The sequence below is a fragment of the Lactuca serriola genome, chromosome 9, assembly GCF_051521515.1.
Source record: "Lactuca serriola cultivar US96UC23 chromosome 9, Lser_US96UC23_V15, whole genome shotgun sequence".
In the NCBI taxonomy this organism is placed as follows: domain Eukaryota; kingdom Viridiplantae; phylum Streptophyta; class Magnoliopsida; order Asterales; family Asteraceae; genus Lactuca; species Lactuca serriola.
The window spans coordinates 133,841,646-133,913,734 of record NC_136416.1 but is presented as its reverse complement, the minus strand read 5'-3'; positions in this window follow the sequence as shown (position 1 = coordinate 133,913,734).

Here is a 72,089-nt window from a genome sequence, read left to right as displayed (position 1 = left end):
TGTTTGATTCATATTTATATACATCAAAAGCAACAAAAATAAAGACGTGACTCTATATGCTACATCTTCTCAAAAGTTTGTTGAGGTACATGTCTACTGATTTCCTAAGAATACAAGCGGTTTTGATAAGAGTATCAACATTAATATGGTGAGTTCATAAGCATGTTTTTTTAATGAAATCCTGTTGCTGAATCAGTGAAAAAGTTTGTATGTTTTCCAAGAAAATGCAATATTTTCTAACATATGTGTTTGTTACAATGTTCCATGAAGTATTAGTTTGAATGCCTGATTACCACTAGATGAATTGTATATTATGGTTTTGAATGACAAATCCCTTTTTGTATGAACACCCTAGATAACACCAATATGTATATTAGTCTTATTAATTAAAATAAAACCGTGAGTTAAAAATCCCTAGAATCCTCCAGTTGCATTATGAAATAGTTCTATTAATGAAAATAAAACTAAAGAGGAATGAAAGAAGAATGAAATCCCGTAAACAAAAAACAAGTTATTTTATACTATTGTGAGTCATATAACCATGCTTGATGTGACAGAGAGAACTTTACGACGTTCTTCAAGTGTCGGTTATATAACATTTGTCACCCCAGGCATTCCTGCCTAACTGTAGCTAACAGCTCAGGTGTGGGATTGTCAGTCCTGAATAGATCTATTCACAAATCTCATGCTCTCCATCCAGGAGACTCTAGTAATACTATGATAGGATTTAGTTCAGTACACCAAAGGGTACAATTTTGAAGTAGAGTCTCACAATTCTGTATAATCTAGTTTATGTGAAGTTCTATATTGATCTAGTGTATTTAAACCCGTGTGTATACTTTATAGAGTAATAATTATCCTTAAATAATTATGTAATAAAGTATCCTTGTTACCCGAGAATATCATAAACTAAGTCTATCATAGTTTATATGTTTAACAATGTATAAACTCTGAATTTGTGATGTTGTATTCTGAAACCCCAAACTATACCTATTATAGTTTGCATGAATATTATGTATTTGGTTCATGAATTAATCTGAAAACTATGCAATTTGGCAGTAAGTTAAAAACGTCCCGTATGCTCCGCATAATACAAAAGGGATAAGGTATCTAAGTATTTTATGAAATGTGGAAACTGAATGACTATATCCATTGCATCAGTTTTAAGTGTTTTGAAATCCTTTCATATAAATTCACAAAATCATTTGTGTTTGGATTGTACTGCCCCCCTGAAAACATTAAAACCATAAAACTATAGGGGTATGAACTCACTGTTGGTTGCGTGAAATGTCGAACAATGAAAATGGAAATGAAGACCCTCGGGTTGATGTACGCGACACTTAACGGGGTCCTCATATTAATTAAATACATATATGTATTTTTATTAGTGAAACCATTATTTATAGTGTTGGAAAAACACTTTCTTTTGGTTTAGGATTGTTACCGAGACTCGATTGAATCGGAGAGAGCTGGTTTTCAGCCAAGTTCACCAATTAAGAGGGTTTGCGGCCGTGAAAGGGATTACAGCCGTGAACTGTTCTCGGCCGTGAACAGCCCCTTGAAGGGTTTACGGCCGTGAATGATGTTCTTGATGGAATTATGAATTTTTGAAGGGTTCACGGTCGTGAACGATTTGCGGCCCTTGAAGGTTTAAAGATTTGAAGGGTGTACGGTCGTGAATTCAAGAACAACTATGTTTGAATGGACGAAAAGGTTGGTGTTAGATTCTCCAAAATGTTTTTTTAAGGCGAATGGAGTGTTAGATGAGGAGAAAACTTGAGAAATCTCGGGTTTTCGGGTAGGGGTTTTTAGGGAGAGGAAGTGTGTTCGCAGTCAGAAAAGTGTAAATGAGGGTAGGGGTCACGTATATATAGCATAGGAGTATGGTCGGTCGTAGGGTCCAGCCGTGAATGGTTCACCAACTGTGAACGAGTTTACGGTCGTGATCGGGTTCACGGCCGTGAACACCAGTGAGGCTAAAAACCGTTGATTTTTCGAAGGAAACTGGGGTTTTTCACGCGATTTTTGGTTCCGACTGATATATATATATATATATATATATATATATATATATATATAACTAAAAATGATTTTTCCAAACCAAAGGAAATTGACGGAACTCAATAAAATTCAAATTTTATTAACGGAATCGGGATAACATTAACGGAAAACAGGTTCGGGTTGCCACATGCTGTGGTGTGGATGGAGATGAAAATTATGTGAAATCCCTAGGGAAGTTACAAATGAATCTAGAACTTTATTATTGAATTTGAATCCATTATCACTTTTGGTCTTTCTGTCTTTCTTCCCCAAACTAAGTTTAATATGTTTTATGAAGCCGGTCATTACTTGTGTTGTTTCAGACTTCTGTCGAAGAAAAAAAACCCAAGTGAACCTTGAAAGGTCATATACAATGACCAATATGTACCTTTTCTTGTTGAGAGTTTCAACATTTGAAAGTCCACAAAGTTCAATGTGAAGTAGTTACAATGGTTCGATGATCTTCGAATCGATAGTAATTGGATGAGCTTGTCGATGTGGCTTGCCCTGTTCACATGGTGCACATAACGAATCATTATCAAATTTTAAAACAAGTAAGCCTCGAACAAGATCATTTACCACCAATTTCTTCAACTTTTTGAAATTCAGATGAGGCAGTCTTCGATGCCACAACCAGCTTAGATCAGAAGATGCCTTTGAAAGTAGACATATAGTAGGAACACCAACAATCGGCTAGATATCGAGAGTGACCATATGACCTTTCCTTTTTTACTTAAGCAAAACCACTTTGGATTCTTCATTTGAAATAACACTTCCTTTATCATCGAAGACAACTTGATCCCATAACAAGATGCGAAACACTTTTCAAGTTGTGTTGAAGTCCTTCGACATAAGCCACTCTATTGATTGTAAACTTGCCATTGGTGACTTTCCCATTGCCTTTACTTTGCATTTATTGTTATTCCCAAATTTCACAACACCAACATTGTCTAAACTTCGATAATCTCGCAAATTTTCCTTTCGACCTGTCATGTGACGAGAGCAACCACTATCGATGTACGAGTGTTCATCGTATTGCTCGTCACTTAACATTAGCGATCAATTAAAGAATTTAGGTCCTCAAGGCTTTTTGTGTCTTTGGTTATTAGAGTTGAATGCATTATGAAATGATGATCCTAAAAGCCAATTTCGAACTTTAGACTTCAAACTATCAATTAAGTTAACTTCTACTAACTTAGGTATTGAAATGAAATCATTCATTGGTTTAAGTTCAACACTAACTTTCCTTTTTTCCATCAACAGTTTGTTGTGACTCAATTTTCGCTTTTGGAACAACTTTCCACTTTCAGACTAAAGGATTCGATTCCATTGACGAAGAACTACCAATTTGAGATTCATTTAAGTAGCTTTTGTAAGCATACCTAATCTCCTCTTGTGAAAATTTCCCCAATTGATATGATTTTCCTTTTTCCTTTGACAAATGAAGCTTTGACTTCCAACTTTAAATTCGGATTGGGAAAGTGAGGTGGTTTTGTTTAAATGTTTCACTCGTTCTTCCTTTAACTTCCAATTTGTCGAATTCTCTTTTTGAACATGTTGGTGTAGCACGATTGTAAAAACGGTTTTGAAAATGTTTGTTATAACCAACAGATATTCGATTATAAACTTGTTGTCCATTGGAAAATCTTCTTAGATTTTGAACATGATGAGTAGATCTTTGTTCATTGTTTTGAAAACCACTTCTATGAAAATTATTTTGTAAAAACCTTTCATTTTGTTTTTTAGGAACAAAAGTCCTTTGTTGTTGGTTTTTAACAAAATTCCCATTTCTTGATTTTTGAACAACCGGTTTTTGACTTGGCTTTTGAACTTTGGAATGAATTTTTGATAAATCACTTTGTTTTAGAGCGGGTTTGTTCTAAACAAAAGACTTATTTTGAGAAGAAGTCTTAACTTGTTTAGCCTTTTTCTGTTCAGATGCTTTTGATAACAAAACTTTTTGTTTCTTATAAGACTCGACATTTTTCCAGTAAACCTTTTTCCTTGCTTTAAACATCGAAATTCCTTCATATTTTGAAATCATTTGAATTTTTTCATAAAATATTTGAGCCTCTGTGTTTTAAGAAACTGGTTTATTTGAAGGTTTGTCATCATTTACTTTTTATTTCTTAACTTCCCAAATTCTTTGTGGTTTTTACCTTTGAAAAGTGGTTGAGTTTTTGTTAAGTGTGTTTTCAACCGTGCTTTGGTTTGAGAAAAACCCTTCTTTTGAAATTGCTTCATTATCTTCAACAATGATTTTATGAATTTCATGTTTCACTTTATCTCCATTTCCTGATGTGACAAGTACTTGATTTGGAAACACCACATCATTAGTGCACTTGAAATTTGGATAAATAACAGAGTTCGATTCGAGATAATGAGAACCTTTTTCCTTCATCACTTTGTCGAACTGCTCTGTTTCCTCATACACCTAATCGAAAACCACTCTGGGAATTGTTTCTGTTGGGCTGAAGATTATTTTGATGTTGCGTCTTTTGGGCTCGATAGTTTAGCCATGTACACTCCGGTTTGGGCCTGTCCAACCGAGAGCCTCTTATGTATTGTATATAAGTTAATGCTTGCATGCATATTAGGGTAACGAGATAGAGGTTAACGATTTAGAGATTTACGATATAGCGATTCATGTAGAGCAAAGCAGGTTTCTTTAATCGTTCTTGTAACCTATCAATCCTCTACAGTTGATGTTCTTAATCGAGCTCTTCTGAGGATTCTGTTTAAATCCTTCAACACGTTTGATTCCATCTTGTCTTGTTCTTTTTATTGCGTTCATACAGTTTTATATTTACATACTTGTTCAAGATCTAATCGATCTTCATAGATTAAAGGTCGTTTTAATCCCATCAATTGGCATCAGAGCAGGAGGCTGTGTAATCGATACACATCTTTTCTGTGAAAAAGATTTCCATTAGGGTTTTTCCGCAATCATCGATATTTATTGAGCCGTCATCTTAATTGACGTATCTTGATATTTATTGTTTTGCCCTAATCTGCTTTATTACAAGTTTGATCTTTGAACAGGTTTTTACGATCATAATGGACGCGACGCAATCAAACCCTATTAATATTTCCAACAGCATCGGTTCGACGACAAAGATTTCAATCTTATACACCCATGACTATGAAGTATGGGCGCATCATTTTGAAGACTACGTGATTGGATCGGAGGACAATGGTAACCTCATATGGGAAGCCATCAACAATGGACCGTTTTCTCATTCTGCAACATCTAGAATCATTAAGACACAAAAAGAGTACAACGATCTGCTTAAGGACGTGAAGGATATTACACAAGATGAAAAGGACAAATTCCAGTGCAATATTAAGGCGTTAAGGTTGATCAGATTCGCCCTTCAGTCCGACACATTCAGACTGGTCAGCTCATGCACAACGGCGAAGGAAGTATGGGATAGACTTCGCGAACTGTATTCCACAGACGAAGATCTTGAACATTCTATCCAAACCTTGCTTCTATCTGAGTTTGGAGAATTCAGGCAAAGGGCCGAAGAAACGGTGACCCAGACGTTTGATCGCTTCAATCATCTTCTCAGCAAGATGATCAAACACGACATTGAAAGGAAGCTTATCGAACAGAAGGTTACTTTCTTGAACGGACTGAGGTCTGAATGGAGAGTAGTGGTTTCCACAGTCAAAGCCCATGAGCAGTTTAAATCATATTCATTGGCGAAACTGGTGGGTATTCTAAAGTCCCAAGAGAAGATTGTGGTGCAAGAGAAGAGCGTCGTTTCTAGTCTTGGTTCGTTGGCCCTCCTATCTAAAAGTAAAGCTGTAATGGAGGATGAAGAGCTCAATTTGGAAGAATATGACCTCACGTCTGAGGATTATGCCATGATGGTGTCCAATCCCAAGAGGTTCATAAAGAAGAGATTCCCTAGCAACAAAAACTGAAACTGGCAGGGGAGTTACAGCTCTGAAAAGGTGAACAATGAACTGAAGGCTGAGGAGCCCAAGAAGGAACCGAAGGCGGATGGCGATTCCTGAGTAAGCTGTTTCTACTGTGGTGGGAAAAACCATTATGCTAAGGACTGTGTCCTTAAGAAGATGGCTGAAAAGGATGATGGAAATGATGAGGAAGCCGTGCTGCAGAAGAGACTGGATGAGTTGAGAAAAAAGAAGTCTACCGTGAACCCTTCTATTAATGCTCTTATTGTGCAGGGTTCGGTTAATGATGATGAGTTCGGTAGCACAGAAGTTTGGTCTACCGACTCAGAAGACGAAGAAGTGAGGAAGCCTACCCATGGAAAGGCTTATGTGGCTAAGGAGGAAAGCAGTGGAGGAAGATGCTTCATGGTGTCTGACGTATCTCAAATGAGGGGATACAACACCGATGGAGGAAGCGATGGACCGAAGGTACAAGAGGATATGTGCTTTACGGCCAAACCACTCAGCCAGCAGTTCCATGAGCTCGATGAACTGATAAAGAAGGTACAATTTGTTTTTGTTTCATCTAAAGTACCACCATCCTCATATGAGAAAGAACTAAAAAACATTAATACAAGAATTTCTCATCTTGATAGTAGCTTAACTCAAACTCGAGTCACCAATTCTAACCTGACTGATCAATTAAGCAGGGTGGCGTCGAAGAGTGAGGAACGGCGAATGTGGATTGAGTTAAAAGTGTCGGAATTAGTTAAAGTTAAAGACGAAAACATTTATTTGCAGAGAGACAATTTAAAATTGTTAAAACAGCGGAATGTTTTTTGTTTAATTGCTAAACGTTTATATTCTAATATTACTCAGCTTCACTTAGATTGTGAGATAGGCCAAAAGATCCATCGCATGATTTTGCCCTTCCTAGAGTTTAAGGAGGATGAAATCGATGCCGAAGCCTACAATTGTGAGAGTGTGATATCGTCTGATGATGTCAATCCGACCTACATGTATGGACTGGACAAAATTGAGTCCTTCATTAAATCCAAAGACCACAAGGACATGCTCAAAAATCTTTTGGATGAAAATGACAGACTTAAACTGAGAACCGAAACCATGCAAAAATTTGACTCTTTAAACGCCAACATAAGTTTAGAAAACAAAATCGATGTTGAAAATTCATCCGAGCTTAACGAGGACGAAAACATGAGTGAAATTTCTGTAGAGGACACAGTTGACTGCTCAGAATTTGTTAAAAGCGAAACTGAAAACCACAAAAATCTAATTTCTGAAAATTCTGTGGAGTTCGCTCGATTGTCCCAACAAAAGTCCCCGAAATTAGTAGAGAAAGCTATTGTGTATCAAAAGGTCAGGACCACTTCGAATCACGTATACAAGGTGACTGGAGTAACCGAACATCAAACAGCTGAACTCACAGCTATTGTTAACGAAGACAATGTTGATGGCTGTGATGAGTACTTCTGGGAAGGTCCAATTGATAATGCAAACGAAACCGTTGGATTGTCTGAAAGAACCTCCTGGATGAGCAAAGGAAGATACATCCCTGAACCATTGAACAAGCCGGATAATTTCAATGAGCCAAGTACCAGTGGTACGAAAGATATTCCTCAGGAGGATGATCGTTCGGAAAAAGAAGACATTCCCTCTACTCCCTCAGCTCAAAGTGGAACTTCCTCAGATATTCCTTCTACTCCCTCAGTGCAAACTGGATCTTCTTCAGATATTCCCTCTGATCCCTCGGCTCAAAGTAAAACTCCTGAAGTTCAAAAGGAACAAGCCAAGGAGACAACGAAAACGAAAGCGAACGTTCATCATCAACCTAAGCAGATGAGGAATAAGAAGATAGAAAGGAACCAAAGATACAAGAAAAACCTTTCTGAAAGGAAACAATTCTGGCACTCCCAGAATGCATACTACTCACACCAAGACAAGAATCTGAAGTATGAAAACAATCCTGTAAGAAAGCCTGAATGTTCCAACAACCGAAAGCCAAGGTTCGGTTCACAAGAAAATACCAACCGAAGGCAAAGGTTCGGTTCTGAAAAAGACTTCAACCGAAAGCCAAGGTTCGGTTCCAAGAACAACTCCAACCGAACGCAAAGGTTCAGTTCAGAAGTCAAAAGAGAACAAGACTCTAAGGTCAGTCCCTCCAATGATCAAAAGCAAAAGGGTCACCAAGAGTCTCCATCCAGGAAGTCCTCTCCATCCAAATCCTCTCATTCTAATTCTTCTCGTTCTTCTAATTCTTCTACTTCCACCGATTCATCTCCATCTTGCTCTAAAGCTAATTCCGCTTGTTCTCAAAGATCTCATTCGTCAGCTGAACAAAAGGGAAAGCAGAAGGTCAATGAATCCAAACCAGAGTCCAAAACGAACACACCTATTCCTAACAAAATAAAAGTCTTTACCATTAAAAAGAAAGATGAAACAACTCTCATAAAACGAACATATCTAGTTGACATCACTCTTACTATTCCTGTTCCCATGAAAAGCTCACTTGGACCCAAGAAACTTTGGGTTCCTAAATCTGCTTAATTTTTGCAGGTTATAAGTGACGAGCAGTTTGACGAAGAATGGTACATCGATAGTGGCTGCTCGCGTCACATGACAGGGAGGAAAGAGGAGCTCAGGGAATACAGATCTCTTGCAAATGGTGGCAACGTCAAGTTTGGAAATAACTCTTTCGGCACCATAAAGGGATATGGAATGATAACAAATGGAGACTTCACTATAAGGAAGGTGGCTTATGTGGAAGGACTCCAACACAACCTCATCAGTGTATCTCAGCTTGTTGGAGGTACAGAACTCAAAGTCTCATTCGATGATGAAGGTTCTGAAATCATAGAGAAAAAGACAAAGAAAGTGATTCTCAAGTCAGAGTGAAAAGGTGAAATGTTTCCTCTGAACATGAAACCCATCAAAGGAAACCCAGCCATATGCCTGTTATCAAAAGCTCAATCCGACGAAAGTTGGTTGTGGCACCGAAGACTCTCTCATCTCAATTTCAAAGATATCAACCGACTTGTCACTGGAGGTCATGTTAGGGGTCTTCCATTGCTCAAGTACGACAGAGATCATTTGTGTGCTGCATGTGAAATGGGGAAGCAGAGTCGTCAAAGTCACCCATCTGTAATCAACACAAAAGTTGTTGAACCACTCGAATTACTTCATATCGATTTGTGTGGTCCTTCATCTATCGAAAGCATCGGTGGTAGCAAGTATATTCTTGTTATTGTTGATGACTTTTCACGATTTACATGGGTGTTCTTTTTAAAGCTCAAATCTGAAGCGACTCAAAAGTTGAAAGTGTTTATCAAGCAAATTGAAGTCCAGCTCAAGAAGGTCGTTCGCAACATTAGGAGCGACAATGGTCTGGAATTCAAGAACAAGGAGTTTGAAGAGTTTCTAGCAGAAAAGGGAATAAGTCACAACTTCTCAGCTCCCTACACACCTCAACAGAACGGAATAGTCGAAAGACGAAACCGATCTTTGTGTGAAGCTGCCCGAACTATGCTAAGTTTCGCTTCCTTACCTCTTTATTTTTGGGCTGACGCTATTTCTGCTGCTTGTTTTACACAGAACAGGTCTTATCTCAATAAGCGATTCACGCTCACACCATATGAGATAATAAACAACAGAAAGCCCAATGTAAAATTTTTCCATGTGTTCGGCTCAAGGTGTTTCATCTTTAATTCTAAAGAACACCGCAACAAGTTTGATGTCAAAGCCGACGAGGGAATCTTTCTGGGTTACTCGCTCACATCCAAGGCGTACAGGGTCCTAAACAAGCGTTCAAAGAGGATTGAAGAGACATACTACGTGACCTTTGACGATAGCTATGTCAAGAAGCTACAGGCCAAAGAAGACATCGCTGGGGAAATCTTTCCTCAAACTGGCCAAGTCACAATCTCAATCGCCAATTTATACGAGAAATTTTTGGAACTCTTTGACGAACCGGAAAAAGCTTCTCTCCCAGATGCAGGTGCAGCTGACAACAAAGTTGATCATATGAAGCAGATTGTCGAAGATGCTGCAAGAAGAATGCATGAAGGAGAATCGCCCACTGATGACTCTCCATCCAACAATGCTTCAGTCGAGGGGGAGCCAAGTTCTCATATCGAGGGGGAACCAAGATCACAAGTCCAGGGGGAGCCGAGCTCTACAACTTCAACCGAAGGTCTTTCACCAACCGAAGGTGCCTCTCTAACCGAAGATGCCTCTCCAAACGATGGTGCTCCAACGCCTGAAAGTCCAGCACCACAAGAAACCCCTGAACCTCATGTTTCTCAAGACTCATCAATTGAAGGGGAGCATGATGATATGACGCTTGATTACGATAGCCAATCTGAGCTAGAAGAAATGATCAATGCTGAACTAGACCCAACCTTTGATCCGAATTACCCTCCTCTTACCAAATGGACCAGAGATCATCCTATTTCTCAAGTAGTTGGTGATGTATCTGAAAAGGTTCTGACCCGATCACAACTGAAGGCAAAACAGACATCCTTATTTTCAAAGGTTGAGTTTTGTATGTTTAACTCATTCGTATCAAAAGTTGAACCGAAGACAGTTAACACTGCCCTCGATCACTCTGATTGGGTTCAAGCAATGCCAGACGAACTGAACGAATTTGAAAGGAACAAAGTCTGGCGCCTCATTCCAACTCCTCCAGATGCTTCGGTTGTTGGTCTCAAATGGGTTTTTAGGAACAAAATGGACAAGGAAGGTAATGTCAAAAGGAACAAGGCTCGTCTGGTGGTAAAAGGATACTTTCAGGAGGAAGGGATAGACTATGAAGAAACTTTCGCTCCAGTAGCTAGGCTAGAATCTGTTAGAATATTTCTGGCTTATACTGCTCCCAAAAACTTTGAGGTTTTCCAAATGGACGTCAAGTGTGCATTTCTCAATGGAGAACTCGAAGAAACTGTGTATGTGGAGCAACCTTCTGGGTTCGTGAACGAAAAGTATCCAAATCATTGCTATATTCTGGATAAAGTTGTGTACGGCCTCAAACAAGCTCCGAGAGCCTGGTATGAAACGCTTACAAAATGTTTAAAGATGTCTAAATTTAAACAAGGTTCGGTTGACCCAACCTTCTTTCGCAAAAAGGAAGGTAACCACCTTATGATAGTTCAAATTTATGTCGATGACATCATCTTTGGCTCCACGAATCCCAGCTTAACAACTGAATTCAGAAAGCTGATGGAGACTAAGTTTGAAATGAGCTCAATGGGTCCTATTAACTTTTTCCTTGGTTTAAACATAATACAGGGACCCGAAGGCATCTTTATTAATCAGGAAGCCTACACGAAGACTCTCCTAGCAAAGTTTGGCATGATGGGAGACTCAAAAATCAAAGTCCCAATGGCATTCGGCACCAAGCTTACCCCATCTCTAGACAAACCGGCTGTCGATATCACGCTCTATCGTCAAATGATAGGCTCACTGATGTATCTAACTGCTAGCAGGCCTGATATCATGTTTTCTGTGTGTTATTGTGCTCGATTTCAGGCAAACCCTCGCGAACCTCACATGCTTGCAGTGAAGAACATCTTACGCTATCTCAAGCGAACCACCTTCTTAGGTCTATGGTATCCATCCAACTCAGGCTTCTTCGTTCAAGCCTATTCTGATGCTGACCTTGGAGGATGTGGACTCGACCGTAAAAGCACAACTGGTGGCTGTCAATTCCTTGACAGGAAGTTGGTCAGCTGGCAATCCAAGAAACAAACGTGTGTGTCGTTGTCTACTGCCGAAGCGAAATACATTGCCGCTGCATCCTGCACATCACAAGTGATTTGGATCCAGAGTCAACTTCGAGACTATGGACTCAATATGAAGAAGATCCCACTATATTGTGACTCTGAAAGTGCAATTAGGATCTGTCATAACCCAGTGCAACACTCTAAAACCAAACACATAGCACTGAGGTATCACTTCATCAAAGATCACGTGGAAGATGGAAACGTCGAAGTTCACTTCGTAAGAACCACTGATCAACTGGCTGACGTCTTTACCAAAGCTCTTCCTGAAGCATCATTCAATAAAATACTGCAAGGGCTAGGTATGATGGAATCTGAGTCAGTACCTCACACTACCTCTCAACCTCAAACAAGAAGCGAAACCAACCGAACGCTCGGGTTCGGTTCAACCATCTGACTCGCTCATTACTTCAAAGGTAGTTTTTCTCAGTTGTATATTTCTTGTACAATTTTGTTTTTCTTTGCGTTAAATGTATTTTTCTCTTGTATGTCTAAATTCCTTAATTTCTCAAAATTTTACAAAACCGAAACCTACCGAAGGTTTCGGTTCGGTTTTTCCGAATTTTGTTGAACCGAAACCAACCGAAGGTTCGGGTTCGGTTTTTTCAAAATTTTCCTCAACCGAAACCAACCGAAGGTTCGGGTTCGGTTTTTCAAATTTTTCTAAGAACCGAAACCAACCGAACGTTTGGGTTCGGTTTTTCATATTTTTTCCAAAGTTTTTTTAAGTCATATTTTTTTCTTACTTATTTTTTTTCTTTTCTTATTTTTCTTTTATTTTTTTCTTCCCAAAAACACCAAAAATATATTTTTTTTCTTTTCTTATTTTTCTTGTGTGTTCGTTCGTTTGTGGGGATATATTTGATGAATTACTTTAGTGTCCCTAGAAGCATGCTGCTGTATGTGTCCCAAGCCTCATAAGATTTTGAATAATAGCCTTCATGACCTGGTATACACAAACCTTGTCTTCGCAATAAGGCTAACACATTTATTCACATCGTGAGCTACCTCACTCTTTTCTCACATGAGTTAAGAGTTTCCTGCTTGGTCCTTATTTTCGCAGCAGAGGTACTATGTTTTCTTACACCATCTCCATAACTCTTCTCCACTACATTCGTTTCATTATCGTAACCCTTGAGACTCTCAGAAACTACCACTGAGGTTTATGGTTACACAACATCTGTGTTTATGATCTTAGTTTCGTGCCACTACGAGCTGAGTGAAACCCAAAACTCAACACCAACGAATTGACGGTGACCAATTAATTTGCTCAAGTTTTCACCAATGAATTGATGAATGTACCTTCATGATATCTCAATTTTTCTTTTGCGTGATTCCCATGAAATTGTTACACACCATAACATTTCTTCCCAAGGGATCCAGTTTTTAATTTTTATCTGAGATTTTATATTAATCCAAGCCAATACAAAATCAATTCCTACCTACTTGTTCAACAGGCTACACCGGTCTCACAAGTACTTTGTTCATTTTCTTTCTTATATCAAGAATAGAATTGATGAATCAAAGCGAAACCACCCTTACATAGCCTAATTAAAAGAAGCCTTTCAACATTTATTAATAAGTGTTTGATCGTAATTCAACGGGATTCCACACTAACACTTTGAGGTCTCTCTTGACCTTGAAGGAAGAGATTCGTGCCCAGGATCATCAGTTTCGTGTCATTATTGACATCACCGAATATCCTTAAAAGAGTTGCTTTATTTCTTTTTCTTTTACACTCTTTGCACGAAAATCCTAAATTTTCCAAAATTCCGTTACTAATTATTTACAGGCTGAATTATTACTGGATGGTTAATAATGAAGTTGTGGTAAAAAACAATCCACGTGGGTCATTAATTCAAAACTGCCGTTTAAAAGGGATAAGACGAAAAGTTGCTGACTCGGCGGGAGTTAAAGGGATAAAAAAAAAAAATTCAAACGACGGTCAAAAGGAAGCGCGCGTGAATTTGAAACGGCCGCGCTTTTCCTGACACTTATGGACGCGTGTGCGATATCGAAGCGTCATCTCTCTGGCATTAAAGGCGCGTGTGGAAATGGAAACGGTTCCTCTCTCTGAACCGGCACTTATTGGGCGGCGTAATCCTAGGAAACTGACACTCTCTCTCCTACGTGATCATCGCACACCCCAACTGTCACCAATCAGTCACTCAAAAACCCGTTTCGTATTTCCATAAGAGATTTGAAACGATTTTTCTCTCTCCTATCACCCACTATAAAAAGCCGTCTACACCACCATTTACCTTTTTACTGCCTCCAATATTTCCAAAGCACAAATACTCCCAAACACTCTCCCGTTCATCTTCTTCTCCAAACCTGCAACAATGGCTGAATCTTCTTCTGTTCATGCAACTTCACAGATTCTTCCCATCCGACCCCAACAATGTTTAGTCATTGATCTTAACCCACTGGCGTATGATTCCTACATGTCGCCGGTCATAGAATGCCTGAAGTATTCCCAGCTTGCACCTGCACTATCCAGAATTGAAATTGTGCCAATGGTGGCCCTATCGCAGGTCTACGCGACGGCTTACTACGACAAGGCCGTTGACAGGGTATTTTTCGAGCTTGCAGAACACAAGACCTCCGTTTCACACCAAAGGTTCTGCACTATGCTGGGGTTTGCCGTTGACCCTTCAAGAGTTCATCCGGATACGATTCCGATCGGCCATTTGTATAACATGTGTTACAACATGGGATACACAGAGGTTCTCACCTCTGTCGCCAAGTTTAAGAAGTCTTGCCTGCCGCCTCAGTGGAATGGTCTTTTTACAGTCCTTTTCAAGGTCCTGTCGGAGAGGAGCTCAGGATCTGACGGTGCAAGTCGTCTTTTTCTGTCGATAATGTATGGGGTATACAACGGGATAAACCTGGACTATGGGTTTGTCCTATGGCAACAGCTCATTTAGAGCCTATCTTCCTCATCCCGACACTCTGAGGTGTCGTTGGCCCGGTTCTGGATCTTGATAAGAAGATGGGCCATGGACAAGTTTGATGTTCCGACTGCTGATGGTGCATCGATGTCTTCTATCGGTATGTTCCATACCAAGAAGATCATCGTCTCAGATGCATCAAAATTTTCCTTCATTGGCTCCATCCCGGAGACAATGTATGGTAATGTGCCCTCCGACAGCAGACTGATCCGGACGATCAAGGAGTTTAGGCCAACTGGTCCGAGGGAACTGACACCGGACATGCTAAGGTCGATTCATGATGCCGACAAACCGGTGGGCAGGGGCAAAAAGGCAGAGAAGGGGAAGCAAGTGTCCAAAGCTCCAAAGGGACCTTCTCCCAAAAAGAGGAAACAACCGAAGGCTGCTTCATCCCCACAGCCGAAGAGAAGGAAGACCCAACAGAAGCGAAAGCTAGTTATTCCCTCCTCTTCAAGCGAATCTCATGGTGAAAGTTCGGACTCTGAAGGATCTCAAGGAGACGAATCTACTCAACGAGGCAACACACCGCCTCGGTCCCCAACCCCAGAGATGGAACTTCATCAATCTCCAGCTCCTTCACCTCCACCAACTATTCCAATTTCCATTCCCACCATAAACCCCACTATTCCTCCAACCTCTTTCCCTATACCTCCACCCATCTTTACCACATCAACCGAAACACCACCAGTTACCGAAACCCCTCCAGTAACCGAACCACCACAAACCGAAACCCATACCACCCAAACTACCCATACTCAACCACCACCCAACTTTAACCCCCCACCCACTCAACCTGAACCAACCAAACCCACAACACCCCCAGCTTCACACCCCCTCCATCTCCAGAAGATGCCTCCGATGGTGACAACCAATACCTTGGTGGTGATCACATGAACTTCGATTCGGTCTACTATAGTCCGTTTCAAGTTCAAAGTGACGAGGAGGATGATGCTCCAGTGACAAAGAAGCATCTCCGAGAGCTAAACGAGAAGGTTGATCTACTTCTCGCCTCCTCCACCAACCAGCAGTCATCTCTTTCTGAAGCTGCCCTTCAGAAGATTGTTGACGCCTTCTCAAGGGCTCAACATGATTCGGTGGCCTCAGCAACTGCTGCAATCGATGCCTCCACCCGAGCCTGTGTGGCTGCGACCGAAAAAGTCGATAAACTATTCACCGACGCTTCCGTCCTGCTGAAGTCCTTGCAGGAGAGCGCCGACGCCACCAAGACAACTCTAGAACCGATTGTTCAACAATTGGCCAAGTTTGTCTCGACGGAGCTGTCTTCATTCGCTACACTCCGACAACATATCAGCGACGACAACTCGGCACTTCGTGCCTCCATTGATGCCCGCCTGGCAAAGCTACAAGAGGATCTTGCAGCAGAGAATTCTATGATGGACGTCTTGGCGAGTAAAACAACCGCCCTCAAGGTCAAGAGCACGCAACTTTCCAACTCCCAACAACAATTGGAAGCTCTTCGATCCGAAAGGGAGGTGATAAAGACGTGTGTTTCGGATGTCCACGCAGCGTTATCAAACATCCTGGAAGCACACGACCCCATCCTAAACCATTCGGTGAGGCGTACCCTCGCTGAAAAGCTCTCTCCATCCATGGACCTTTTAAGCAAGATTGAAGGCCTACCGAGTTTCGTGTCCATTCCGAAACAAGGGGGAGATGAGAAGAAGGGATCGAAACCACCTCCCTCCTCCAAAGCTACTCACGCAACCGAACCACCCTCTGCTGATCATGCTTCGGGTTCGGGTGTGAAGAACAAGGGTAAAAACATAGCTGAGGAAGATGAAGATGAAGATGAAGACAAGGAGACCATTGCCGACATGTTAAAAAGAAAGAACAGTCGCAATGCTGAAGACGATGCCAGTCGTGTGGCGCGTGAGGCTGAAGAAGCCGAACGCAAGCAAAAAGAAGCCCACGATCTCCTTGAGAGCCGAAAGATGCTCTTCCCTGCCTGGACCAGGGAACGTATGATGAAAGAGGCCATAGAAACTCCAAGCATATTATGGCTCGAGCCGGTTATATCATTCGACTGCAACAACACTGTCGATTCGCAGTTTGATATGCCGCTGACTCGAAAGGCGTTCATCTTCCACGCCTTCTCTAACATTTTTGAAGTCCCGCATCCGAACGATGAGCTTGACAGGGAGCTCATTGACTTCTACTTGGAGGTTGCTCGTCCTCAATATCTTACCTGGAGCGCCCAGAAGATTGTAAGCGTTCGGGTGCTGAAGTCTTATGCCGTGGGGAGATTCACAAACGTTAAGTCAAGCTCATTCGAGGATCTGCAAGAACTGCTCACATTATCTCCCTGGCGGATCTGCCCAATCTAAATCCTCATGATTGGATTGTCTTATACAATATCCTTTTGACTGATGAAACCGAATATGGTCCCATCATAGACCATGTCAAAAGGATGTTGGCCTGCTATATCATGGAGGTTGCCCTAATGGATCAGGAGGTCGCCACAGTTTTCAAAAGGAAACTGAAGATAGCACCTATGGGATCGGTCAGTGATCTAAACCAAATGCAAATGGGCAAGATTGATCCGAGACGTAACTCAGTAATTTTCACTAGAGCCGAAGGACAGAAATGTCTCTTCGCTTTAGCTGACAAACACCTTTACACCACAGCTTGCTTGGAGCACGTCTTATCAATTATCAAGCGGTGTAAAGAGAATTCGGCTGATGACATCAATACTTCAATGATATGATCAATTGGTACATCTGGTTTAGACAAACCATCCTCTCCATAACCAAGTGTCTGTTTAGCACCGTGAAGAAGAAGGTACCAGCTTCAGCTGCCGGCCCAAGTAAAAAGTGAAGGTCTCGCTCCAAATTGACGCAAAGGGGGAGATTGTTGGGCTGAAGATTATTTTGATGTTGCGTCTTTTGGGCTCGATAGTTTAGCCATGTACACTCCGGTTTGGGCCTGTCCAACCGAGAGCCTCTTATGTATTGTATATAAGTTAATGCTTGCATGCATATTAGGGTAACGAGATAGAGGTTAACGATTTAGAGATTTACGATATAGCGATTCATGTAGAGCAAAGCAGGTTTCTTTAATCGTTCTTGTAACCTATCAATCCTCTACAGTTGATGTTCTTAATCGAGCTCTTCTGAGGATTCTGTTTAAATCATTCAACACGTTTGATTCCATCTTGTCTTGTTCTTTTTATTGCGTTCATACAGTTTTATATTTACATACTTGTTCAAGATCTAATCGATCTTCATAGATTAAAGGTTGTTTTAATCCCATCAGTTTCAACTGAAACATCTTATAGAGACCCATTTTTATAACGAACGGTGAGTCCGGAAGTAAGATATCTCGAGATTAATCGCGTTTTTGGAAGTATGAACATGAAGATCATATTATGAGTTCATGAAAAAGACTAAGAACAAAGAGAGAATAATAATATTGTGACAACCCGAAATTTCCATCCTGTACAAACCATATCCAGCCAATAGAAGTAGAACATTACAGTGAAATTCTAGACTTTGAGTAAAAGTTTGAGTATTTCAGGATTAGCACTTAAGGAAATATCAGGAGAGTGGATGCACTAGGGTTTTGTGCAACACTGTTATTCCAATACTCTATGATATTAGAGTTCATTCCGGGAATAAAATATTTTCTGCCAAAAATCCCAGGACTATATATAGAAATCTGAACCATATTCATTCATTAGTTACATTTACAACTAGAGAAAAGCCAAATTCTCTCTCACGGATCTTCGGGTTTTTATCCCAAATCGTGAGTACTTCTATCTAGTTGTATTATATAGCTTAGATTATGTTTTATAACATCAAAATCAAATCAAAACCCCATGATTTGGGAGTTTACCGCCCAAGAACACTCGAAGAGTAAACTCCATTTTAAGGGCCAAAAGTGTTCCCAATGTCCCTCAAAGCCTTGGAACTCAACCTAGGGACTACCATTGCATGTTTAGACCAGAAAATTAATTAGAAACAAAGGGTGAAAGTGAGTTCACGGCCAAGGGAGTTCTTGGGCCGTGAACTCCATGTTTAAGTGCCAAAATGCCTTAAAACCCCTCCTTAAGCCAAGAGACTAAATTGGACATGTACCTAAATGAGTTTACGAATCGCAAACACACTTAGAACACCAAGAGTAAGGTGTTCACGGCCCAAGAAGTTCTAGGGTTATGAACTCCATAAAATGGTGCCAATGGTGCCATAAACTCTTCTAAAGCCTAGTACAAAAGGCTAGTTTAGTTCCTAGTTAATTTAGGGACTTGAAAACACCATAAACATTCTCCCAAGGGAGATTACGGCCGTAATCTCCAAGGGATATGGTCCCAGGACCGTAAACTCCTAAAAGGAGTTATATTATGCCCTAAACTCTTGCAATGACCAAACCATTAAGTAGAAATGCTTCTTAGGACCTTATAGAGCATCAAACATCAAATGGTAACCTAAGTATGAGCTTACGGACATAAACTCATGAGTTTACGACTGCAAACTCATTTGGTAGTGTCATTAGGGTCGTAAACCTCATGGTGGAGTATTCCTTGAGCCCTACACACAATAGCTTTCCCTACAAACACTTAGATGCAATCCTAGAGGCTAATAACACTTGAGAAAGGTGTTTAACATGTCCTAGGGTGTCTTGACTTGTTTATTAGTTGTTTATAGACTAATTTTTTACATATATGTGAAATTATATGTTAACTTGGATGATAGAGTGTGTTCAAGACTTCACATGACACCTAGCAGTCCTACCTCTTCAGTTCATCCGTATCACCCACAACAGGTGAGTTCATACCCCCTTAATCAATGTTTTAACTGTTTTTAAATGTTTTACGGGGGGATACAAGTAGAATTATGTTAATTATTATATCAATCACATGTGATTAATAAGTAACATTCAAATGATTGGCTACTCATTAGCCGTTTTACCAAACAGTTTCCATCAAATGTTTTCTTAAGCATTTTATAGTTTAACACTCCTTGTTAAACTATTCATTTTACTCTACATGTCACATTTCAAACTTATTTACAATTGTGTTTTTAAAACAAATGTTTCTTTATACTAAACTGTTTTATCAAACCCATGCCTTCAAACCGTTTTATAGATTGACATCATGTCAATCTTTTGTTAGATAACAATTATGTTCAAAGGTTTTACAAAACTTATTTTATGCTTTTATATTTTAAACTTCATGCCTCTATATGTATTGTTATATAAGAAATGTTTAAAAGACTTAGGAAGGCTATCCACCTTGTTTCCTTTTCCTTTTATAGATTGACATCAAGTCGATCTTTCCTTAGACTAATATTTATATTTCAAATGTTTTACTAAACTTATTTATGCTTTTATCTTATAAATTGCATGCCTCTATATGTATAGTTATATAAGAAATGTTTAAAAGACTTAGGAAGGCTATCCACCCTATTTCCTTTTCGCGCTTGAGATGTGGTCTGGTGGGATATCGGATACTCGTCCGAAGGTCGTTTAAATATTAGTTATATATCATGTGTACATATATAGTCATAAAAGGTCTTTCCAGTTCATCCCATGCCCTTAGTTAGTAAGGGTATACATCCATGACCATACGTACCAGTTAGACTGCTAGTAAACTACCATATGGGTAGTTTAGGAAGATACTAGAACTATTACTAGAATGCGATATCATACAATGTAACGCCTGTATTTCTGGGCTTGCCATTTTTACCAATGTAATAGTCTAGGTTAACCTTTGCAACCCGTTTTGAAATAATAAGAGTTTATTATTTGAGTATTATGTGTTTTGTGCTTAATTGCTTAATTATGTGGTTTGATTAATTAAGAATAAAAATAAGCGTCAAAATTTAAGTGTAAAATAAACTTTATGTCTTTGGATAATGTTGTAGTAGTTGAAACGAGGTTTCCGAATATATATAGAACACCCAAATCTGACTTCGTAAGAGGAAGTTATGATTTATTGAAGTTTCGACTTAACGGTATGCACCCTGAAATACTCGATTTGAGATCGAGCGGTTTTTAGCCGAAACAATCTAAACAAGAATCGAAGATCTCATTGTTGGTATCGAAGCGATGAAAAGTTAGGCAAGAACAGACGTCAAACGAAGAAGTTATGTGATGAGATATAAAAACTCTTTGATCGATTAGATCTTTGTAACAGGTAAATAAAGAACGTAAAAACAGTGAAATAAAACATAAGTATGGAACTGAATGAGTCGAATGATTTGATTACTCAATCCTCAGCAGAGCTCGACTAAGAACTTCCGTTGCAGAGGATTCTAGGGTTACAAAACAAGAACGATGAATATGCTTGAAAATACTTCTCTAATCGTTACGTTCTAGGATGCATGCAAGCATCCATTTATAATAAACCCAACATAAAACTCACGGATGGACAGACCCATACCGGAGACAAAACTTGGACTAGCTAACGAGCCCAAAAGACGCAACATCAAACTGGACCTAACAATCTCCCCCTTTGCGTCAATTTGGTGCGAGACTATCATTTCTTCTTGCTTGGACCAGCTGCAGGAACCTTCTTGGTTGTATCAAACAGACGCGAGATCAGGGCGAGGATTGTCTATCTGAAGCGAATGTACCATTGAATCATATCATCAAAGTACTTCTTGTCATCCGCCGAGTTCTGCTTGCACCGATGGATGATCCCTAAGACATGTTCCAGACATGCAGTGGTATAGAGATGTTTGTCTGCCAAAGCGAAAAGACATTTCTGGCCTTCGTTTCTGGTAACCATAACAGAGTTTCTCTTTGGGTCTATCTTCCCCATCTGCATCATGTTTAGGTCACTGGCTGAGCCAACAGGAGATATGGTAGGCTTTTTCTTGAATACACTCACAATCTCCTGATCCATCTTTGCGACTTCCATGATATAACAAACAAGCATCCTCTTAAAGTGGTCGATGATCAGACCATATTCAGCTTCATTAGTAAGAAGGATGTTGTGCAAGATGATCCAGTCGTGTGGATTCAAGTTGGGAAGATCAGCAAGCGAGATGTCATGTTCGGTCTTTGCAGATCCCCTCAGCACCTTAAACCGAACGTTGGTGAAGTTTCCTTCCCTCTATGGCTTAAAAACCCGAACATTGATAATCTTCTGAGCGCTCCATGTTTGGTACTGTGGTTGAGCGGCCCTCAGATAGAAATCGACTAAGTCCCAATCAATCTTTGGATGTGGATGAGGGAACTCAGCAATGTTGTCAAAGGCATGGAATACGATCGCCTTTCGGGTCAGTGGCATATCAAACTGAGAATCGATAGTATTAGAACAATCTAAAGAGATCACCAATTATAGCCACAAGATGCTGGGTGTTTCGATGGCTTCTTTCAGCAACTTCTCAAGAGTCCAAGGAGGAAAAAGAGTTTTCCTGCTCTCGAGAAGGTCGTGAGCTTCTTTCTGTCTTCTTTTGGCTTCGTCAGCCTCTCAAGCTACACGAGCGCTGATGTCAGCATCTCTATCTCGACCTTGTCTTTTCAGAATGTCAGCAATGGTCTCCTTATCATCATCATCGCTCTCCTCAGCAATTTTCTTGCCCTTGTCTTTTACACCGGAACCTAAGGCTTGGCCTGTAGGAGGAGGTTCGTTGTATGTGTTTCTATTGAAGTAGGAGGCGGTTGAGACACATTCTCTTTTTCTCCCCCTTGTTTCGGAATGGACACGAAATCAAGGAGCCCTTCAATCTTGCTCAGGAGAGAGAGGGCAGGAGAGAGCTTTTCTGCAAGGTCATGCCTCACAGAATAGTTGAGGATCGGGTCATGTGCTTCCAGGATGTTGGATATAGTTGAGTGGACATCCGAAACACACGAAGAAATTATCTCTCTTTCAGATCGAAGACACTCAATCTCCTTTTGAGAGTTGGAGAGTTGAATACTCTTGACCTTAAGAGCGGTGGTCTTCCTAGCAAGAGCATCAATGAGGGAATTCTCAGCAGCTAGATCTTCTTGAAGCTTGGCGAGGCGCTCCTCAATGGTTGTCTTGAAAGCTGAGTTGTCGTCTGATAGAGTTTGACGAAGAGAAGCAAACGACTTCAGCTCTGATGCAACTGATGTAGCCAGCTGGTTGACAATGGGTTCTAGCTTTGTTTTGGTGGCTTCAGCAGTTTCCTGTAATGATTGTAATAAAGAAGACGCATCAGTAAATAGTTTATCGACTATTTCGGTCGCTGCCTCACAGGCTTTGGTTGAGGCATCAATAGCTGCAGTGGCGGAGTCAAGAGAAACCTGATGAGCTTTGGAAAAATCATCAACAATTTTCTGAATAGCAGCTTCAGAGATGGAGGACTGTGATGTAGAAAAGGAGACGATGAGCGAATCTATCTTGTCGTGGAGCTCCTTGAGATGCCTCTTTGTGATAGGAACATCATCATCGTCGTCACTCTGTACCTAAAACAGACTGTAATAGACCGAATGGAAGGTCATGTCCTCTCCGCCGAGGAATGGTTCTTCACTCTCTGCTGCATGAGCAGGAGATGAGGGTGGCGGTGAAGCTGGAGGTTCGGTAGTAAAGGTAGGTTCGGGTTGGGTGGTATGTTCGGTTATTGGTGTGTTTTCGGGTGTTGAGGTGGCTTTGGGTGCGTCAGTATGAGCCCCCGTATCAGATACATTGGTTCTTACTTCAGCAGTGGTTGTGGTAGTTGCTTCGGTAAAAATGGGTGGGGGTACTGGGATGGAGGTGGATGGTATTTGAGTGGTGGAGGTTATGGGGGAATGGAAATAGGAATTCTAACTGGTGGAGAAGAGATTGGAGTAGTGGAAAAGTGAGCTTCTGGAGTAGGTGATCATGGTGGAGTGTTACCACGAGGAGATCCGTCAGAATCAGAACTCTCTCCCTCAGACTCACTTGAGGAGGAAGTGATAACCAGCTTTCGCCTTTGTTGGGTTTTTCTCTTCTTCATCGGAGGGGATTGGACAACCTTGGTGGTTTTTCTTTTCTTGGGAGATGGGCCTTTCGCTCCCTTACCAATTTGCTTGTCTTTGCCTTTGTCAGTTTTCTTTCCCCTTGACGCAGGCTTGTCCGCTTCATGGATCGACTTGAGCATTTCAGGAGTAAGCTCTCTCGGACCAGAGCGTCGAAACTCCTTGTATGTTTTGATAATCCGGCTGTCAGCAGGAACGTCTCCATACATCGACTCTGGGATTGAGCCAATGAATTGAAATTTGGAGGCATCGGAGACAATGACCTTCGTTGTATGGAAAGTACCAATCAAAGACATTGCGGAACCTGCAACAATGGGGACGTGGTACTTGTCCATCACCCATTTCGTAATAAGAGTCCAAAAACGAACGTAGGAAATCTCGGAATGCCGAGATGTAGAAGACAGACTTTGAATCAACTGTTTCCAAAGGACCGACCTGTAGTCTAAGTTGATACCATTGTAGATCCTGTAGAGTATCGAGATGAACAGACGACTTGCTCTGTCTGATCCAGCACTGCGTTCAGACAGCCCCTTGAACAGCATTGTAAACAACCCATTCCACTGAGGAGGCAGGCATGATTTCTTGAACTTCGTGACCGTTGTCAGCACCTCAGTATACCCCATGTTGTAGAACATAGAGAACATATGACCCACCGGAATCGAGTCAGGGTTAACCCTAGTTGAATCAGGTTCAAACCCTAAAATTGAGCAAAACCTCTGCTTGGAGATTCACGCCTTGTGATCGAGTATGTCAAAGAAGATCCTGTCGACTGCCTTGTCGTAATGAGCAGTGGCGAAGATCTGAGATAAGAACTCCATAGGAACTGCTTCAATTTTGGTAAGAGCTGGAGCAATCGGCGAGTACTTGAGGCACTCGATTATCAGGAACATGAAAGCGTCGTAAACTTGAGGAGTAAGATCGATGATCAAACTCTGCTGGGGACGAATCGGCAAGATGTGAGAGGTAGCATGAACTGATGAAGAATCTGCCATTGTTGTGAAGAAGATGGGAGAGATGATGAACAGTAGAATGCTTGAAGGTATTCTTGCTCTCTGAAATATGGGGGCAGTAAAGAGGTAAACAATGGTTTACATTACCTTTTATACTGTGGGTAGAGGAGAGAGAAGAATCTGTTCCAAGTCTTCGAGGGAAATGCGAAGGGTTTTTCGGAAGTGATGGATGCGTGACAGTTATGAGGGCCGATGATCACGCATGAGAGAGAGTGTCAGTCCCGATTAACACGCCTTCCCATCAGGCGCCGTTTAGAAACGAAACGGTTCCTCTTCACACGCCTGGCTCTGATACCAATTGATGAGATATAAAAACTCTCTGATCGATTAGATCTTTGTAACAGGTAAATAAAGAATGTAAAAAGAGTGAAATAAAACACAAGTATGGATCTGAATGAGTCGAATGATTTGATTACTCAATCCTCAGTAGAGCTCGACTAAGAACTTCCGCTGTAGAGGATTCTAGGGTTACAAAACAAGAACGATGAATATGCTTGAAAATACTTCTCTAATCGTTACGTTCTAGAATGCATGCAAGCATCTATTTATAATAAACCCTACATAAAACTCACGGATGGACAGGCCCATACCGGAGACAAAACTTGGACTAGCTAACGAGCCCAAAAGACACAACATCAAACTGGACCTAACATTATGAATTTATAACGAAGTTTTCCTGTCCGGGCCTACTAAAAATAAATAATAAAAATAAATTCAAAATTAGCCGACAAAGTCTAAATGAAAGTTGTAGAGCGTAGTCTCACCTACGCGTGGATATAAAGAACGTCGAAAACGGAGTTTGTATGAAGAAGATATGAATTTCCGAAGTTTATTAAATAATTAATATTTAAATTTAGTTATAAAAGCCGGCATTATCCGAAGAGGAGTCACCGATCTGATCCGAGGTACGACCCGCGTACTCGTGTACGCCCAGCGTACCCCGATGCATGCACCGCCTCGCACTCAAGTGACTTCGGATACGTAAGCCATGACGACCGAGGCAGTACGCTCCGCGTAAGACCGTACGCCCCGCGTACTCCGAGGCTCCAGCCTCCTATAAATAGGATGCGAGGGCAGCCGACTCATTTGTTCTTTTTCTCTCTTCTCTCTCCCGTTTTGCATCGTTCTACATGCCAGAAGTACCCCGAAGCCCTGGTATCATTCCCGAGCCCCGAAGCAAGTCACGAGGTCTCGAAGATCCCAAGAAGTAGGATTCCCGAGCCAAAGCTCTGTCCGCGAGGAGTCCGGTTTTTGTGAAGATCTTCCAGATCTGCCGAAGAATACTACTTCTACAAGCCGTAGTGTTGTCCGATCATCTTCTGATCAAGTGAGTGTGTAGTTACTTTCTTCTAATGCATAATTATGAAGTATTATATATAAAATACATGTTATGTGTATACTTTGTTGTTATATGTGTGAATGTATATTCACTTTCTTCTATCTCATAGATCTGATTTATTCTCTATGAAATACGTGTTATGTGGGTGTGCCTCATCTGTTATGTGGAATATGTATTGAATGAAAATGCTTTAGAGGTTTTAAACTATGTATAAAAATATGTATTTTATCTACTAATATGTTGGGTAGAACATGGGTAGATAGTTGGTGTGTAATAAACAGATGAGAGGCCTCGATGTTGTTTTCATCCAGTCATCTAGCGGAATTTAGATGACGACCACGGACTTTTCTAGATAGTCCACTGGAACGCAAGCAGGCTCATAACCTGTAGGTGTTAATGAACTTGGGTGTTCATTCGCTGTATTCCATCCCCTCATGGTTGCCTTATTTGACTTATATTGTTGAGGAACCCCCGAAGCATGTGTTGTCGCCCCGATGAAATATTCTTAGACTAGGTCCCTTGTGTTAGTTATTTTAAAGACATAAAGTGAGAATAACGGGAGTGGGTAATTGGGTTATTGTTGGTTGATGAAAATTAATTTAATTATTTATTGTGGGTTGAAAACCCTATATGCTCACCAGGCTCCCAAGCCTGACCCACTCAGTTTTATTTGTATTACAGGAAGTGGCGCAAGGGCATAAGATGGATGAACCATCAAGTTGTTTTGTTTACAAGTCTGTATATGTATATTTTTGTTGAATGACTTGTAATGTTATCGTTTATGCTTTAATGGCCTGTATCGAAACATGACATCCCGGGTTTTGATTATAGAATGAAAATACATTTCTTTTATGGAATGCTTTGGTAAACATCGTTTTATCACACTTTGTTTTTGGGAACAAATTCCACAACTCTTTCAAATCAAAAGGATTTACTCTGAAATTATTTTAAAAGCATAAATGAAAATCGGTCTTTTCTGACCGAGATTTTTGGGGATGTCACATACAATGAGTCAGTTCATTCATGAGTCAATACATTACAGCCAGAACATTACAGTACATTACTATTGTTACTAGATAGAGAGAACATACATTACAGCTAGAACATTACAGTACATTACTATACTTGCTAGATAGAGAGATAGCACACATTACAGCTAGCACACATAGAACACTTCAGTACATTACATATACATAAATACGTTGACAAAATTGTGATCCACTATATCGGAGCATGCCTTAAATGTCATGGCCCAAGTTGTAGCCAAAATTCTCTTGGAGGGAGAGCGTGAGTTTGCATATAGATCTATACTAAATTAACTATCCTACACCTTGCTGCTAGCTAGAGCCGGACTTGCAGGTCTGCGGGTGCCAAACGTCATTTCTATTTTTACGACCTACCCTTGTCGTTAATATTAGTCGATAGTATGGTACAATTAATCACATGATGCCTTAATATAAATCCGGTTTAAGGTAGTTATTACAACAGTAGTTCCTATAATACAACACTACAGTACTACATTAATTTACCCCTTTACACATATTTAGTGGTCATTTCACTTAGACATTAGATGTAAAAACTATATTTTGTTAATGATAGTTACACTTGGGTAAATTACACACTTTTACAAGAGACGAACATAAAGAACAATTTAGTCTTGTTAGAAGACTACATTGAGAACAGTTAAGTCTTGGTAGAAGACTACATTGAGAACAATTAGGTCTTGGTAGAAGACTACATTGAGAACAGTTAAGTCTTGATAAAAGACTACATTGAGAACAGTTAGGTCTTTGTAGAAGACACCCTTATATAATAGTAGGAATCATAGGGATTTCTAGGGTTTTTCAAATGTTTACAGTTGTTTTACAAACATTTTTACACTTATAGTTCATATACATTTTTCCATACTTACAGTTCATATACAAAAGATTTCTTACATATACATTAAGACACCAAAATACTTATGATCTCACCAGCTTCAAAGCTGATACTCTCTTTCAAAATAACTTGTATCCTCAGGTCAAACATAGACAGGTACCGATGCAAGGTTTATAAAAGATGGAGCTCGTTCAAGACGCATCTTTCATTTTGATTTATGCTTTAGTGTTTATCAAAATTTGACAGTTGACACTTGTATAATAATTATATTATTAATGCAATGGGTGATGTTGTAGCTTGTTTACTACTTTTCATTGTTGTGATATTGTACATGACGTCCTCCGCCCCAGAACGTTTCCGACGTTCTTGGTTTTGGGGTGTGACAGATTGGTATCAGAGCATTGTTTATAATGAATTAAGTATATCAACCCATAAAAGATATGCTAACTATAAATACATATGGGATTAAAAATACTCTGACCAAGAGTTTATACTTTAAATAATAAAATATTTAAGTAAGTATACGTGCCTGCATTCATACTAAAATCAATGTCACTAGGACAGTACAAAAGAATTACGATTGTTGGGCAACACAGGTGAACTTAGAGACATATGGTCAAAACTGGGAAGATATAGCCTGATCACCTATATTATCCGAGGGTTGACTAGCATGTGCCTAAGTTTAATTGTGTGGTTGCAACAAGTCTAAAATCTTACCAACCCTACCACAATGAGAACAGTAGAACATAACATTAAACTTAAAATACTATAGGAGTATTTGGTATTACTATAAGTACTTTATACTTGAGAACTAAAACGGGATCTTCATTACGAAGTTGATAGTTGCTAAGTGGATACACTAAGGCTATATGTAATTAGGATGTTATAGACTTAGAATCTGTGAAAATTTTACTTGACCCCTATTCTATGTGAATATGGAGTTAAGGTAACTTATTTAAAGGCCTATCCTGTTTAGATTACATATAACTAGTATGCACTTCACAAATAGCGATGTAACTAATGAAGATTTTCTAATCTAGATAGTTTGTCTAATAATTATTTTGTTACCCCAATTCTCACGTAGATAACATGGTTGGACTCCATCCCCACGACATCCCGTACCTCCCGAATGAGGTCATTGCTGGATGGTTTGAAGAAGAACCAGAGAATGATCATTCTATCCCTTTGAATGATCACCATGATGAAAACCTTTCGGACGATTCTAACTCCGAACCAGAGGTTGAGAACCAAACCTGAGTAGCTCCCTTTCAAACTCCTAACCCTCGTCCGACTTTTCATGGCCCGACGCCTGAGTGGGTAGAATGCTTGGAAACATGGAGCCAAGGACAAGATCAGCCCATGCCATTTAATGGTGACTGAAGCTTCTATGACCTGAGTAATGGGGGCTCAGCAGACAGAATCTTGCCAATCTTGGTCCGCAGAGTGACCCGAAATGAGATTCACGGCAGGACAACCCTACATCAGATTACCGAAGTTGTCGCCAATGCGAGAATGCATACCATCCGCACCATTCGTCTAGAAGATGCTCGCGAGAGATCTGAGAGAAACCATGAAACCCTGCTACAAGCACTGGCTGAATCACGAGCAGAAGTCATAGAGCTCCGAGTACGCCAAAGGGTGTACGAAAGACACCTACTTGACGTGGAACGTGAACTGGCTGAACTGAGAGTTCATCAGAGGGATGACCGTCGCCAATAGTAGATGCTTTACTTTATTTTTCCTTGTTAAAAGGAATCGTTTTTCTGTCTATGCCCGATGTGGCATTTTCTATGAAACTACCTTGTACCGTAAGTACTTTTGGTTAGGTCTTTATGTTGTCAAGGACTATCTTCTCTGGATATGATGTAAGACCTTTTGCAAGGTCATTTTCCCAAACTTTTACGTCATAAGTATCAAAGATTTTGACAGTCGGCTAACTTCCGTGTCCTTCTTTATTCAAGTACTCTCATCATACTTTCATTGGAGTCTATCTGAAACCTGCTTTAGTCAATTCATTGGACTATAGTAATTTAGCTCCGGAGACATTCCCAAGTCTCTTTAGTGGTTGGATCCTGTTATGCACCAACCATCGATACCTCGGCTTGAACGACAAACGTCTTGAGACCATTCTAAGAACTCACTTCCACTCCGTACTAGGACTACATCATAGGGATATAGGTCAAACCTTCACGAACATACTTCCACTCAGTACTAGGACTACATCATAGGGATGTAGGTCAAACTGTTGAAAACATACTCTTACTCTTTACTTGAGCAATCGAAGTACACCTAGGGTCAACCAGAATCGCTCACAAAATCATTATCTTTCGTGTTACAGATTCATGTCGTCATCCGGAAGCAATCAGTCGAACCACGAAACCTCCGCTTTTCCCATGGACGCCGCTACCTTCCAAACCGCAGTTACAACTGCCGTGATGGCTTCCGTGACAGTTGTCCTTGTGCACCGTAGCACTATGAGCACAAGCAATGATGTTGTTGGGATTGAAGATTCCAATCGTAGTATCAATCCAGGAAGTCGCCAAACAGTAACAGTCACAGGCTCGCAAAGCCGAAAGACAGAGAACAAGAAACGAAGGCATCAAGCTCAGAAGGAACACAAGAAATCCTAAAAACTTTCCATGCAACAGCAACAAGTGGAAACCCCTGCCATTCCCGTACCGAGCAGACCATACGAGGGAAAACTCCTGAAGTGTGATAATTATAGTTTCCATCATCATGGGGCTTGCCATGAGATTCAATGTTGCAATTGCCTAAAAATAAGGCACCTGCTCGTAGCTGTGGAGCACCGACACGACCCATCACTAAAGCCCCTGACATCAGAGTCAACCAGGCTTATGATGGTGGTGTTAAAACTAGACCCTATGAAAGGAAAATTCCATGGTGGATGAACACGGAGAACACTCGTGTCCACGTCACTCTAGCTCGACACTTCACTTCCACCACCAATGTTGGTGTTGTCCAGATATGTCATCAATGTGGTTAAATTGGACACCTCAAGAAGGATTGCCCGATAGTGAAGAACTCGGGTGCTAACGGGAAAATTCTCAGGATCACAACTACAAGAGAATCTACGTCGGACCCTCGTTAATGTAATTTAGGCGTTTCGTTGTAACCAGCTTATAACCCATCCAAAACTAGTGCAACTAGACTCTTTCCTTTTTGCGAGATCCTGTCGGTATAGGGATGCTCGTGCTACATATACTTGTCTTTTGTAGTATACCTTATTCGCAGCAATAGTCTTGTAGTAAATCTAAAGTACTGAAACTCTGTTGATGGTTGCATTGTGGTGTTTCTCTGTAATGCCTTATGTTCAAATCTAATGTCTTTTAAGTTTCCTTATGATTCTGACGTTATCATACGACTCGATTCAATTTGATCCTCACGAAAACAGCTTCATACGTACATCTCTTTCTCAATAAACGTGTTGTAGCAAAGCCGTTATTTCAGAACACCGAAGTACTCATCCATAGAGTACCTCATAGTTCTTTTTCTTTCCGAAGAAATCCCCGAAGTACAACTCGTACAGTACGTCAAGTTCAAATCCAAAGATCCATACGGTTGACCTGTCGCTGAAGAATGTATACATAGGGGTGATATATAATCAAGGTTCTACAGGTTTAGAATTGATGATTCAACTTTAACTTCTTTTTCCTCGATGGGATATGAGCTTAAAGAAGAATCCGTTATTTGACTACCTTTTCAATCTTAATTATATACGACTCGTATACACGATATTGTGATCGTTGAACCAAGTATGAATTCTAATATGAACTTCAGGACGGAGACAGCCCAAGATTTACGAGCATCGCATCGTCATGTGAACAAACCTAGAATCCCGTATGACTCCTATAAACAAATCGCCCTACAGTCTAAACACATATGGAGATACAAGAACAGCCCGGACAACTTAGAGAACTACACAGAAATAGAATTAGAAGACTAGGCTTCTCACCCTGGAAAGCTCCGGTCTTATTCTTCCAGAGATCGACAGATTGCATCGTATGTTCCTCGGCTATCGACGACTCCGTCAAGATTTCCATTAGAAATCGTTGTCTCTGCCTCGCATAGATGAATTGGTTGAGCAAACACAAGGAAAGAATTAATTTCAGAAATGGATCTGAGATCCGAATATCACCAGTTCGAGTGTTAGGGAAGGATGTCCGGAAGACTACCTTCCGAACTCGATGCGGACACTTCGAGTCCGTAGTGATACCCCTCGGATAGGACCAACATGCTCGAACCATTCATGAGCTTAATGAATAAAGTCCGTCTTTCTTACTTGGATCAGTTCGTCATTCTCTATGTAACGACTTACTTATCTACCCTCATAGTAAGAAGGAACCCTCGGAAACATTACCCTCGGAGATACTTCTCACAAAGTTCTCTGAACACAAGTTTTGGAATTGAAGAGTCTAAATTTCCAAGACACACTATTGGTGATGTGGAAATTTTGAGTACTCTTTCAATTTGTCAAAACCGTTGAGAAATTGTCGACACCAGAGCTGCCGACAGGAATTCGCCAAATTCTAGGTCTTACAAACCTACGATGATAGATCATCAAGAACTCCTCACAAATTATAGAAACCCTTTCGACTTTGACCCAGCAAGGGATGGCCCTTGACAGGGAAGATAAGCAAGAGAAACAACCTTTGGAATTCCAAGTGAGAGACCAAGTTCTTTCGGAAAACTCACTCTGGGAATGGCTTAATACGCTTCATAAAGCGTGGAAGGCTAAATCCAAGATAGATAGGACCTCCGAGAATCTTACCAGAATCGGTCCTGTACCTCGCACAAACTAGAACTACTCTGCGAACTCAGTAATGTACATTTACTCTTCGCATCTCGATCGTGAAACCGTACCTTTCCGTTAGGACTCTTGTAAGTCCACTCGTCGAGACCCTCGCCTTCGTATTAGAATCATGGTGACCCTCGCCCGAGAGGTCACGCGGACGAAGCAACACCGTCGCCCATTAGTGAAGGTTCGTTGGGATACCAACCGAGAACCCGATTTCTCTTAGGAGCGCTAGAACCAATCGATTAGGAAGTTTCCTCCTCACGACTCGATCATTCATACCTACTTCCTTGCCTAAATTCTAATTTCGGGACGAAATTACCTTTAACAGGGGATCATGTGACAACCTGAAATTTCCATCCCGTACAAACCATATCCAGCCAATAGAAGTAGAACAGTTACAGTGAAATTCCAGACTTTGAGTATAAGTTTGAGTATTTCAGGATTAGCACTTAAGGAAATATCAGGAGAGTGGATGCACTAGGGTTTTGTGCAACACTATTATTCCAATACTCTATGATATTAGAGTTCATTCCGGGAATAAAATATTTTCTGCAAAAAATCCCAGGACTATATATAGAAATCTGAACCATATTCGTTCATTAGTTATATTTACAACTGGAGAAAAGCCAAATTCTCTCTCACGGATCTTCGGGTTTTTATCCCAAATTGTGAGTACTTCTATCTAGTTGTATTATATAGCTTAGATTATGTTTTATAACATCAAAATCGAATCAAAACCCCATGATTTGGGAGTTTACCGCCCAAGAACACATGGAGAGTAAACTCCATTTTAAGGGCCAAAAGTGTGCCCAATGTCCCTCAAAGCCTTGGAACTTGTAACGCCTGTGTTTCCGGGCTTGCCATTTTTAGCAATGTAATAGTCTAGGTTAACCTTTGTAACCCGTTTTGAAATAATAAGATTGTATTATTTGAGTATTATGTGTTTTGTGCTTAATTGCTTAATTATGTGGTTTGATTAATTAAGAATAAAAATAAGCGTCGAAATTTAAGTGTAAAATAAACTTGATATCTTTGGTTAATGTTGTAGTAGTTGAAACGAGGTTTCCGAATATATATAAAATGCCCAAATCTGACTTCGTATGAGGAAGTTATCATTTATCGAAGTTTCGGCTTAGCGGTATGCAGCATGAAATACTCGATTTGAGATCGAGCGGTTTTTAGCCGAAGCAATCTAAACGAGAGTCGAAGATCTCGTTGTTGGTATCGAAGCGATAAAAAGTTAGCCGAGAACGGACGTCAAATGAAGAAGTTATGAATTTATAACGCAGTTTTTCTGTCCCGGCCTATTAAAAATAAATAATAAAAATAAATTTAAAATTAGCCGACGGAGTCTTAACGAAAGTTGTAGAGCGTAGTCTCACCTTCGTGTGGATATAAAGAACGTCGAAAACGGAGTTCGTATGAAGAAGATATGAATTTTCGAAGTTTATTAAATAATTAATAATTAAATTTAATTATTAAATCCCGGTATTATCCGAAGACGAGTCATCGGACTCATCCGAAGTACGCCCCGCGTACTAGCCTACGCCCCGCGTACACCGAGGTATGTCGACATTCGCACTCGAGTATTTCGGATACGTATTCCATGACGATCCGAGGCGTACGCCCCGCGTACTCCGATGTCCCAGCCTCTATAAATAGGATCCGAAGGCAGCCAACTCCTTTGCTATTTTTCTCTCTTCTCTCTCCCGTTTTACCTCGATTTGCATGCCAGAAGTACCCCGAAGCCCCGGTAATATTCTCGAGCCCCGAAGCAAGTCCCGAGATCCCGAAGATCCCGAGAAGTGCGATTCCCAACCCGAAGCTCTGCTCGCGAGAAGTTCAATTTTTGTAGAGATCTTCCAGATCTGCTGAGGATTACTACTTCTGCAAGTCGTAGTGCTGTCCGATCATCTTCTGATCAAGTGAGTGTATACTACCTTTCATAAACACAATAATAATACAAGTATGGTTTGAGTGTATTAAGTATATTGTTGTTTATAGGTGTGAGTGTGTGGTCACTTTCTTCTAACGCATAATTATAAAGTATTTTATACGAAATACATGTTATGTGTATATTCTGTGTTATATGTGTGAATGTATATTCACTCTCTTCTATCTCATGGATCTGAATTGTTTTCTATGAAATACGTGTTATGTGTGTGTGCCTCATCTATTATGTGGAATATGTATTGATTAAAACATGCTATACAGGTTTTTAAACTATCTATAAAAATGTATATTTTTATCTACTAATATGTTGGATAGAACATGGGTAGATAAGTGGTGTGTAATAAACAGATGAGAGGCCTCGTTGTTGTTTTGATTTAGTCATCTAGCGGAGTTTAGATGATGACCACGGACTTTTCTAGACAGTCTTGTGGAACATTAGCAGGTTCGCCACCTGTAGGTGTTAATGAACTTGGGTATTCATTCGCTGTACTCCATCCCCCTCATGGTTGCCTTATTTGACTTATATTGCTAAGGAACCCCCGAAGCATGTGTTGTCGCCCCGATGAAATATTCTTAGACTAGGTCCCTTATGTTAGTTGTCTTAGGGACATAAAGTGAGAATAACGGGAATGGGTAATTGGGTTATTCTTGGTTGGTGGAAATTAAATTTAATTATTTATTGTGGGTTGAAAACCCTATATGCTCACCAGGCTCCCAAGCCTGACCCACTCAGTTTTATTTGTATTACAGGAAGTGGCGCGAGGGCATAAGATGGATGAACCATCAAGTTGTTTTGTTTACAAGTCTGTATATGTATATATATTTGTTGAATGACTTGTAATGTTATCGTTTATGCTTATTGGTCTGAATCGGAACATGACACCCCGAGTTTTGATTATATAATGAAAGTACATTTCTTTTATGAAATGCTTTGGTATACATTGTTTTATCATGTTTTGTTTTTGGGAACAAATTCCGCAACTCTTTCAAATCAAAAGGATTTACTCTGAAATTATTTTAAAAGCATAAATGAAAGTCAGTCTTTTCAGGCCGAGATTTTGGGGATGTCACAGTTGGTATCAGAGCATTAGTTTAAGCGAACTAGAAATTTGTAGGATTTCTAGACTTAAACTTAGAATGATAAGTGGAATTTTGAGATGTGTGTCTATTATATTTTAGACACGAGCACTAGTTTATTTTAGGAAAGCTACCTAAAATGCTTTTATGTGCTAAATGTTATATGTTGCCATATATGATATTATTTGTTTGGATCTATGGTGTGTTGCCGACCGGATCTAGAAACTTTATGTGTGTAGGATTCTAAGCGTACGTCAACGATATTAGAACTAGCATGTAAACGTTTCGGAGTGATAAGGATGATTTGAATATCTATCGTGATTGAGGATCTAATTTCACCTTATTCGGTGTGTAGATCAAAAATGGTGAGAATAAGAAGTGGAGTTGGAAATGCTGATGAAAACAGGAATCAACCACCAGTAATTGAGCAAATACCTGTCGTAGCAGCAGCACCTGAGCCAATAACCATGGCTGGTGTGCAAATGATGATTCAGACGATGTTGGATCGTCAGATGGATGAAACTAGGCGGTTGCTTCAACAGAATCGTGAAGAACTGTCAATTCGTGTGGAAGAGCCCGAATTAAATGAAGGGCACTCGGAAGGTGGAAACTTCAGTAGGTCTGTTGGTCAAGCCAACCCACCGATAGTTAGGCAAGACAACCATGATGGAAGGAATGATGGAATGGGATGCAAGTACAAGGACTTTCTAACTTGCAAACCATCGACCTTCAATGGAAAGGAGGATCCGATTGGAGGTATGGATTGGATCTCAGAAATGGAATTGGCCTTCATGACTTGTGGCTGTAGAGGCAAGTTGCATACTATCTATGCAGTGTGTCAATTCTGAGGTGGAGCCGTTCGTTGGTGGAACACTCTAGGGAAGACTTTAAGCCCTAATGAGCCACTGCAATTGTCATGGGCAGAGTTCTTGGCGCAGTTCAAGCGCAAGTTCTGCTCAGCTCAAAATCTATTAGAATTGGAGAACAAGTTTTTGGCATTGACGAAACGCAGCATGTCAATTGATGAATACACCAATAAGTTAACCAATAAGATGGAGTTTTCTTTGCGCATCGTTCCAGATGAGCTGACAAAGGTGGACCAGTATGTGAAGGGACTCCCATGGGAGTACGAGGTGCCAGTACGTCAGGCACATACTCTAGAAGCGGCTATTTGGGCTGCCAAGTCTGTTGAGAACATGATTAAGGGGAGAACCACCAACAAGGTTGAGGTTGGTGAGAAGAGAAAGTTTGAGGGAACATCTGGTTCCGGTAAGAAAAGCAAAATTTCGAATTCTGATTCGAAAAAGCTTTGTGGAGGAAAAGGAGGCGAAGCAAAGTAGTGTGATAAGTGTAAGAAAAAGCACTTTGGGAAATGTAGCGAGGATGTAACCTGGTACAAGTGTGGAAAGGTTGGACATTTTGCCAATGAGTGTCCGAACAACAAAAGGATATGTTTTGGTTGTAATGAAGAGGGACACATGTTGAAAGACTGTCCGAACAAGAAGGAGGCAGCTAGACCCAACATTCCACCAAAGCCGAAGGCGAGAGCTTACCAGATGACACTCGAAGCTGCGAAAGATGAAGCTGGTGTCGCTTCAGGTACCTTTCTCGTAAACGAATTACCTGCTCAAATTTTGTTTGATTCGGGAGCCAACTACTCCTTTATTTCGCATGAGTTTGGTAGAAAACTAGCTTTGCCTGTTGATAGACTAGATAATGCTTTATTAGTCGAAGTAGCTAGTGGCAAGTTTGTACCTGTTAGCCATCGTATGAAAAACATCTTAATCGACCTTAATGGGAATAAGTTTCACGAGGAATTATTACCTATCGAACTTAATGGTTTCGACATCGTGTTGGGAATGGATTGGCTTAGCGCCAATGATGCCGAAATTTTATGCAAGAGGAATTTAGTTAAAGTAAAACCACCTGGGAAAGATTCGTTTATGGTGTATGGGGACAGACGCAGAGTGAATTCTTGAATCATTTCCCTAATGAAAGCCAAAAAGTGTTTGACCAAGGGATGTACATCATACTTAGCATTCGTGATTGATGCTAAGAAGGAAAAGAAGGTGATGCAGAGTATTCCAGTGGTGTGTGATTATCCGGAAGTATTTCCCGAAGATCTTCCTGGATTACCACCTGATAGACAACTAGAGTTCAGAATAGACTTGTTACCAGGGACCACGCCAATAGCAAAAGCACCTTACCGATTAGCACCGACGGAGATGAAAGAGCTGATGATGCAACTTCAGGAATTATTGGACAAAGGTTTCATTAGACCTAGTTCATTGCCCTAGGGAGCTCCGGTGTTATTCGTGAAGAAGAAAGATGGAAGTATGAGAATGTGCATCGATTACAGAGAGCTGAACAAGGCAACAATAAAGAATAGATATCTGTTGCCGAGGATTGATGATCTATTTGATCAATTGCAAGGTTCGAGCTATTTCTCGAAGATCGATCTTAGGTCAGGATATCATCAGCTAAAAGTAAGAGAGCAAGATATCGAGAAGAATGCATTTAGAACTAGATATGGACACTACGAGTTCTTGGTTATGTCATTTGGACTAACTAATGCTCCGACAACATTCATGGATTTAATGAATAGGGTTTGTAATCCATTCCTTGATAAATCCGTGATAGTGTTCATAGATGACATTCTGATTTACTCGAAAAGCCAAGAGGAGCATGGCAGACACTTGCGAGAAGTGTTAGAAGTTTTGAAGAAGGAGAACCTGTATGCGAAGTTCTCCAAATGTGATTTTTGGATTCGTAAAGTCCAATTCTTGGGTCACGTGGTCAACCAAGAAGGGATAATGGTTGATCGAGCGAAGATTGAAGCTGTGATGAAGTGGAAACCACTGAAAAGTCCCATGGAGATCCGAAGTTTTTTAGGATTAGCCGGATATTACTGAAGGTTTATCGAAGGCTTTTCTTCGATTGCTACTCCATTAACAGCTTTGACCCACAAAGGAGCTACATATGCTTGGAGTGATAAGCATAAAGAAGCATTCGAGAAGCTAAAGAAGAAGCTATGCGAGGCACCGATACTTTCTTTACCCGATGGAGTTGAAGACTTCACTATTTATAGCGATGCGTCTCGGGTTGGATTGGGTTGTGTTTTGACCCAAAGAGAAAAGTGTTGGGTTTTGAGCAATCTAACACTTCCTAAGTGTACATGCAACGCTAATAAACCTTGGATCTATGTTTGTCTAAATACATGCAAAATAATAATTTTCCAAGGTTCATAACCTATCTAACATGGCATGGGGTACTTTTAAACATAAAAGAATTAGATGAGATTACATACCTTTTGATGATGAGTTTGATTCCTAAAGAGTTTGAGGGCCAAGCACCAATAGTGTGAATGCCTCAAATGGAATCAAAAATCACCACAAACTCTTGGAAAACTTTGAGAGAGTGTATACACACATAAAAATCGGCCACACACAAAGTCTCACACAACTAGTGCCACTAGTGGCTATTTCATGCAACATAAGCATGCTTATATAGTGTGCATGGTTAGGGTGAAACCCTAATAACCCATGACCTTTCCTTTTCCAAGGATCCATGGGTTAAAAGCTCCATGGATCATCCATGGACTTCCATACAAGCCTAGCCCATTAACAAATGAGTGTTAGCGCACACTATATAAAACCAATAGCCCACAATCTAATTAGTCTTCCTTTTAATCTCTAAATTAATTCATAATTAATTTAAGACTAACACTAATTAAATAACATGACTTCATATTAATATATTATAACTTATAATATATTAATAATCATATGTGTATAACTCTCATAAAATTATCCATAAATAGTTTGGATGAAATGCAACCCAAATGGACCATGCCGGGTCGGTTCAAGTATATACCAAATAAGTTATGGAATTAGACACTTTATCCAACAGACTCCCACTTGGATAAGTCTAATAACTATATTTGCGTATGTTACTTCAAGAACCAACCAGCAATCGTAGCTCTCGAAAACTCTGTTGAACTATGAAGCGCCATTTTTAGATAAGTGATCATATAATCCTCTATTCTCATGATATCAGCCGGACAAATACATGGAACAACGTCATACTTATTGTCCAGCAGTTTGTTTCCCGATTTTCGATTTGTTTGACAAAGAACTTAATCGAACACATCAATTTAGTTCTGACCGGCCGGTACTTAGGTCACAACAAAATCATCGAGGGGCCCAGATATCGCTTCTATTTCTAGAAGGAACAGATAAACTTCGACTCATATGCTTGTTCTACTACTTGTTGAATTGTACACAAAGGCACGTTTTATAACATCAAGTTACTGATGCGTTTACGTGCAATCAATGCACAACCAACTCATAGGTAACAACTCATATCTCTAGGTTTGAAGATTTATATGATATTACCGTCTCAAGATCACTCGAGATAAATTCCATGGGTTTATTCCAATACTCATAACTTCCATGGGTTTATTCCAATACTCATAAATTCCATGGGTTTATTCCAATACTCATAACTTATGAGCACTCATCAATGTTGTAGCAACCATTGCTATGACTAAACCCATTTAGCCATCTACAAACTTGATTCATGACAGTCTTGATTCATACCTACTTCCAACATATGAATGACTGTGGAGTGTTTAAATAACTTAGTCATTCGGAAAGAATAACCTAGCTATTTTGGAAGTCAAAACATGCAAAGTGAAACACAATAATAATGGAATCCAATATGGTCTCCGAACCCTTTTGAATATAAATAGAACCACCTTTTATTTATCACCATATTGATTACATATTATTCATTGTATAATGTTTCAAACAATCAACTTAAGACTTGAATAAAAAACAACAGTCGTCCCATGCTCCTAGCATGTACACTTTGTTTTTTCTAAACAATAGTTATGCCATACTCCAAGTATGCACACTATGTTTGTCTATGATCCTTACATTGTGATGTAGATCAATTGAACATGATTCCATTGATACTCATTGTACAATCCCAAATCCTTATTGTAAATGTGAGAATCCCCGATTCCTATCATTTACCAAAAATCTGTTAGATTTTAAACTTTTATGCAATGTTCCTCTTATAATGATTATTCACAAAGTCACCAAAACCTTGTCACCAGTCATTACAGAGTATTCCAAGAAAGGTCAACTTCTAGTGAACGAAAGTCTCATATTCAAAGTACATTGCTTTGAACATCCTTCTTGCATTAAGGTTTTCTAATCTTACATAGATTGAATAACTTCCACCTATGGAGACATTTCCATAGTCCCATTTTGACTATCACTTCTGAACAAGAGTTACTTCTTTTCAGAATATGTCAATATGGTCCTTTCCGACAACTTACATCATACTTCCAACTTTCCCTGAGCAACCAATCTTTGGCGAACCTCAGATTGTCCTCGACAATTGCTTAATCACTTTAGTCATATCCAGTTCTAGACTTTTCCCTTCTCAATGCCTTAAGCATTTGGAAAATTTAGAAAAGATGAATATTATAGCACATGCAATCGATCCTATATCCGAAGCATATGGGACACGATTCATGATGTTTGACATAAAGACATGATACTAGACAAGTCTTTTGCTACAATATTTTTTATTTGCCATGTTTTCAAAATTTAACTATGAAGAGGGATGCCGTAGTCATAAGTGAATTTTGAAAACGCAATATATATAGAATTTCTTCAAGTTGAACCATTCCAATATAAAATTCACATATATATATATATATATATATATATATATATATATATATATATATATATTCTTGACTAAAGATGATTAAAATCTCAATCTAAGCTTTAGAATTGAAATGAAGTATAATTTCCTCTCCCTTAATTATAGCAAAACAACTTTTCAACCCCTGCAAATTCACAAATTGAAACTTTGTTTTCTATAATTAACATTGCCAAATTGCAACACTATACGTAATAATCATGCTCCCACTAACATGATGATTATCAGCATAACACTTATGCTCCCACTAGCTCTGACATATTTCTAGAAATCTGCTGGACTTCTGAAATTTAGATTCATACACCCTTTCTTAGATAGTTCACATGTGTGTCTAAACAATTTTCAGAACTATGAAAAGGGATGCCGTAATCATAGTCTCAATTGCTTAGGTATTTGGCATTTCTCACAAGTCCATGTTAGTGTGCCGGTTAACCACACGCGCTCCACTAACGACTTTTTGAAAATGTAAATAACACAATTGATATCTATGTAAAATCTACTTAGTGAAAGCGTTTCCTCACCATCATTTTCATGAATCGGAGAGAAACCTTATGACACTTAGATTTTATAGTGTATGAGTTCCTATCCATATGAATTTGTCAAAACCATAATCACAAGATAAGGTTAGTGACAAATTCAGCCTTACATGGATTAAACTTGTTCAGTCTTAGTTTCTTGTCACCTTGGCAACACAAGACCCACCAATGCTTCCAAGTTGAACTCTGATAACTTACATGCAAATTCAACTTATTTGAAATAGGTACAGAAATAAGACTTATGTCAACACGATAGGTTGCAAACCTTAAGTCGTGTGCTAGTGATAAATTACAGGTTTTACTCTTGATTAAATCTTGAAACTCTTTCAGGATCTTTAAGGCTCCCACTGTCCCCTTGACATATAAGTTTCCCCAGTCAAGAACCATTCTTTGACAAAACAAATATTCAAGGGATAGTGCGGATTCTTATCAAGACTAACACTTCACACAATTGGCCTTAGTTGGTCTTTGTCTCATCCAAGACATCACAACTTACCAATCTCAAATGTACAAGAGTAGAAAACATTTTACTCTTACATTTGACTAGTGTTAATAAATCTTCCTTTATGTCACTCAAAGTTACAATCTTGGAGTATGACTCTAAGAATTGTTTTGGAACGAAGTATGACTCATCTTCTTGATTTTAACCAATCCAACAATTCATGACCTTTCTTCTTAGCCATAACAATGCACTAAGACGTCCTTAGAGTATGAATTTGTGATATGGTTTCATAATCATTAAGATGATCATGAAATACGATACTAAAGTACTATCCCATCCTTTCAGATTTGAGAAACTTTTATCTTTCTGCCTAATTTTATTCTTCTCATTTGGTTTCTCATACATTGTAACCTTTCCAATGTTACAGAATTACACTTAACCTTATAAGTATAATCATATTTACTAATCTTTAGTAAATCATGACAAATCAATCTTTGTGGTGGACCTTGACCATCATACAATACAACTTGTATGATTCCAAGTTTCTGTCCAATTGAAACTTGAGTGATGAAAAACTTTCTTCATTTGGTAAATTCAGACACTACCACAAATGAAAGAATCAAATCCACTTTCCAATATTGCTATTTCTGGAAACATATAAGCAACAATTTTCCACATATGCCATTGTAAGGATATTTTTAAAATAAATAAAATTAAAACCCTTTTTTTTGTTTTTTTTCTTTTATTTTAAAACTTTGCGGAAAAACTTATCCTTACAATCCACATGAAAACCTTGTTGTTATCTATTCATAAGCAATATATTATAACTCTTAAGAAACAACTCAAAATTCTGATTACCGAAGCATGCGATCGAAACCCACCTTCGCAATCAGAATCAACATATACTTACTTTAAGCTTCCTATCTTTTCTTTGATTCTTAAAAACATCAACATTTGACCCATTCACATTATATAATAAGAATATCCAAATAGAAACTTAATAGAGTTAGACAGTGGACTTTACCCGAAGTAGAGTCAAACCTCTTGACTTGATCAACCTTATGACCTTTCAGGCGAATAGGGCAGCTTCGCAACCAATGCCCCTTCCTTTGGCAACAAAACACATGGACCCTTTGGTAATGGCACATGAGACTATCTCAAACTTATCCTTTCTCTTTACCATTTGGTCAACCGAGTTGACTATGGCCGATCCCTTTCCATTGGGAAGAGAAATGCTTTTCTAGATATCCAATGCTACCATTGTCAATGTCCATTTAAGACTTGGGAAGTTGTTCTTTTAACCAAATTTGCTTTACTGGTGTTCCAAATCATTGCTGATTCCACAACACCAAGCAAATAGATAACGTCATTAAGGGTCATGTCATAGTCTGTCTCATAGTAGTCCCAAAGAGACTCACTATGTTACTAAGAAAGTGATTGAGCATCCAACTTTCACGAGACTTTGACACCCAACTCTCCCGGCTTGTCAAAATGTGACTTTATCTCCAAGATGTGAGCACACATAGACTATGCTTGCCAATAGGGATTGAGTGACTTTAAACTTTTCAAGAACTTGTAGGTGAGGGAGAATAATTGGAGGAGGTGGAGGAAGTGAAGCATGATGTTGAGGGACACCATCTTCAAGAGATTTGGGAAGATCATAGTTGTCTGAACCAGACATCTATAATGGGAGAAAATCAAGTTAGTTGATTCAAAGTCCTTAATATAACACCCAATATGAAATATTAAGGCTACGACCCAACACAATATTTTATAATTTGGAAGAGGGATGCCGTAATCCAAGCTATAAAATATTTGAAGGTAGGCGAATGACGATTCACCAATTTCCACCATGAAAAACGAAATAATTTATTAGGTTTTAATTGGATTTGAAATTCCTATATCTTTTGAGATTCATTGAACTTTTCAATGGCATGTTTCAATCTCGAGTGTGCCCTCTCAAATTTTGTGACTGGGATGCCGAGGATCACAAAACAAGGTGTGAGTAACCATACCAATTCACTTGGTACCCTTAATATTATCACCCAATCAATGTGCCGGTTAACCACACACGCTCCATTGATCTATGAAAAACATTAAGTCACCCTTCGTGATCCTTAGTAGTCCAAGTTAGTGTGCCGGTTAACCACACACGCTCCACCAACGACTTGGTAAGGTACAAAGTTTGAATTCCATGGGATAGCACCAAATTCACATTTTTCCTAAAGTAACTATGATTGGGAATTAAATAAAACATTTAGTTACTTTATAATAATCATTATACTTTTAATGAGAATTTAAAGTCATTGTCCTACCCGTTCGGCTAACGACCCTCCACCAGTCAAGCAAGCGGTGGGTGAGAGTGGACATCCATTAAGTCGCCATTTTATAGGCAACAACCTTATACCCACCTTATAGACCGGCTTCGTGAATGAGGCCTACTAACGGTAAAACGACTTGTTCTTATACATATATAGAATAATTAACCATTACTCTTATAATAGTATAAGGGTAGAATTTTAACTTTTAAAACTTCTAGGGTATAGAATTAAAGTTTGTGTGAGACTTTATGTCACACCCCCAAACTTGAACGGCGGAAACGTTCGGGGGAGGATGACTTCATGTGGTAACGTAACAAATAAATACATAGTAAAGAAAGCAATACAACCATCATATATATAATTGAAAGTTTACACCAATTACAATATGATGTCAAAAATACGAGATTAAACTGACGCCACAGCATCCCTTCATCAAAAGCAAAATGAATACCTGAAATTACTGATTTCCTGGGACATACAAGTAATTTTGAAAGAGTAGATCAGCATTTAAGCTGGTGAGTTTCAGAAGTATTTAAGTGACAATGTTTGTATGAAATGAAATGTTTTGTCTTTTTTTGTTTGTGTTTAGAAAATCCTATATTTTCTACTAGTGTAAAAGTAGCCTTCACTCAAGACCAATGTTTGTTTCTAAAAATGTATGTAAGTGTAAAATAACCAATATGTTTGAAAACCTTGTAAATCAATGCATTTTTAATACCCCATGTGAGTTTTATAACCATACTATTGACTCGGAATGCCTATACACAACGTTCTTCAGGCGTTGGAATGTTATGACATTTGTCACCCCAAACGGTGGACTGCAGCTAACAGTCAGGGCGCGGGTTGTCAAGCCCGTATAGATCTATACACAAACACCATGCTCCCCCTCCAAGGGATTATGGTATATAATACAAGACTTGAAATGTGTACTCGAATGTACATGAAGTTAGTGTCTCACAAAACCGTGGTATAAAAACAGATCTACTTGTTAAAATGATACGTTTGTTCTTGTATACGAAAGTGACTTCTTGAAATTCATGTTTCTAGTACATAAGAGTTAGAAAGTTGTTCGTAAAACTATGCCTATTATAGTTTTCTAACAGTGTGTCTCGTTTGTTTAGAAATACCTAGAAAAGGAATCATTTGTTTATGAAAGCATAGATTTTTGGTGTAAAGTCTAAGATAGACAAGTATAATCTAAGAAAAGTTTAGTTTATACATGCATTACAACAAATTTATATTTCAAAAGATAGAATGTTATTTTAACATATATTATATATAAGAAAGTTCCTTAAAAGTTTGTAAATCGCATGTGATTTGGATATATAACAGCATATAAAAGAGTTCTTTATGTAACACACGATAATACTCGTGTGTTTTACTTGTAATCCCCCCTTGAAAGCATATAAAAGAATTTATAGAATATTTAAAAGGTAAATTAAGGGGTATGAACTCACTTGAAAGTTTGAAGATAGCGAGATGGAAAACAGGGCAGAGTTTCGTCTCGGGAAATGGATTTTCCTCGGGATCTCGGGAGTAAAATCGACCCTTGGGACTTGAGCAAAAAGACCAGAGCTTCAGGTTTGAACGGGCACAGAAAACGAGGCAAGAATGTGAGAGAAAGGAGAGAAATGAGCATTTTTCTCGGAAGCCCTTGCATTCTATTTATAGGAAGGCTGAACCGCCTCGGTACGCGGGGCGTACGCTCGTACGCAGCGCGTACGCGTACGTCATGCATGACCGAAGCCTCGACTGCCTCGGCTTCGGATGGGACGGATCGGATGGGGAGGCGGGTCGGATGGGACGGCGGGTCGGATGGGACAGCGGGTCGGACGGGTCGGTCGGACGGGTCGGAAGCCTCGGATAGGGCGACGTGGACGATCAGAGGCCAAGTCTCTCGGGTACGCAGGGCGTACAGGGTTACGCAGCGCGTACCTCGGATGAGGACGCTGACACCTCTTCGGATAAGGCTTGAATTTTGATTTAAATAAATATATAATTTATTTAATAAACTTCAAAAATTCTTATCTTCTTCATATGAACTCCGTTTTCGATGGTCTTTATATCCACGCGTAGGTGAGACTACGCTCTACAACTTTCGTTTAGACTCCGTCGGCAAATTCCGAAATTATTTTTTTTATTATTTATATTATAACTCATCGTGTTTAAGGAATTTCTTTGAAAATTCATAACTTCTTTATCTGATGTCGGTTTTTGCCAGACTTTTTACCGCTGAAATACCATTGTCGAGACCTGCGATTCTCGTTTAGGTCATTCCGGCCAAAAGTCGCTCGATCTCCGATTCGAGTTTTTAGCTGTCTGTTGCTAAGCTGAACTTGGAAAAATCATAACTTCGATATATGAAGTCGGATTTGGGCATTCTTTTTACGTACGATCATGATTTAAAGACATTTAAACATAGAAGGAATTTAAATAGAACTATTTGTACATTTTATTATGAAAGTAAATTTTATTACTCAAAAGTGGTTACAATACTTGACCCATTTAGGTCATTACAAAGAGTTGAAGTATCGGGTTGTCACACTTTACAAATTCCAAAACTTGAGGGCAAGTTTTGAACAATTCATAAACTTTTGGATATTCATAACTTATGAGTTTTAATTAAGTGTTTTAAAGCTTTTAATGAAGAGTCTCTTGGAAATCCATAACTTGAGGACAAGTTATGGAGTCCATAAAACATTTATGGGAAAACCTCTTCAAGAAAATGTAACCTACAACTTCTTAAAAAGAACATTTAAAAGAAAACCTCTTGGAATTCCATAACTTGAGGACAAATTATGAATTCTATTAAAACACATTAAGATCAAGAATTAACTAACAAACTATTTGCAAATAATTCCTATGATCTAACAAAACTCATATGAACATGAACATCCACATCAACAATTTCAAGAATCATATGAACACATATAAACTTGAAATTTTGATTATAACTTTGAAATTGGTCCACCATCATCATTACCACATCAAAAACAGGTTTTATGTGACAACCCGATACTTCAACTCTTTGTAATGACCTAAATATGTCAAGTATTGTAACCACTTTTGAGTAATAAAATTTACTTTCATAATAAAATGTACAAATAGTTCTATTTAAATTCCTTCTATGTTTAAATGTCTTTAAACCATGATCGTACGTAAAAAGAACGCCCAAATCCGACTTCATATATCGAAGTTATGATTTTTCCAAGTTCAGCTTAGCAACAGACAGCTAAAAACACGAATCGGAGATCGAGCGACTTTTGGCCGGAATGACCTAAACGAGAATCGAAGGTCTCGACAATGGTATTTCAACGGTGAAAAGTCTGGCAAAAACAGACATCAGATAAAGAAGTTATGAATTTTCAAAGAAATTCCTTAAACACGATGAAATATAAATAATAAAAAAAATAATTTCGGAATTTGCCGACGGAGTCTAAACGAAAGTTGTAGAGCGTAGTCTCACCTACGCGTGGATATAAAGACCATCGAAAACGGAGTTCGTATGAAGAAGATATGAATTTTTGAAATTTATTAAATAAATTATATATTTATTTAAATCAAAATTCAAGCCTTATCCGAAGAGGAGTCAGCGTCCTCATCCGAGGTACGCGCTGCGTACCGCTGTACGCCCTGCGTACCCGAGAGACTTGGCCTCTGATCGTCCACGTCGCCCTATCCGAGGCTTCCGACCCGTCCGACCCGCCCGTCCGACCGACCCGTCCGACCCGCTGTCCCATCTGACCCGCCGTCCCATCCGACCCGCCTCCCCATCCGATCCGTCCCATCCGAAGCCGAGGTAGTTGAGGCTTCAGTCATGCATGACGTACGCGTATGCGCTGCGTACGAGCGTACGCCCCGCGTACCGAGGCGGTTCAGCCTTCCTATAAATAGAATGCGAGGGCTTCCGAGAAAAATGCTCATTTCTCTCCTTTCTCTCACAATCTTGCCTCATTTTCCGTGCCCGTTCAAACCCGAAGCTCTGGTCTTTTTGCTCAAGTCCCGAGGGTCGATTTTACTCCCGAGATTCCCGAGAATCCCGAGGAAAATCCGTTTCCCGAGACGAAACTCTGCCCGGTTTTCCATCTCGCTATCTTCAAACTTTCAAGTGAGTTCATACCCCTTAATTTACCTTTTAAATATTCTATAAATTCTTTTATATGTTTTCAAGGGGGGGATTACAAGTAAAGCACACGAGTATTATCGTGTGTTACATAAAGAACTCTTTTATATGCTGTTATATATCCAAATCACCTGCGATTTACAAACTTTTAAGGAACTTTCTTATATATAACATATGTTAAAATAACATTCTATCTTTTGAAATATAAATTTGTTGTAATGCATGTATAAACTAAACTTTTCTTAGATTATACTTGTCTATGATAGACTCTACACCAAAAATCTATGCTTTCATAAACAAATGATTCCTTTTCTAGGTATTTCTAAACAAACGAGACACACTGTTAGAAAACTATAATAGGCATAGTTTTACGAACAACTTTCTAACTCTTATGTACTAGAAACATGAATTTCAAGAAGTCACTTTCGTATACAAGAACAAACGTATCATTTTAACAAGTAGATCTGTTTTTATACCACGGTTTTGTGAGACACTAACTTCATGTACGTTCGAGTACACATTTCAAGTCTTGTATTATATACCAGAATCCCTTGGAGGGGGAGCATGGTGTTTGTGTATAGATCTATACGGGCTTGACAACCCGCGCCCTAACTGTTAGCTGCAGTCCACCGTTTGGGGTGACAAACGTCATAACATTCCAACGCCTGAAGAACGTTGTGTATAGGCATTCCGAGTCAATAGTATAGTTATAAAACTCACATGGGGTATTAAAAATGCACTGATTTACAAGGTTTTCAAACACATTGGTTATTTTACACTTACATACATTTTTAGAAACAAACATTGGTCTTGAGTGAAGGCTACTTTTATACTAGTAGAAAATATAGGATTTTCTAAACACAAACAAACAAAGACAAAACATTTCATTTCATACAAACATTGTCACTTAAATACTTCTGAAACTCACCAGCTTAAATGCTGATCTACTCTTTCAAAATTACTTGTATGTCCCAGGAAATCAGTAATTTCAGGTATTCATTTCGCTTTTGATGAAGGGATGTTGCGGCGCCAGTTTAATCTCGTATTTTTGACATGATATTGTAATTGGTCTTGAACATGTAACTTTTGACAAATGTAAACTTTCAATTATATATATGATGGTTGTATTGCTTTCTTTACTATGTATTCATTTGTTACGTTACCACATGAAGTCATCCGCCCCCGAACGTTTCCGCCGTTCAGGTTTGGGGGTGTGACAGATTGGTATCAGAGCAATGTTTATAGTGAACTAAGTATATCGAACCACATAAGATATACAAACTATAAATGCTTAAGGGACTAATACTCTCTGATAAAACAATTTTTCTTTTTACGCTTAAGCAGGATTGCGTTCAACTTAAATTGATAGTTCATTTAAGTACAATGACATGCATACCGCACATTATTTTCATGTTATCTAACTATACAAGTATTTAGACAAGTTGACACTACGATTGAGACTCGATATATGTAATCTGATTTTGGACAAATATAGCGTGATCAACTATATTTGCCCGAGATTGGACCAACGTATATCGAGGAATGATCGTAGCAAGCAACAAGTCAAAACTTACCAAACCATTACTAGAATCAAACACAAGAATTTAAATACTATAGGAGTATTTGATATCTAAACTAGTTTAACTTACATGTTTTGCATGTTTCAACTATATTCCATTCTTATAACCCTATTTCTCGTACAATCAAATGGCTGGATTTCACCACCCTGGCGACCCCTACTTTCCCGACCAAGGCAATGGATGATGGATCGAAGATGATCCCGAAGAGGACGAGGAACCCATAGAAGCGGGTGATGACTCCGGTACCGACTCAGAGCCGGAAGTTATCGATCCACCACCCATTCAACCTCCCGTCTTCGTAAGGAACTTTCAAGGACCGACTCCCGTCTGGGGAAGTCACCTCCACCATTGGAGTCAACAGCAAAACCTACGCCCTCCCTACGGCATGTGTCGGGACTTCTATGATGTCCGCGGCGGAGGTTCGGCTGATCGAGCACTCCCAGTAATGGTTGGTAAATTAGCCAATCAGTCCTATCAGTCCGGAGTTCAAGCTAGCCGACTCCGAGAGGTCAACGTGGAAGTGCAGGTTCACACTTCTGACATTCGTAGGCTGGACAAGATACAAGACAATGCTCAACTCCAAACCGAAGCATTTCAAGCACAAATGATTGCAGCCCTCGCCGAACTAAGGGAACAACAAGCCGCTTTTGATAGGCGTCTAATGGAGTCGAAGCAATCAGATGCGGAATCAAGCTCCAAGCGCAACCTACGACGCAAGTAGTGCTTGTCAAGGACTCAAATTTTGTTATAGCTTAGGACCTCGGCTAAAAGTCTTTAGATTTCTCGAACTTTGTAATCGGAGACCCTTATAGGGGTCTAATTTTCATGATCATTGTAACAACTTTTATATTAATATAAGTGACACTATTACTACTACGTTAAGTATTTCGTTCAAACTTTGAAAGGTCTTTAAGAAACCAAATACTTGTTTCATACTTTCAGTCTTACAAATAACTTTCATTCTTCTATTTTAAGACTCATACTATCATCTGTTGTTGAACTATAGCAATTTAGTTCATGAGACACATACATTTTCTATTCTATGGAATTCTTATCCTTGTCTTTTCAACCCATAGTTGAAGGATGCCTCCGCGTAGGAACCCAAGGCGAAACAACGTTGGGGAAACACCTGTACCACCACCTCCTCCACCTCAATTTGATGTCATCATGTTCCAAGCAGCAGTCACCGCAGCGGTGGCAGCTGCCATGTCACAAATCAATAACTCAAGTACTAATGGCTCGAGATCTGGCACACACCCATCCAACCATGGCGAGAGTCATGGACCACCTCGAGAATGTACCTATAAGGACTTCACTAATGCCAAGCCCCGGATGTTTTATGGAACTGGTGGTGTGATGGCCATGAGGCAGTAGATTGAATGGACGGAGGCAGTCTTTGAAATCTGCTCCTGTCCCGAGCACAGCAAAGTCAAATTTGCAACTTTCACCCTTATTGATAAAGCTTTAACTTGGTGGAATGGCCACGTTAAAGTACTTACCCTAATCGTGGCAAACTCCATAAGCTGGGAGAGCCTGAAAGCCATGATGATGAGAGAATACTGCCCACGGGGAGAGATTCAAAAGCTTGAACACGAGCTATGGACTCTCGGAATGGTTGGTACCGACATCGCTACTTATACCAACAGATTCTGCGAGCTGGCAATTCTTTGTCTAGATATGATTGCTCCCGAGAGCAAGAAAATAGAAAGGTACATCTGGGGACTGACGCCCCAAATTCGTTCAAGCGTGTTAGCTTCCAAACCTGACACCTTTGAAAGTGCTAAGGAACTGGCACAATCTCTGATTGACGACGGAGGTCGTCAGAACTCAACCACTTCTGTACCAGAACCACAGAAAGGAAACAACAACAACAACAACAACAACAACAATAGCAGGAAGAGAGTGTGGAATAAAGGGAAGGGTGGGTCTTCCCAGGAATCCGCAAAGAAACAACTGGTTTCCGTGAATGCTACCACTATACCAACTACAGCTCCTACAAATACCTACCCAAAAAAGCCTTATGTAGGTAACCTCCCAAAGTGCACTAAATGCAATTACCACCACCATGGACCTTGTCGGGAAATGCAGTGCGCCAACTGCAACAGGAAGGGACACACAACCCGTTTCTGCAAGGACCCCGCAAAGCCGATCACTCAAGTTCCCGGTGCGGGTATAGGGCAGACTTGCTACGGTTGTGACGAGGTGGGCCACTACAAGAGGAACTGTCCTAAGGCAGCAGGCACCGGAGGTGTGGGACGAGTTTTGGCAATAGGCCACGACGAACCTGTGGCTGACCCAACTATAGTTGCTGGTACGTTCCTTCTTGATAATTCATATGCATGCATATTATTCGATAGTGGAGCGGAGAGAAGCTTCGTGAGTCAAAACTTTATTCATTTACTTAAACCTAAACCTAGCAAGTTAGAAGAATCATTCACTGTAGAGATGGCCAATGGAAAAACCGAAAACACTAACTGCATATACATGGGCTGTACGTTAACTTTAGACGGCCATTCTTTCCCAATCAATCTCATGCCGGTCCAAATTAAAAGTTTCGACGTCATAGTCGGCATGGATTGGTTGAGTCTTCTTCGCGCCGACATCATGTGCTTTGAAAAAGCAGTTCGTCTTAACCTCCCTAACAACGAAACATTAATTATCTACGACGACAAATCTAGTACAAACCTTCACATCATTTCGTGCATCCAAGCTCAAAATTGCTTGCGGAAGGATTGTCGAGCATTCCTAGCGCACATCGTTGATACAAGTCAAGAACTGAAGGACATCAAAGGCATCTCGGTAGTACGCGACTTTCCCGATATCTTTCCAGAAGAACTACCAGGATTACCACCGCAACGCCAAGTCGAGTTCAGAATCGACTTAGTTCCAGGAGCTACCCCTGTAGCGAAGTCGCCTTATCGTCTCGCACCAGCAGAGATGCAGGAACTTTCCAGTCAACTTAATGAACTCCTTCGAAAAGGATTCATAAGACCAAGTTTCTCACCTTCGGGAGCACCGGTCTTGTTTGTAAAGAAGAAAGACGGATCGTTCCGTATGTGCATCGACTACAGAGAGCTGAACAAACTTACTGTCAAGAACCGCTATCCTCTACCCCGTATTGACGACCTACTCGATCAACTTCAAGGAGCGAACTACTTCTCCAAAATAGATCTACGATCCGGATATCACCAATTACGAGTTCTAGAGGGGGACATTCCAAAGACAGCTTTCCGAACTCGTTATGGACACTACGAATTTGTTGTGATGCCGTTCGGATTAACCAATGCACCAGCAGTATTTATGGACCTAATGAATAGGGTATGCCGCCCTTACTTGGATCAGTTCGTCATCGTCTTTATCGATGATATACTTATCTACTCTCGAAGTAAGGAAGAGCATAGTCAGCACCTACGAAAAGTCCTAGAAACACTGCGAACAGAGAAACTCTATGCGAAGTTCTCTAAATGCGAATTTTGGATTCGAAGAGTCGAATTTTTAGGCCACGTTGTTAGCGAGAAAGGTATACACGTGGACCCCTCCAAAATTAAGGCCATTGAGAACTGGTTGGCACCAAAGACACCTACAGAAATTCGTCAATTTCTAGGTCTCGCTGGCTACTATCGCAGATTCATAAAGAACTTCTCTAGCATTGCGAAACCTCTTACTACATTAACCCAGAAAGGCGTGGCCTTTGACTGGGAAGCGAAACAAGAGAAGGCATTCCAGACGCTAAAACAGGCCTTGTGCACCGCACCGATACTATCCCTCCCCGAAGGGATAGAAGACTTCGTAGTGTATTGCGATGCGTCAAATCAAGGACTCGGTTGTGTTCTTATGCAGAGAGGGAAGGTTATCGCTTATGCCTCCCGACAGCTTAAGACACACGAAGTGAACTATACGACACACGATCTCGAGTTAGGAGCAGTGGTATTTGCTCTGAAGATCTGGAGGCACTACTTATACGGAACAAAGAGTACTATTTTCACCGATCACAAGGGCCTTCAACACATTTTCGATCAAAAGGAACTCAACATGCGACAACGACGATGGGTTGAGTTACTAAATGACTACGAATGCGAAATTCGTTATCATCTTGGCAAGGCCAACGTAGTAGCTGACGCCCTCAGTCGAAAGGAATACACTGGTCGGAGGGTCAAATCTCTGACCATGCCTATCCATTCCCACTTATCCACACAAATTAAGGAGGCACAAATGGAAGCTTTGCAACCTGAAAATGTGGCAGGTGAATCCCTGCGAGGAATGGAAAAGAATCTAGAAGTCAGGGGTGGCGGAGCCTACTATCTCATGGACCAAATCTGGACCCCGAAACATGGTGGTTTCAGAAACGTAGTCATGATCGAAGCTCACAACTCAAGATATTCCGTTCACCCGGGTTCAGATAAAATGTATCTGGATCTTAAGAAACTATACTGGTGGCCTAACATGAAAGCAGAAATTGCTACCTTCGTGAGTAAATGTCTTACTTGCGCTAAGGTTAAGGTCGAGTATCAGAAACCGTCAGGATTACTACAACAACCAGAGATACCAGAATGGAAATGGGAGCAGATTACTATGGACTTCATAACCAAGTTACCCAAGACGACAAGTGGACTCGATACCATATGGGTCATTGTAGACAGATTGACCAAATCCGCGCATTTCCTACCCATCAAGGAGACTGACAAAATGGAGAAGCTTACAAGAACTTACTTAAGGGAAGTAGTGCGACTGCATGGTGTTCCGATATCCATTATCTACGATCGAGATAGTAGATTCACTTCAAGATTCTGGCAGTCACTACAAAGTTCCCTGGGAACTAGGCTAGACATGAGTACAGCCTACCACCCACAAACAGACGGACAAAGTGAGAGAACAATACAAAATTTAGAAGATATGCTGAGAGCCTGTGTGATTGACTTTGGAGAGGCATGGGATATCCATTTATCCCTTGTCGAATTTTCATACAACAATAGTTATCATGCAAGCATAAAGGCTGCTCCGTTTGAAGCCCTCTATGGTCGAAAGTGCAGATCCCCTCTGTGCTGGACTGAAGTTGGCGATACCCAGTTAGCTAGAGGAAGAGTTCCTGAAAGCACTCTCACCGGTCCGGAAATCATACGAGAAACGACAGAGAAGATCGTTCAGATTCGTGAACGATTGAAAGCCTCTAGAGACCAACAGAAAAGCTACGCTGACCAAAGGAGGAAACCTTTGGAATTCCAGGTAGGAGACCACGTCTTATTAAAGCTCTCACCGTGGAAGGGTTTAATACGCTTTGCAAAGCGTGGGAAACTAAATCCAAGATACATAGGGCCTTTCGAGATTCTTGCCAGAATCGGCCCTGTGGCTTACAAGCTTAACCTACCGCGCGAACTTAGTAACATCCATCCAACCTTCCACGTCTCAAACTTGAAAAAGTGTCTGTCCGACGAGACTCTTGTTATTGCACTCGACGAGATCGAGATCAACGAGAGCCACAACTTTGTGGAAGAACCAGTAGAAATCATGGACCGAGAGGTCAAACAAACAAAACAAAGTCGCATACCCATCGTGAAGGTTCGCTGGAACGCCAAGCGGGGACCTGAATTCAATTGGGAACGCGAAGATCAGATGAAACAAAAGTACCCTCATCTCTTTCATGTTCACTAGTATCTTTACTACTTTAAATTTCGGAACAAAATTCTCTCTAACGGGGGGATGATGTGACAACCCGATACTTCAACTCTTTGTAATGACCTAAATGGGTCAAGTATTGTAACCACTTTTGAGTAATAAAATTTACTTTCATAATAAAATGTACAAATAGTACTATTTAAATTCCTTCTATGTTTAAATGTCTTTAAACCATGATCGTACGTAAAAAGAACGCCCAAATCCGACTTCATATATCGAAGTTATGATTTTTCCAAGTTCAGCTTAGCAACAGACAGCTAAAAACTCGAATCGGAGATCGAGCGACTTTTGGCCGGAATGACCTAAACGAGAATTCAAGGTCTCGACAATGGTATTTCAGCGGTAAAAAGTCTGGCAAAAACCGACATCAGATAAAGAAGTTATGAAGTTTCAAAGAAATTCCTTAAACACGATGAGTTATAATATAAATAATAAAAAAAATAATTTCGTAATTTGCGAACGGAGTCTAAACGAAAGTTGTAGAGCGTAGTCTCACCTACGCGTGGATATAAAGACCATCGAAAACGGAGTTCGTATGAAGAAGATATGAATTTTTGAAATTTATTAAATAAATTATATATTTATTTAAATCAAAATTCAAGCCTTATCCGAAGAGGAGTCAGCGTCCTCATCCGAGGTACGCGCTGCGTACCGCTGTACGCCCTGCGTACCCGAGAGACTTGGCCTCTGATCGTCCACGTCGCCCTATCCGAGGCTTCCGACCCGTCTGACCCGCCCGTCCGACCGACCCGTCCGACCCGCTGTCCCATCTAACCCGCCGTCCCATCCGACCCGCCTCCCCATCCGATCCGTCCCATCCGAAGCCGAGGTAGTTGAGGCTTCGGTCATGCATGACGTACGCGTATACGCTGCGTACGAGCGTACGCCCCGCGTACCGAGGCGGTTCAGCCTTCCTATAAATAGAATGCGAGGGCTTCCGAGAAAAATGCTCATTTCTCTCCTTTCTCTCACAATCTTGCCTCATTTTCTGTGCCCGTTCAAACCCGAAGCTCTGGTCTTTTTGCTCAAGTCCCGAGGGTCGATTTTACTCCCGAGATTCCCGAGAATCCCGAGGAAAATCCGTTTCCCGAGACGAAACTCTGCCCGGTTTTCCATCTCGCTATCTTCAAACTTTCAAGTGAGTTCATACCCCTTAATTTACCTTTTAAATATTCTATAAATTCTTTTATATGCTTTCAAGGGGGGATTACAAGTAAAACACACGAGTATTATCGTGTGTTACATAAAGAACTCTTTTATATGCTGTTATATATCCAAATCACCTGCGATTTACAAACTTTTAAGGAACTTTCTTATATATAACATATGTTAAAATAACATTCTATCTTTTGAAATATAAATTTGTTGTAATGCATGTATAAACTAAACTTTTCTTAGATTATACTTGTCTATCTTAGACTCTACACCAAAAATCTATGCTTTCATAAACAAATGATTCCTTTTCTAGGTATTTCTAAACAAACGAGACACACTGTTAGAAAACTATAATAGGCATAGTTTTATGAACAACTTTCTAACTCTTATGTACTAGAAACACGAATTTCAAGAAGTCACTTTCGTATACAAGAACAAACGTATCATTTTAACAAGTAGATCTGTTTTTATACCACGGTTTTGTGAGACACTAACTTCATGTACGTTCGAGTACACATTTCAAGTCCTGTATTATATACCAGAATCCCTTGGAGGGGGAGCATGGTGTTTTTGTATAGATCTATACGGGCTTGACAACCCGCGCCCTGACTGTTTGCTGCAGTCCACCGTTTGGGGTGAGAAACGTCATAACATTCCAACGTCTGAAGAACGTTGTGTATAGGCATTCCGAGTCAATAGTATGGTTATAAAACTCACATGGGGTATTAAAAATGCATTGATTTACAAGGTTTTCAAACACATTGGTTATTTTACACTTACATACATTTTTAGAAACAAACATTGGTCTTGAGTGAAGGCTACTTTTATACTAGTAGAAAATATAGGATTTTCTAAACACAAACAAACAAAGACAAAACATTTCATTTCATACAAACATTTTCACTTAAATACTTATGAAACTCACCAGCTTAAATGCTGATCTACTCTTTCAAAATTACTTGTATGTCCCAGGAAATCAGTAATTTCAGGTATTCATTTCGCTTTTGATGAAGGGATGCTGCGGCGCCAGTTTAATCTCATGTTTTTGACATCATATTGTAATTGGTCTTGAACATGTAACTTTTGACAAATGTAAACTTTCAATTATATATATGATGGTTGTATTGCTTTCTTTACTATGTTTTCATTTGTTATGTTACCACATGAAGTCATCCGCCCCCGAACGTTTCCGCCGTTCAGGTTTGGGGGTGTGACATTTTATGAGTCCAAAACAGTTTAAGGTAATGATTCTAGACCAATTCCAGCACCAAAACTCGAAGATATGCTGTCTGGGGGTCCAACTCGTCGAGTGCATGAACCAACTCGCCGAGTTGGATGAGTTTTGCCTTGGACTCGTCGAGTCCCTTCATGGACTCGGCGAGTCAGCTGTGCAGACAGCATAAAATCTTCGATTTTCAGCAATTTGCATCAAGTATTCAATCAAGCAAGCCTAGGCTCTGATACCACTGTTGGGTTTTGAGCAATCTAACACTTCCTAAGTGTGCATGCAACCCTAATAAACCTTGGATCTATGTTTGTCTAAATACATGCAAAATAATAATTTTCCAAGGTTCATAACCTATCTAACATGGCATGGGGTACTTTTAAACATAAAAGAATTAGATGAGATTACATACCTTTTGATGATGAGTTTGATTCCTAAGGAGTTTGAGGGCCAAGCACCAATAGTGTGAATGCCTCAAATGGAATCACAAATCACCACAAACTCTTGGAAAACTTTGAGAGAGTGTATACACACATAAAAATCGGCCACACACAAAGTCTCACACAACTAGTGCCATTAGTGGCTATTTCATGCAAAATAAGCATGCTTATATAGTGTGCATGGTTAGGGTGAAACCCTAATAACCCATGACCTTTCCTTTTCCAAGGATCCATGGGTATAAAGCTCCATGGATCATCCATGGACTTCCATACAAGCCTAGCCCATTAACAAATGAGTGTTAGTCCACACTATATAAAACCAATAGCCCACAATCTAATTAGTCTTCCTTTTAATCTCTAAATTAATTCATAATTAATTTAAGACTAAGACTAATTAAATAACATGACTTCATATTAATATATTATAACTTATAGTATATTAATAATCATATGTGTATAACTCTCATAAAATTATCCATAAATAGTTTGGATGAAATGCAACCCAAATGGACCATGCCGGGTCGGGTCAAGTATATACCAAATAAGTTATGGACTTAGACACTTTATCCAACAAAAAGGTGATAGCATATGCGTCTCGACAGCTGAAAGAGCATGAAAAGAATTACCCGACTCATGATTTGGAGTTGGCAGCGGTAGTTTTCGCTCTGAAAATATGGAGGCATTACCTCTATGGCACGAAGTGCAAACTTTTTACTGATCATAAGAGTCTCCAATATCTCTTTAATCAGAAGGAATTGAATATGAGGCAACGACGCTGGCAAGAATTACTTAAAGACTACGACTGGGAGATACTTTACCATCCCGATAAAGCTAATGTTGTTGCTGATGCTCTCAGTCGGAAAGTCAATCTTGAAAGGAAAAGGCCAAGAGCGTTGAGAATTGAAGTTGTCTCGACCATTTTGGAAAGTATAAAGATAGATCAAAGCGAAGCTTCTGAGAAGAATGACCGAAAGGAGGAACGTTTGGGCAAAACGTTGGTGTTCGGTGTAAACAGTCATGGACTGAAGGTGTTCCAAGATTTGATTTGGATACCTAAGACTGGAGGAGTCAGAGATCTTCTGATGGAAGAAGCTCAGAAAACCATGTACTCGATTCATCCCGATAGCACTAAAATGTATAGGGACCTGAAACCCTGCTACTGGTGGACGACGATGAAGCTTGATGTTGCAAAGTATGTGGCTGAGTGTGTGACTTGTGCGAGAGTCAAGACACAACATCAGAAACCATATGGGAGTTTAGAGCCTTTACCTGTTCCTATGGGTAAGTGGGAATACATTGCTATGGATTTTGTCACTAAACTGCCCCGAACAAAGAATGGTCACGACATGATTTGGGTGGTCGTTGATCGATTCACTAAGAGTGCGCATTTCATAGCAGCCAAGGAGAAATGGTCTATGGAGAAGCTTGCAAATTCTTACGTGAAGGAAATTGTGAGGCTTCACGGTGTTCCGTTAACGATTGTATCGGATCGTGATAGTTGTTTCACCTCAAGGTTTTGGAAAAGTCTACAAGAGGAAATGGGTACCAAGTTGTGTTTAAGTACAGCTTACCATCCGCAGACCGATGGTCAGAGTGAAAGAACAATACAAACACTTGAAGATATGCTAAGAGCATGTACCTTGGAATTCCTAGGTAACTGGGATGAACATTTACCATTGGTAGAATTTTCCTACAATAATAGTTTTCACTCGAGCATTAAGATGGCACCTTATCAAGCTTTGTATGGACAGAAGTGTCGTACGCCGTCTTGTTGGCTTGAGGCTGAGGAAAAGCAGTTTATGGGACCGGAGATGGTTCATCAAACTGCTGAAAAGTTGAAAATAATTAGGGAAAGAATGTTAGCAGCTCAGGATCGTCAAAAGAGCTATGCTGACAAAAAGTGAAGACCGATGACTTTTGAGGTTGGAGATTCGGTTTTGCTTAAAGTCTCGCCGTGGAAGGGACTTATAAGATTTGGTAAAAGGGGAAAGTTGAGTCCAAGGTTTATTGGACCATTTAAAGTTCTTCAGAGGGTTGGGAACCAAGCTTACAAGCTCGAATTACCCGATTAACTGATTGAATTCACAACACTTTTCATATGTGTTATTTGAGGAAGTTCACGGGAGAAGTACCCGATATAATTCCAATTTCTGAATTGAGAATTGATGAGAACAAAAGGTTGATTGAAGAACCAGAGGCAATTATTGACCGAAAGACTAAGAAGTTGCGACGCAAAATGGTTGGGTTAGTGCTTGTCCGATGGAAACACACGAATGGGCCGAATCTTACCTGGGAGACGGAGAGTGACATGTTGAGTCGCTATCCGCATTTGTTTGTTGATGTGTGATTCCGGGGACGGAATCATTCTAAGGTGGAGAGAATTTTAACGCCTGTGTTTTTGGGCTTGCCATTTTTAGCAATGTAATAGTCTAGGTTAACCTTTGTAACCTGTTTTGAAATAATAAGATTGTATTATTTGAGTATTACGTGTTATGTGCTTAATTGCTTAATTGCTTAATTATGTGGTTTGATTAATTAAGAATAAAAATAAGCGTTGAAATTTAAGTGTAAAATAAACTTGATATCTTTGGTTAATGTTGTAGTAGTTGAAACGAGGTTTCCGAATATAAATAGAACGCCCAAATCTGACTTCGTATGAGGAAGTTATTATTTATCGAAGTTTTGGCTTAGCGGAATGCAGCCTGAAATACTCGATTTGAGATCGAGCGGTTTTTAGCCGAAACAATCTAAACGAGAGTCGAAGATCTCGTTGTTGGTATCAAAGCGATAAAAAGTTAGGCGAGAACGGACGTCAAACGAAGAAGTTATAAATTTATAACGAAGATTTTCTGTCCCGGCCTATTAAAAATAAATAATAAAAATAAATTTAAAATTAGCCGACAGAGTCTAAACGAAAGTTGTAGAGAGTAGTCTCACCTTCGCGTGGATATAAAGAACGTCGAAAATGGAGTTCGTATGAAGAAGATATGAATTTTCGAAGTTTATTAAATAATTAATAATTAAATTTAATTATTAAATCCCGGTATTATCCGAAGACGAGTCATCGGACTCATCCGAAGTACGCCCGCGTACTATCCTACGCCCCGCATACACCGAGGTAAGTCGACATTCGCACTCGAGTATTTCGGATACGTAAGCCATGACGATCTGAGGCGTACGCCCCACGTACCCTCATACGCCCCGTGTACTCCGAGGTTCCAGTGTAACAACGGAAATTTTAAAACAAAATTTTCATTTCTAAAAATGTATTTTCATCCAAAACAAGGCATAAATATCCAATGTATCATGTCATAGTATAAATCATATGAATCCCAAGATCATAAATCATCCATCAGTGTGTACAGATCACGCTGGCGCCTTCCCACGGTCCTCGCTAGTACCTGAAACACATACACAACAACTGTAAGAATAAATGCTTAGTGAGTTCCCCAAAATACAACTTACGCACATACGCCTTTCCAGGCCCTGACCTTTCGGTCCATGTGTCTCAGGGGACTTCCGTCCCTGCTGGGTAAACCTTCCGGTCCTACCCACGCCAACCCTTCGGTCCACATTACAACGCCTTCCGGCCCATAACATATTCGCCTTCCGGCCCACATTAAGCATATCATACATAACACATATAACAATTAACTTATCACATATAGCACATATGTCTCATATCATATCCGACCTTCCGGTCACACAGTCAAACCCTTCCGGGTACAGTATAGTGAGAAGACTCACCTCGAGAATATCGATAGCTAGCAAATCCTGAAATCACTCGTGCTCGATCCTCCGAGCTACAATCTCCCTATATCATCATACATCTCTTATTAACACTTTTACCACTAAGGTTGACTACCCTTTTTAAGTCAACGCTAGTCAACTCTTGGTCAACGGTCAACGGTCAACTTTGACCGGACTCGGCGAGTGCACTAGGGTGACTCGACGAGTCTAGACGCTTTTACCAACTATCTAGGATTCCCTTTTTGACACGTCGAGTACTCCCCTGACTCGACGAGTTCCACCTGGAAGAATCGCGGGGCCACCCCGACTCAACTCGCCGAGTCTCAAGAACAACTCAGCAAGTCCCAGTTCGACTCAGTCCACCTGTCAACCCTCTCAACTCGCCCTGACTCACTGAGTCAACCCACGACTCGACTGGACCACTCACTGGACGATCTAACGGCAATCTTCAAGCTACTCGCCGAGTCTGCTCATCGGACTTGGCGAGTCCATGCCATGCAATCACTCAAACTCGCTTCTAAGGTCAGATCTGCTCCAACAATTCATAGATCTGGCCTTCCTAGACTGATTCATCACGTAAATCCCTTATATTGGTGTTCACAATACCCCCAAGGGTCCAGATCTATGGTCTAAAACGCTTAAGGGACCAAGGGAGCACTAGATCTAGCCACATAAGGCCTCAATAAGCCCTAAATCAATGAAAACATCAACATAGAAGAGGATAGCTCGAAGATATTACCACAATAGCGATGCTCTGGACTCCAAACCCTCAGAAATGGATCCTCTTGCTTTCCCCTTAGCTGATCCTCCCTTTCCCTTGCAAGATGACAGTTCCAAGATCAATAATGGCCTCCTTCTTTGCTCCAAACACTCACACTCGATTAGGGTTTCACTCAAGGGACTGGTGAGCACAAATGACGGCCATAAGGCCCTTTAAATAGGTCCCAAACCCGAGCAATTAGGGTTTCATTAAACAGCGCGGACTCGCCGAGTCCACACCTTGGACTCGCCGAGTCCAGACGCGAACCCGCGTCCAGAATCGCGATCCTACTCGGCGAGTCTGAGCTCCAACTTGCCGAGTCCACTCACAAGACATCAAAATTAGAAACATAAAAGATATCTGGAAATCCGGGCTGTTACAACTCTCCCCCACTAGAACTAGACTTCGCCCTCGAAGTCTCGCTCTGAAAATAGCTCGAGATGCTGCTCACGCATCTCACGCTCCGGCTCCCAGGTCATCTCTGATCCCTTCCGGTGTTGCCACTGAACCAACACCAGAGGTACCACCTTGTTCCTCAGAACCTTGATCTTCCGATCTCTGATGGCCACTGGTCTCTCGGCATAATTCAGGCTCGCATCCACCTGAATATCCTCTAATGGAACCACTACCGACTCATCGGCTATACACTTCCTCAATTGCGACACATGAAAAGTGTCGTGAATCTGCCCCAACTCTGCTGGCAACTCCAAACGATAGGCTACCCGGCCTACCCTCGCAATCACACGAAATGGTCCAATATACCGGGGCCCCAACTTGCCCCTCTTCCTGAATCGAATCACTCCTTTCCAAGGAGAGACCTTCAGGAGAACGAAGTCGCCCACCTGAATCTCAAGCTCGGACCGGCATCTGTCTGCATAATTCTTTTGTCGGCTCTGGGCGGTCAATAACCTCTGTCTGACCTGCTGAATCTGCTCTGTCGTCTGAAGCACGATCTCTGTACTGCCCATCACTCTCTGCCCAACCTCTCCCCAACAAATGAGGGTCTGACACCTCCTCCCATACAACAGCTCAAAGGGTGGCATACCAATGCTTGAATGATGCCTGTTGTTGTAGGAAAACTCTGCCAAGGATAAATACGTATCCCAACTACCCCTGAAGTCCAACACACATGCGTGGAGCATGTCCTCAAGCGTCTGAATCGTGCGCTCACTCTGACCGTCCGTCTGGGGATGATATGCAGTACTAAAATGCAGTCTAGTAGCCAACTCCTCATGAAATTTCTTCCAGAATCTGGAAGTGAAATGCACATCACGGTCCGAAACAATCGAGATCGGCACCCCATGCCTAGTACAAAAGCCTAGTTTAGTTCCTAATTAATTTAGGGACTTGAAAACACCATAAACATCCTCCCAAGGGAGATTACGTCCGTAATCTCCAAGGGATATGGTCCCAGGGCCGTAAACTCCTAAAAGGAGTTATATTATGCCCTAAACTCTTGCAAGGACCAAGCCATTAAGTAGAAATGCTTCTTAGGACCTTATAGAGCATCAAACGTCAAATGGTAACCTAAGTATGAGCTTACGGCCGTAAACTCATGAGTTTACGACCGTAAACTCATTTGGTAGTGTCATTAGGGCCGTAAACCTCATGGTGGAGTATTCCTTGAGCCCTACACACAATAGCTTCCCCTACAAACACTTAGATGCAATCCTAGAGGCTAATAACACTTGATAAAGGTGTTTAACATGTCCTAGGGTGTCTTGACTTGTTTATTAGTTGTTTATAGACTAATTTGTAACATGTATGTGAAATTATATGTTAACTAGGATCATAGAGTGTGTTCAAGACTTCACTTGACACCTAGCAGTCCTACCTCTTCAGTTCATCTGTATCACCCACAACAGGTCAGTTCATACCCCCTTAATCAATGTTTTAAGTGTTTTTAAATGTTTTATAGAGGGATACAAGTAGAATTATGCTTATTATTATATCAATCACATGTGATTAATAAGCAACATTCAAATGATTGGCTAATCATTAGCCATTTTACCATTTTGTTTCCATCAAATGTTTTCTTAAACATTTTATATGTTTAACACTCCTTGTTAAACTATTCATTTTACTCTACATGTCACATTTCAAACTTATTTACAATTGTGTTTTTAAAACAAATGTTTCTTTATACTAAACTGTTTTATCAAACCCATGCCTTCAAACCGTTTTATAGATTTAAATCATGTCAATCTTTTCTTAGATAACAATTATGTTCAAAGGTTTTACAAAACTTATTTTATGCTTTTATATTATAAATTGCATGCCTCTATATGTACAGTTATATAAGAAATGTTTAAAAGACTTAGGAAGGCTATCCACCTTGTTTCCTTTTCCTCGATTTGGATGTGGTCTAATGGGATATCGGGTACCCGTCTGAAGGTCGTTTAAATATTAGTTATATATTATGTGTACATATATAGTCATAAAGGTCCTTCCAGTCCAGCCAATGCCCTTGGGTAGCAAGGGTATACATCCATGTTCATACGTACCAGTTAGATTACTAGTAAACTACCATATGGGTAGTTTATGAAGATACTAGAACTATTACTAGAATGCGATATCATACAATGAGTCAGTTCATTCATGAGTCAATACATTAGAGCTAGAACATTACAGTACATTACTATTCTTACTAGATAGAGAGAACATACATTACAGCTAGAACATTACAGTACATTACTATACTTGCTAGATGGAGAGATAGCACACATTACAGCTAGCACACGAAGAACATTTCAGTACATTACATATACATAAATACATTGACAAAATTGTGATCCACTGTATCGGAGCATGCCTTAAATCTCATGGCCCAAGTTGTAGCCAGAATTCTCTTGGAGGGAGAGCGTGAGTTTGCGTATAGATCTATACTGGATTGACTATCCTACACCTTGTTACTAGCTACAGCCGGACCTGCAGGTCTGCGGGTGCCAAACATCATTTCTATTTTTACGACCTACCCTTGTCGTTAATTGTGACAACCCGGTACTTCAACTCTTTGTAATGACCTAAATGGGTCAAGTATTGTAACCACTTTTGAGTAATAAAATTTACTTTCATAATAAAATGTACAAATAGTTCTATTTAAATTCCTTCTATGTTTAAATGTCTTTAAACCATGATCGTATGTAAAAACAACGCCCAAATCCGACTTCATATATCGAAGTTATGATTTTTCCAAGTTCAGCTTAGCAACAGACAGCTAAAAACTCGAATCAGAGATCGAGCGACTTTTGGCCGGAATGACCTAAACGAGAATCGAAGGTCTCGACAATGGTATTTCAGCGGTAAAAAGTCTGGAAAAAACCGACATCAGATAAAGAAGTTATGAATTTTCAAAGAAATTCCTTAAACACGATGAGTTATAATATAAATAATAAAAAAAATAATTTCGGAATTTGCCGACGGAGTCTAAACGAAAGTTGTAGAGCGTAGTCTCACCTACGCGTGGATATAAAGACCATCGAAAACGGAGTTCGTATGAAGAAGATATGAATTTTTGAAGTTTATTAAATAAATTATATATTTATTTAAATCAAAATTCAAGCCTTATCTGAAGAGGAGTCAGCGTCCTCATCCGAGGTACGCGCTGCGTACCCCTGTACGCCCTGCATACCCGATAGACTTGGCCTCTGATCATCCACGTCGCCCTATCCGAGGCTTCCGACCCGTCTGACCCGCCCGTCCGACCAACCCGCTGTCCCATCCGACCCGCCGTCCCATCCGACCCGCCTCCCCATCCGATCCGTCCCATCCGAAGCCGAGGCAGTCGAGGCTTTGGTCATGCATGACGTATGCGTACGCGCTGCGTACGAGCGTACGCCCCGCGTACCGAGGCGGTTCAGCCTTCCTATAAATAGAATGCGAGGGCTTCCGAGAAAAATGCTCATTTCTCTCCTTTCTCTCACAATCTTGCCTCGTTTTCCGTGCCCGTTCAAACCCGAAGCTTTGGTCTTTTTGCTCAAGTCCCGAGGGTCGATTTTACTCCCGAGATTCCCGAGAATCCTGAGGAAAATCCGTTTCCCGAGACGAAACTCTGCCCGGTTTTCCATCTCGCTATCTTCAAACTTTCAAGTGAGTTCATACCCCTTAATTTACCTTTTAAATATTCTATAAATTCTTTTATATGCTTTCAAGGGGTGGATTACAAGTAAAACACACGAGTATTATCGTGTGTTACATAAAGAACTCTTCTATATGCTGTTATATATCCAAATCACATGCGATTTACAAACTTTTAAGGAACTTTCTTAGATTTGTTGTAATGCATGTATAAACTAAACTTTTCTTAGATTATACTTGTCTATCTTAGACTTTACACCAAAAATCTATGCTTTCATAAACAAATGATTCCTTTTCTAGGTATTTCTAAACAAACGAGACACACTGTTAGAAAACTATAATAGGGATAGTTTTACGAACAACTTTCTAACTCTTATGTACTAGAAACACGAATTTCAAGAAGTCACTTTCGTATACAAGAACAAACGTATCATTTTAACAAGTAGATCTGTTTTTATACCATGGTTTTGTGAGACACTAACTTCATGTACGTTCGAGTACACATTTCAAGTCCTGTATTATATACCAGAATCCCTTGGAGGGGGAGCATGGTGTTTGTGTATAGATCTATACGGGCTTGACAACCCGCGCCCTGACTGTTAGCTGCAGTCCACCGTTTGGGGTGACAAACGTCATAACATTCCAACGCCTGAAGAACGTTGTGTATAGGCATTCCGAGTCAATAGTATGGTTATAAAACTCACATGGGGTATTAAAAATGCATTGATTTACAAGGTTTTCAAACACATTGGTTATTTTACACTTAGATACATTTTTAGAAACAAACATTGGTCTTGAGTGAAGGCTACTTTTATACTAGTAGAAAATATAGGATTTTCTAAACACAAACAAACAAAGACAAAACATTTCATTTCATACAAACATTGTCACTTAAATACTTATGAAACTCACCAGCTTAAATGCTGATCTACTCTTTCAAAATTACTTGTATGTCCCAGGAAATCAGTAATTTCAGGTATTCATTTCGCTTTTGATGAAGGGATGCTGCAGCGCCAGTTTAATCTCGTATTTTTGACATCATATTGTAATTGGTCTTCAACATGTAACTTTTGACAAATGTAAACTTTCAATTATATATATGATGGTTGTATTGCTTTCTTTACTATGTATTCATTTGTTACGTTACCACATGAAGTCATCCGCCCCCAAACGTTTCCGCCGTTCAGGTTTGGGGGTGTGACAGATTGGTATCAGAGCAATGTTTATAGTGAACTAAGTATATCGAACCACATAAGATATACAAACTATAAATGCTTAAGGGACTAATACTCTCTGACAAAACAAATTTTCTTTTTACGCTTAAGCAGCATTGCATTCAACTTAAATTGATAGTTCATTTAAGTACAATTACATGCATACCACACATTATTTTCATGTTATCTAACTATACAAGTATTTAGACAAGTTGACACTACGATTGAGACTCGATATATGTAATCAGATTTTGGACAAATATAGCGTGATCAACTATATTTGCCCGAGATTGGACCAACGTATATCGAGGAATGATCGTAGCAAGCAACAAGTCAAAACTTACCAAACCATTACTAGAATCAAACACAAGAATTTAAATACTATAGGAGTATTTGATATCTAAACTAGTTTAACTTACATGTTTTGCATGTTTCAACTTTATTCCATTCTTATAACCCTATTTCTCGTACAGTCAAATGGCTGGATTTCACCACCCTGGCGACCCCTACTTTCCCAACCAAGGCAATAGAGGATGGATCGAAGATGATCCCGAAGAGGACGAGGAACCCATAGAAGCGGGTGATGACTCCGGTACCGACTCAGAGCCGGAAGTTATCGATCCACCACCCATTCAACCTCCCATCTTCGTAAGGAACTTTCAAGGACCGACTCCCGTCTAGGGAAGTCACCTCCACCATTGGAGCCAACAGCAAAACCTACGCCCTCCCTACGGCATGTGCCGGGACTTCTATGATGTCCGCGGCGGAGGTTCGGCTGATCGAGCATTCCCGGTAATGGTTGGTAAGTTAGCCAATCATTCCTATCAGTCCGGAGTTCAAGCTAGCCGACTCCGAGATGTCAACATGGAAGTGCAGGTTCACACTTCTCACATCCGTAGGCTGGACAAGATACAAGACAATGCTCAACTCCAAACCGAAGCATTTCAAGCACAAATGATTGCAGCCCTCGCCGAACTGAGGGAACAACAAGCCGCTTTTGATAGGCGTCTAATGGAGTCGAAGCAATCAGATGCGGAGTCAAGCTCCAAGCGCAACCTGCGACGCAAGTAGTGCTTGTCAAGGACTCAAATTTTGTTATAGCTTAGGACCTCGGCTAAAAGTCTTTAAATTTCTCGAACTTTGTAATCGGAGACCCTTATAGGGGTCAAATTTTCATGATCATTGTAACAACTTTTATATTAATATTAGTGACACTATTACTACTACGTTAAGTATTTCGTTCAAACTTTGAAAGGTCTTTAAGAAACCAAATACTTGTTTCATACTTTCAGTCTTACAAATAACTTTCATTCTTCTATTTTAAGACTCATACTATCATCTGTTGTTGAACTATAGCAATTTAGTTCATGAGACACATACATTTTCTATTCTATGGAATTCTTATCCTTGTCTTTTCAACCCATAGTTGAAGGATGCCTCCGCGTAGGAACCCAAGGCGAAACAACGGTGGGGAAACACATGTACCACCACCTCCTCCACCTCAATTTGATGCCGTCATGTTCCAAGCAGCAGTCACCGCAGCGGTGGCAGCTACCATGTCACAGATCAATAACTCGAGTACTAATGGCTCGGGATCTGTCACACACCCATCCAACCATGGCGAGAGTCATGGACCACCTCGAGAATGTACCTATAAGGACTTCACTAATGCCAAGACCCGGATGTTTTATGGAACTGGTGGTGTGATGGCCCTGAGGCAGTGGATTGAAAGGACGGAGGCAGTCTTTGAAATCTGCTCCTGTCCCGAGCACAACAAAGTCAAATTTGCAACTTTCACCCTTATTGATAAAGCTTTAACTTGGTGGAATGGCCACGTTAAAGTACTTACCCTAATCGTGGCAAACTCCATAAGCTGGGAGAGCCTGAAAGCCATGATGATGAGAGAATACTGCCCACGGGGAGAGATTCAAAAGCTTAAACACGAGCTATGGACTCTCGGAATGGTTGGTACCGACATCGCTACTTATACCAACAGATTCTGCGAGCTGGCAATTCTTTGTCCAGATATGATTGCTCCCGAGAGCAAGAAAATAGAAGGGTATATCTGGGGACTGACGCCCCAAATTCGATCAAGCGTGTTAGCTTCCAAACCTGACACCTTTGAAAGTGCTAAGGAACTGGCACAATCTCTGATTGACTACGGAGGTCGTCAGAACTGAACCACTTCTGTACCAGAACCACAGAAAGGAAACAACAACAACAACAACAATAGCAGGAAGAGAGTGTGGAATAAAGGGAAGGATGGGTCTTCCCAGGAATGCTACCACTATACCTACTACAGCTCCTACAAATCCCTACCCAACAAAGCCTTATGTAGGTAACCTCCCAAAGTGCACTAAATGCAATTACCACCACCATGGACCTTGTCGGGAAATGCAGTGCGCCAACTGCAACAGGAAGGGACACACAACCCGTTTCTGCAAGGACCCCGCAAAGCCGATCACTCAAGTTCCCGGTGCGGGTATAGGGCAGACTTGCTACGGTTGTGACGAGGTGGGCCACTACAAGAGGAACTGTCCTAAGGCAGCAGGCACCGGAGGTGTGGGACGAGTTTTGGCAATAGGCCACAACGAAGCTGTGGCTGACCCAACTATAGTTGCTGGTACGTTCCTTCTCGATAATTCATATGCATGCATATTATTCGATAGTGGAGCGGAGAGAAGCTTCGTGAGTCAAAACTTTATTCATTTACTTAAACCTAAACCTAGCAAGTTAGAAAAATCATTCACTGTAGAGATGGCCAATGGAAAAACCGAAAACACTAACTGCATATACATGGGCTGTATGTTAACTTTAGACGGCCATTCTTTCCCAATCAATCTCATGTCGGTCCAAATTAAAAGTTTCGATGTCATAGTCGGCATGGATTGGTTGAGTCTTCTTCGCGCCGACATCATGTGCTTTGAAAAAGCAGTTCGTCTTAACCTCCCTAACAACGAAACATTAGTTATCTACGGCGACAAATCTAGTACAAACCTTCGCATCATTTCGTGCATCCAAGCTCGAAAGTGCTTGCGGAAGGATTGTCGAGCATTCCTAGCGCACATCGTTGATACAAGTCAAGAACTGAAGGACATCAAAGGCATCTCGGTAGTACGCGACTTTCCCGATATCTTTCCAGAAGAACTACCAGGATTACCACCGCAACGCCAAGTCGAGTTCAGAATCGACTTAGTTCCAGGAGCTACCCCTGTAGCGAAGTCGCCTTATCGTCTCGCACCAGCAGAGATGCAGGAACTTTCCAGTCAACTTAATGAACTCCTTCGAAAAGGATTCATAAGACCAAGTTTCTCACCTTGGGGAGCACCAGTCTTGTTTGTAAAGAAGAAAGACGGATCGTTCCGTATGTGCA